This window comes from Arachis ipaensis, chromosome B3 (assembly GCF_059453495.1).
Source record: "Arachis ipaensis isolate K30076 ecotype BB chromosome B3, ASM5945349v1, whole genome shotgun sequence".
NCBI lineage: Eukaryota > Viridiplantae > Streptophyta > Magnoliopsida > Fabales > Fabaceae > Arachis > Arachis ipaensis.
Window position 1 is genome coordinate 71,530,816 of NC_142438.1, and position 72,089 is coordinate 71,602,904.

Consider the following 72,089-nt stretch of genomic DNA (forward strand, 5'->3'; position numbering starts at 1 on the left):
TGCCTTGCACAAAAGCACTCTGAGTCTCGCCTACTAAGCCTGGCATCACATTCCGCATTCTCCGAACTAACACCTTAGAGATAACCTTATACACACATCCCACCATACTAATTGGCCGGAGATCTTTGATTTCTGTAGCTCCAACAAACTTTGGTGCCAAAGCCACCCAAGTGACATTCGAATCCCTAGGCAGCCTAGCCGACCGAAAGAACCCCAAGACTGCTTCAATGAATTCCTTCCCAATTTCATCCCAGCATTTCTTAATAAAATTCATGTTATACCCGTCACACCCTGGTGCCTTTGTTGACTCACAATCCCACACAGCATTCTTTATTTCTTCAGCAGTTGGCATCAACTCCAACCCTGCTGCTTCTTCCTCAGATATCTGCCTTACCAGCCCATCCCGAAATCCTATATTAGGTGAGGTCTCCTGATGGTACAAATTCTTATAGAAATCTCTTATAGCAACTTTAATTCGGGGTTGATTCCTAACTAATCTTCCATGAATTCTCAAGGCATCAATCCGATTGTTCCTCCTCCTTGTCGAGGCTATATTGTGGAAGTACCTAGTATTTCTGTCCATCTCCTCAGCATATCTGGATCGAGACATCTGCTTCCAATGGATCTCCTTCCTGATATACCATTTCTTACATGAGCTCACAAGCGCCTTCCTCCTTGCTTTCTCTGTTCCATCATGCACTCCATTGCTCACCATTTCATCGACTTTTCTAATCTCCTCTTCAAACCTATCAATCCTTGTATCCATATTTCCAAAATTTTTTCTATGCCATCTGCGCAGTGGAACCGTTATAGCCTTCAGCTTGTCTAAGAATTGGCTCTCCCCTATGCTCCTCTACTCCTCCTTCACCATCCTCAAGAACCCATCATGAGTAAACCAAGAATCCAAACTCTGAAAAGGCTTCCCCCCCCCCCCATCCTTGTGACATCCATAACCAAAGGACAATGGTCTGACAACCCTCGTGGTCCTCCTCGTAATCTTGTTTCAGGAAACTCTTCCAGCCACTCCAAACTAACCAGTACTCTATCAATACGGCTACATGACTGACCCCTGAACCATGTGAACCTACGATCAGATAAAGCAAGATCCACGAGCTCCATATCTTGAATCCAAGATTTAAACTCAACTGCAGATACCGGCATAGAAGTAGCCCCTTCCTCTCCTCTACTTGAACAATCTCATTGAAATCCCCCATAAAGCAAAAAGGTACTTGACATAATCCTGACATGAAGCTCAGCTCCTCCCACACAATAAGCTTTTCGTCCCTAATACGCTCACCATACACTAAACAGAAAGCACACCGAAAATTATTTTTAACCAGCACTCCATCCATACATAACCATCTAGCTCTTTTATGATAATTGCTCATGTTAAATATCGTTTCGTCCTACATCAACAGCAGACCACCAGAAGCACCATCCGATCCCATAAACTCCCACCCTACTACATCATTACCCCACAGTTGCACTACGTCAAATTTAGTCAGAACCTCTTTTTTTGTCTCTATCAAGCCTAACATATGCACATTAAATCTCCTCCTAAAGTTCTTCACCATACTCAATTTACCAATTTCCACCAACCCCCTAACATTCCAGGATGAAAAAATTATTTTAAAATAGTTGTACACACCTTATTCCGATTTTTCGGACGACTTCTTCTAGATTTTTCTTTCTATTTGGCCTGCTTTTTCTTCAGTGCCAGTGCCTCATTCTGCTCTTAGAGGATCATCATAATATCGTCTTCCTCATTATATTGCACAGCTCCACACTCCATAGCTAGGTCCCACGTCTTCCGGTTTTCTTTCATATCTTCTGCCCGTGTAGTTTCAGACGTCTCAGACTCAGCACCATTCGTAGCAACAACCCCTACTTCATCACCCAAATCATCCATTGCTTCACCAGCCCTCGTATCTTCCACCACCAGTGGCTTCCACAGTCCCAGACCACCTCCATCGGGATGCAAAACCACAACCCCCAAGTCGCCAGTCACTTCATACCCCACCTTCCCCCCATCTCGGTCCGTTCCAGCAAGAACCGGTTCTCGGTCCCCACCGCTCCTTCTGTTCGTCCCTATCCACGAATCCGGTCGCCCCTCAAGGAGCATCACATCCATCGCCAGTGATCTCGGCTCCCCATCCACGTCATGGTTAACGCTCAGTCTTCCCGGTTCGGCAGAAGCTCCCCGACGTCCCAGCCCCCGGCGTACTACCTCGCCATCTGGAGCAGCCCTTCTTCCGACCAATAAGCGGCATAGCTTGACTGGGTTCATCCCCCGCCGAATAAATCCGCGCCGCCCTCGCGTGCTCCATCGAAGACGTGCCCCGAATCCCCTCCCGCTGATGCTGTTGGATTCTGACCTCCCTGCACTCAAAGTGGATTTTCTGGAGCTACAGAACTCAAAATGGCGCGTTTCCAATTGCTTTAAAAAGTAGACATCCAGGGCTTTCCAGCAATGTATAATAGTCCATACTTTGGCCGAGTTTAGATGATGTAAAAGGGCGTTGAACGCCAATTCTATGCTGCTATCTGGAGTTAAACGCCAGAAACACATCACAAACCAGAGTTGAACGCCAGAAATACGTTACAACCTGGCGTTCAACTCCAGAAAGAGCCTCTGCACGTGTAACATTCAAGTTCAGCCCAAGCACACACCAAGTAGGCCCCGGAAGTGGATTTATGCATCAATTACTTACTTCTGTAAACCCTAGTAACTAGTTTAGTATAAATAGGACTGTTTACTATTGTATTAGACATCCTGGGACGTTTTGTTCTTAGATCATGGGGGCTGGCCATTTGGCCATGCCTGAACCTTTCACTTATGTATTTTCAACAGTAGAGTTTCTACACTCTATAGATTAAGGTGTGGAGCTCTGCTGTTCCTCAAAGATTAATGCAAAGTACTACTGTTTATCTATTCAATTCAACTTGTTCCGCTTCTAAGATGTTCATTCGCACTTCAACCTGAATGTGATGAACGTGACAATCATCATCATTCCCTATGAACGCATGCCTGACAACCACTTCCGTTCTACTTTAGATTGAAAGAGTATCTCTTGGATCTCTTAATCAGAATCTTCGTGGTATAAGCTAGATTGATGGTGGCATTCATGAGAGTCCGGAAAGTCTAAACCTTGTCTGTGGTATTCCGAGTAGGACTCTGGGATTGAATGACTGTGACGAACTTCAAACTCACGAGTGCTGGGCGTAGTGACAGACGCAAAAGGAGGGTGAATCCTATTCCAGTATGATCGAGAACCTCAGATGATTAGCCGTGCTATGACAGAGCATTTGGACCATTTTCACAAGAGGATAGGATGCAGCCATTGACAAGGGTGATGCCTCCAGACGATTAGCCATGCAGTGACAGCGCATCGGACCATTTTCCAAAGAGGATAAAAAGTAGCCATTGACAACAGTGATGTCCTTACATAAAGCCAGCCATGGAAAGGAGTAAGATTGATTGGATGAAGACAGCAGAAAAGCAGAGGTTCAGAGGAACGAATGCATCTCTATACGCTTATCTGAAATTCTCACCAATGATATACATAAGTGTTTCTATCCTTATTTTCTATCTATTTATTATTTATGTTCGAAAACTCCATAACCTTTTGATATCCGCCTGACTGAGATCTACAAGGTGACCATAGCTTGCTTCATACCAACAATCTCCATGGGATCGACCCTTACTCAAGTAAGGTTTATTACTTGGACGACCCAGTGCACTTGCTGGTTAGTTGTATCGAAGTTGTGAATGAAAAATAATTTATTAAGACGTGCGTACAGAGTTTTTGATGCCGTTTCCTGAGATCACAATTTCGTGCACCAAGTTTTTGGCGTCGTTACCGGGGATTGTTCGAGTTTGAACAACTGACGGTTCAACTTGTTGCTTAGATTAGGTAATTTTCTTTTTGTTTTATTTTTAAAAATTTTTCAAAAACCTAGCGCCGTTGCCTGAGATCACAATTTCGTGCACCAAGTTTTTGGCGCCATTGCCGGGGATCACAATTTTTCTGAATGAATGCTTGAACAGTGCATATGTCTTTTGAAGTTGCTGTTTATGAATGTTAAATATGTTGGCTCTTGAAAGAATGATGACAAGGAGACATGTTATTTGATAATCTGAAAAATCATAAAAATGATTCTTGAAGCAAGAAAAAGCAACAAAGAACAAAGCTTGCAGAAAAAAAAATAGAAAAAAAAAGAGCAAAAAAAAATTAGAAAGAAAAAGAAAAAGCATGCAGAAAAAAGCCAGTAACCCTTAAAACCAAAAGGCAAGGGTAATAAAAAGGATCCCAAGGCTTTGAGCATCAGTGGATAGGAGGGCCTAAAGGAATAAAATCCTGGCCTAAGCGGCTAAACCAAGCTGTCCCTAACCATGTGCTTGTGGCGTGAAGGTGTCAAGCGAAAACTTGAGACTGAGCGGTTAAAGTCAAGGTACAAAGCAAAAAAAGAGTGTGCTTAAGAACCCTGGACACCTCTAATTGGGGACTTTAGTAAAGCTGAGTCACAATCTGAAAAGGTTCACCCAGTTATGTGTCTGTGGCATTTATGTATCCGGTGGTAATACTAGAAAACAAAGTGCTTAGGGCCACGGCCAAGACTCATAAAATAGCTGTGTTCAAGAATCAACATACTGAACTAGGAGAATCAAGAACACTATCTAAACTCTGAGTTCCTATAGATGCCAATCATTCTGGACCTCAATGGATAAAGTGAGATGCCAAAACTATTCAAGAGGCAAAAAGCTACAAGTCTCGCTCATTTAATTGGAGCTATGTTTCATTGATAGTTTGGAATTTATAGTATATTCTCTTCTTTTTATCCTATTTGATTTTCAGTTGCTTGGGGACAAGCAACAATTTAAGTTTGGTGTTGTGATGAGCGGATAATTTATACGCTTTTTGGCACTGTTTTTAGTATGTTTTTAGTAGAATCTGGTTAATTTTAGGGATGTTTTCATTAGTTTTTATGTTAAATTTACATTTCTGGACTTTACTATGAGTTTGTGTATTTTTCTGTGATTTCAGGTATTTTCTGGCTGAAATTGAGGGACTTGAGCAAAAATCAGATTCAGAGGTAGAAGAAGGACTGCTGATGCTGTTGGATTCTGACCTCCCTGCACTCAAAGTAGATTTTCTGGAGCTACAAAACTCAAAATGGCGCGCTTCCAATTGCTTTGGAAATTAGACATTCAGGGCTTTCCAACAATGTGTAATAATAGTCCATACTTTGGCTGAGTTTAGACAACGTAAAAGGGCGTTGAACGCCAGTTCTATGCTGCTGTCTGGAGTTAAACGCCAGAAACACGTCACAAACCAGAGTTGAACGCCAGAAATACGTTATAACCTGGCGTTCAACTCCAGAAAGAGCCTCTGCATGTGTAACATTCAAGTTCAGCCCAAGCACACACCAAGTGGGCTCCGGAAGTGGATTTATGCATCAATTACTTACTTCTATAAACCCTAGTAACTAGTTTAGTATAAATAGGACTGTTTACTATTGTATTAGACATCCTGGGACATTTTGTTCTTAGATCATGGGGGCTGACCATTCGGCCATGCCTGAACCTTTCACTTATGTATTTTCAATGGTAGAGTTTCTACACTCCATAGATTAAGGTGTGGAGCTCTGCTGTTCCTCAAAGATTAATGCAAAGTACTACTGTTTTTCTATTCAATTCAACTTGTTCCGCTTCTAAGATGTTCATTCGCACTTCAACCTGAATGTGATGAACGTGACAATCATCATCATTCCCTATGAATGCATGCCTGACAACCACTTCCGTTCTACTTTAGATTGAATGAGTATCTCTTGGATCTCTTAATCAGAATCTTCGTGGTATAAGCTAGATTGATGGCGGCATTCATGAGAGTCCGGAAAGTCTAAACCTTGTCTGTGGTATTCCGAGTAGGACTCTGGGATTGAATGACTGTGAGAAGTTCAAACTCGCGAGTGTTGGGCGTAGTGACAGATGCAAAAGAATGGTGAATCCTATTCCAGTATGATCGAGAACCTCAGATGATTAGCCGTGCTGTGACGGAGCATTTGGACCATTTTCACAAGAGGATAGGATGCAGCCATTGACAAGGGTGATGCCTCCAGACGATTAGCCATTCAGTGACAGCGCATCGGACCATTTTCCAAAGAGGATAAAAAGTAGCCATTGACAACGGTGATGTCCTTACATAAAGCCAGCCATGGAAAGGAGTAAGATTGATTGGATGAAGACAGCAGAAAAGCAGAGGTTCAGAGGAACGAATGCATCTCTATACGCTTATCTGAAATTCTCACCAATGATATACATAAGTGTTTCTATCCTTATTTTCTATTTATTTATTAGTTATGTTCGAAAACTCCATAACCTTTTGATATCCGCCTGACTGAGATCTACAAGGTGACCATAGCTTGCTTCATACCAACAATCTCCGTGGGATCGACCCTTACTCACGTAAGGTTTATTACTTGGACGACTCAGTGCACTTGCTGGTTAGTTGTATTGAAGTTGTGAATGAAAAACAATTTATTAAGACGTGCGTACAGAGTTTTTGACGCCGTTGCCTGAGATCACAATTTCGTGCACCAAGTTTTTGGCGCCGTTACCGGGGATTGTTCGAGTTTGAACAACTGACGGTTCAACTTGTTGCTCAGATTAGGTAATTTTCTTTTTGTTTTATTTTTAAAAATTTTTCAAAAACCTGGCACCGTTGCCTGAGATCACAATTTCGTGCACCAAGTTTTTGGCGCCGTTGCCGGGGATCACAATTTTTCTGAATGAATGCTTGAACAGTGCATATGTCTTTTGAAGTTGCTGTTTATGAATGTTAAATATGTTGGCTCTTGAAAGAATGATGACAAGGAAACATGTTATTTGATAATCTGAAAAATCATAAAAATGATTCTTGAAGCAAGAAAAAGAAGCAAAGAACAAAGCTTGCAGAAAAAAAATAGAAAAAAAAAAGAGCGAAAAAAAAATTAGAAAGAAAAAGAAAAAGCAAGCAGAAAAAAGCCAGTAACCCTTAAAACCAAAAGGCAAGGGTAATAAAAAGGATCCCAAGGCTTTGAGCATCAGTGGATAAGAGGGCCTAAAGGAATAAAATCCTGGCCTAAGCGGCTAAACCAAGCTGTCCCTAACCATGTGCTTGTGGCGTGAAGGTGTCAAGTGAAAACTTGAGACTGAGCAGTTAAAGTCAAGGTCCAAAGCAAAAAAAGAGTGTGCTTAAGAACCCTGGACACCTCTAATTATGAACTTTAGCAAACCTGAGTCACAATCTGAAAAAGGTTCACCCAGTTATGTGTCTGTGGCATTTATGTATCCGGTGGTAATACTAGAAAACAAAGTGCTTAGGGCCACGGCCAAGACTCATAAAATAGCTGTGTTCAAGAATCAACATACTAAACTAGGAGAATCAAGAACACTATCTGAACTCTGAGTTCCTATAGATGCCAATCATTCTGAACCTCAATGGATAAAGTGAGATGCCAAAACTATTCAAGAGGCAAAAAGCTACAAGTCCCGCTCATTTAATTGGAGCTATGTTTCATTGATAGTTTGGAATTTATAGTATATTCTCTTCTTTTTATCCTATTTGATTTTCAGTTGCTTGGGGACAAGCAACAATTTAAGTTTGGTGTTGTGATGAGCGGATAATTTATACGCTTTTTGGCACTGTTTTTAGTATGTTTTTAGTAGAATCTGGTTACTTTTAGGGATGTTTTCATTAGTTTTTATGTTAAATTCACATTTCTGGACTTTACTATGAGTTTGTGTGTTTTTCTGTGATTTCAGGTATTTTCTGGCTGAAATTGAGGGACTTGAGCAAAAATCAGATTCAGAGGTAGAAGAAGGACTGCTGATGCTGTTGGATTCTGACCTCCCTGCACTCAAAGTGGATTTTCTGGAGCTATAGAACTCAAAATGGCGCGTTTTCACGTGCGTTGGAAAGTAGACATCCAGGGCTTTCCGGAAATGTATAATAGTTCATACTTTGGCCGAGTTTAGATGATGTAAAAGGGCGTTGAACACCAGTTCTACGCTGTTGTCTGGAGTTAAACGCCAGAAATACGTCACAAACCAGAGTTGAACGCTAGAAATACGTTACAACCTGGCGTTCAACTCCAGAAAGAGCCTCTGCACGTGTAACATTCAAGCTCAGCCCAAGCACACACCAAGTGGGCCCCGGAAGTTGATTTATGCATCAATTACTTACTTCTGTAAACCCTAGTAACTAGTTTAGTATAAATAGGACTGTTTACTATTGTATTAGACATCCTAGGACGTTTTGTTCTTAGGTCATGGGGGCTTGCCATTCGGCCATGCCTGAACCTTTCACTTATGTATTTTCAACGGTAGAGTGTCTACACTCCATAGATTAAGGTGTGGAGCTCTGCTGTTCCTCAAAGATTAATACAAAGTACTACTGTTTTTCTATTCAATTCAACTTGTTCCGCTTCTAAGATGTTCATTCGCACTTCAACCTGAATGTGATGAACGTGACAATCATCATCATTCCCTATGAACGCGTGCCTGACAACCACTTCCGTTCTACTTTAGATTGAATGAGTATCTCTTGGACTATTAATCAGAATCTTCATGGTATAAGCTAGATTGATGGCGGCATTCATGAGAGTCCGGAAAGTCTAAACCTTGTCTATGGTATTTCGAGTAGGACTCTAGGATTGAATGACTGTGACGAACTTCAAACTCGCAAGTGCTGGGCATAGTGACAGACGCAAAAGCAGGGTGAATCCTATTCCAGTATGATCGAGAACCTCAGATGATTAGCCGTGCTGTGACAGAGCATTTGGACCATTTTCACAAGAGGATGGGATGCAGCCATTGACAAGGGTGATGCCTCCAAACGATTAGCCATGCAGTGACAGCGCATCGGACCATTTTTCAGAGAGGATTAAAAGTAGCCATTGACAACGGTGATGTCCTTACATAAAGCCAGCCATGGAAAGGAGTAAGATTGATTGGATGAAGATAGCAAGAAAGGAGAGGTTCAGAGGAACGAATGCATCTCTATGTGCTTATCTGAAATTCTCACCAATGATTTACATAAGTATTTCTATCCTTATTTTATTATATAATTTCAAAAACTCCATAACTATTTTATATCCGCCTGACTGAGATCTACAAGGTGACCATAGCTTGCTTCATACCAACAATCTCCGTGGGATCGACCCTTACTCACGTAAGGTTTATTACTTGGATGACCCAGTGCACTTGCTGGTTAGTTGTATCGAAGTTGTGAATGAAAAATGATTTATTAAGACGTGCATACAGAGTTTCTGGCGCCGTTGCCTGAGATCACAATTTTGTGCACCAAGTTTTTTGTGATGAGCGGATAATTTATACGCTTTTTGGCATTGTTTTTAGTATGTTTTTAGTAAGATCTAGTTACTTTTAGGGATGTTTTCATTAGTTTTTATGTTAAATTCACATTTCTGGGCTTTACTATGAGTTTGTGTGTTTTTCTGTGATTTCAGGTATTTTCTGGCTAAAATTGAGGGACTTGAGCAAAAATCAGATTTAGAGGTTGAAGAAAGACTGCTGATGATGTTGAATTCTGACCTCCCTGCACTCAAAGTGGATTTTCTGGAGCTACAGAACTCAAAATGGCACGCTTCCAATTGCGTTGGAAATTAGACATTCAGGGCTTTCCAGCAATGTATAATAGTCCATACTTTCAAGAGCCAACATATTTAACATTCTTAAACAACAACTTCAAAAGACATATGCACTGTTCAAGCATTCATTCAGAAAACAAGAAGCATTGTCACCATATCAACATAATTAAACTAAGTTCAAGGATAAATTCGAAACTCATGTACTTCTTGTTCTTTTAAATTAAAACATTTTTCATTTAAGAGAGGTGATGGATTCATAGGACATTCATAACTTTAAGACAAAGTTACTAACTACTAATGATCATGTAATAAGTCACAAACATGCATAATCACTTAACATAAAGAAAACAAAAAACAGAGAATGTAAGAACAAGGAATGAGTCTACCTTAGTGATGGTGGCGTTTCCTGATGCCAAGGCATCTTAGGCTAGTTTCACTAGCATTTTTCTGTTAGTTTTAGTTGTTTTATGCATTTTCTTGAGCTTAAAGTAACCAAGAATGGTTAAATGAATAACAAAGCAATGAACCATCCAAACAGTATGATTTTGATGCAAATTCCATGAGTTTTTAGTTATATTACTTGAACGCTATGAATGGAAGATTTCTCATGAAATTTTGCAAGACTTTGATGCAGTTGTTTGGATGATTTCAGGGAAGAAGAGGCTAGGCAAGGAAGCAACAAAATCAATAAAGGAAGCTTGAATATCACATGTGGAGTTTAAGTTCCAGTTTAAGCTTAAACTGGAACTCAAACTACCAAGCCATATAATGCTGGGAACTATCAGTGGCGTTTAAGCTCCAGTTTAAGCTTAAACTAGAGCTTAAACGCCAAAATCATGAAAGCTGAGGAAAAGCTGAAAGTGGCGTTTAACCTCCAGTTTAACCTTAAACTGGAAGTTAAACGCCAGAAATGAGAAATGCACCAAGGAGCCATTTCCACGTTTAAGCTCCAATTTAAGCTTAAACTGGAGCTTAAACGTGTTCGACCATTCTCCTCCAGGGTTGCTTTCTTCATTTCCACGTTTAAGCTTCAGTTTAACGTTAAACTGAAGCTTAAACGTGTTCGACAACTCCACACTCCAGACTTGCCTTCTTCCATTTCCACGTTTAAGCTTCAGTTTAACCTTAAACTGAAGCTTAAACGTGCTTGAATTATACCACCTCCAGGAGTGTCCAACGTTTAAGTTGCAGTTTAAGCTTAAACTGCAACTTAAACGCCACCAATTGAAAAGGTTTCTGGGCCAAAGATATTGCAGTTTAAGTTAGCATTTGAGCACAAACATTAACTTAAACGTACTCTGGTATGAAACCCAATTGAATATCATGGTTTATGGGATTGGGCCTGAAGAATTGATGAGTCTGGAATTTCAATTTGTTGAGTCATGTGTCATTACTTGATTATCACTAAGTTGGCTCAATGAATGTTACAGAATTGGATCAGCAGCCTCATCAGGATTATGGATCATAAATCCAAAGCAAAAGGAAATCAGGGAAAGGCCTCAAAGCCCAAGAAACACAACAGAAGCTCAATTTAGAAAGTGTATAAATAGGATAGAATTTAAGTTGGTTGACACTCGGGGAATTTAGGGGATCACTTTTTCTAGTTTTCATACTTTTTGTAATTGAATTCAGAGCTATGACTCACTAAACCCCCTTTCATTGGGTTAGGGAGCTCTATTGTAATTCAATGAATCAATAATAGTTTTTATCTTATTCTTCAATCTTTTCTCTTGAATTTTGTTAGAAAGCTTCTCGATCTAATTCCATTGGTTAGTTGTCTTGGGAAAGAAACTAACCATAATTGGAATCCTTCGGAACCTTGGGAAAGGAATGGAGGATTCATGCTAGAGAAGCTTTCTCACAGTGAATTGGATTGGGGTTTGGATGGATATTGTGACATGTAATCCTACCAAATTGTGGTTCATGAAACTGTGTGGTATAATCACTGATCGAGCATCATCTCTTCTTATGAACATTTAAACCAAGGGATTGGGAATTTGTTTGTTTTTAGAGAGAATTGGTGAGCCAAGGGATTAGGATCCAATCATATAAGATTGCCAAGCAAAATTCAATGAATGCATTGGTTGAGGAAGGGATAAAAAAAATGTTTGATTCGGAGATCTCAATATCTCCTGAAACCCAATGAATTCCCCATTTCTGATCTATCACTTCTCTTTACATTCTACAATTAAATTCATGCAATCACCCCGATCCCTTTTTAATTTCAGCAATTTAGCTTCTCGCTCTTTAATTCATGCAATTTTACATTCCGCAATTCTCATCTAAATCTTGATTCCGCTCAACTAGAACACACTTCTAATCCGAATTGCTCACTCAACCAATCCTTGTGGGATTCGACCTCACTCTATTGTGAGTTTTTACTTGACGATAACCGGTGCACTTGCCGGAAGGAATTTTTGCCGATCGTGCAATTTCTTAAAATCGTAGCATCAAGTTTATGGCGCCGTTGCTGGGGATTGGTTTTCGATTGACAATTCTCAAACTGGAAGTTAACTAGATTGAGCATTTTTCTTGCTTTGTTAATTCAGTTCAAGTTACTTGTTGAATTTTAATTTCTGCACTCTGTTACATGCTTTCTTTCTTTATGCCTTTAAATTCAAGCAACTAACTCACTGACTCACTAACTATTTGAATTAATTCCTCAACTGCTCTAACCATACTCTTCCATTAACCAAGAGTATTTCACTTGTTTGTTGCCTGTGCTGTGTTCTTGTATGACAGGTAGGAGAGGAGAGACATCAACTCCTCGTTATACCGAACCAGAGCGGACCCTTCATAAACTTAGAAGGGAAGCAAGAGGGAAGAGAGTACTGGGAGAAGAAGAATCTGAAGGAGAATCTGAGGACAATTTTGAGGAAGCTCTAGATCTCAACATGGATAGAGAAGTTCACAACCATGAGAGAGCTGATGGAAACAATGCCATTCCCGAGAGGAGGGTTCTTGGTTCATACATAAACCCAACCTCTGGGAATTGTGGTAGCAGCATTCAGAAACCACCCATTCAGGCCAACAATTTTGAACTCAAACCACAGCTAATATCACTTGTGGAGGATCATTGTTCATTTGGTGGGAATGCTAATGAAGATCCAAACCAACATCTCACAAAATTCCTGAGAATTTGCGACACGGTGAAGTCCAATGGAGTCCTGGAAGATACCTATAAACTGCTCTTGTTCCCATTTTCACTTAGGGACAAGGCAGCTAAGTGGCTGGAATCATTCCCAAGGGGGAGCCTAACAACCTGGGATGAGGTGGAAAGCAAGTTTCTGGCACGTTTCTACCCCCCACAAAAGGTCAATAGGCTTCGATCTGAGGTTCAGACTTTTAGACAACAAGATGGTGAAACTCTCTACGAGGCATGGGAGAGGTTCAAGGATTTGACAAGGAAATGCCCACCAGACATGTTCCATGACTGGGTGCAATTGCATATTTTCTATGATGGACTTTCTTATGAATCAAGGAAGGCTGTAGACCATTCATCAGGAGGTTCATTGAACAGGAAAAAGACTGTGGAAGAAGCCATTGAAGTGATTGAGACAGTGGCTGAGAATGAGTACTACTATGCTTCAGAGAGACACAACACTAAGGGAGTTATGGAGCTGAACCATGTTGATACAATCTTAGCCCAAAACAAGGTGTTTGCCAAGCAACTAGCAGAGCTCACCAGGAAATTAGAAACAAAGCAAGTGGCTGCAATACACACACAAGATCAAGAGGAAGTAAGCACTGAAGGAGGTGATTGGGAAGAGGCCAATTATGTAGGAAATCAACAAAGGCAACCATATGATCCACATTCCAACACTTACAACCCAGGCTGGAAAAACCACCCAAACTTTGTGTGGGGAAACCAGCAAAACCAACATAACAAGTCCACATACCAAAACTCCAACCAAAGATCATACCAAGCCACACAAAACACTTACTCCCAACCATCATATCATGGCCAAAATAATCAACCTACCCAACCTAATCCGAACCAACAATTTCAAGATCAATTAAACAGGATAGAAGGAATGCTGGCAAACATGGGTCAGGACATAAGTGAGTTGAAAAGCTTTAGGGATGATGTGAGATCTACCTTAAGAAACCATGGTGAAAAACTCAAGAGGATGGAGTCTCAAGTAGGAGAGCTATCTCAACAGGCCCCCAAGTCAACTGCAGTGTTCCCTAGTGACACAGAAAAGAATCCTAAAGGGGAACAAAAGGGAGTGAGATGGGAAGAATGCAAGGCCATCACCATATTGAAGGAAGTCTCAGAAGAAGAAGGAATCAGACCCTCAGAACAGGAGCCAGAAATCTTGAAGGAAGGTGTGGAAGAAGCTAAGCAGGAAAGTAAAACTGAGCAAGCCAAGGAACTGCAAAAAGGCATGCTGGAAACATACCAACCAAAAGCACCATTTCCTCAGAGGTTAGGAGGAGGTGAAAAAGGGAAAACCTATTCAAGGTTTTTAGAGACATTTAAGTCTCTCCATATCAATATTCCCTTTCTTGAGATTCTCCAGCAGATGCCTACACATATCAAGTATTTAAAGGAATTGCTAAGCAAGAAAAGAGTTTTGAAGGGAGGACAAACTGTAATAATGAACAAAGAATGCAGTGCCCTCATCAAGAAGGACATAGTCTCTAAGAAAACAGACCCAGGAAGTTTTCATATCCCCTGCATCATAGGGGAAACAAAAATTGACAGAGGATTCTGTGATCTAGGAGCTAGCATAAATGTGATGCCTCTGACTCTAATGAAGAGGCTACAACTGAATGAGGTGAGATCCACTGATGTAATCATACAACTGGCTGACAAAACTCAGAAGCAAGCTGAAGGGGTAGTTGAAAATGTGCTGGTGAAAGTGGGAAATTATTTCTTCCCCACAGACTTTGTCATTTTGGACATGGAGGAAAGCTACCTACACCCTATCATTCTGGGAAGGCCATTTCTAGCCACTGTTAGAGCGCTCATAGATGTAGAACAAGGAGAGCTAATCTTGAGAATACATGATGAACAGCTCATTTTCAATGTTTTCAAACCTGCATCTGAGCCTGAACCAGAACCTGAAAAGCCTAAGGATGATAGTAGCCATCTGTGTTTGGAGGAAAGCAATCCAGCAGCTGAAACTCTGAAACAGTCCTTGGAAGGCAAACAAGAATTGCAAGAGTTAAAGCCACAAGAATCAATAGAAACAGATCAGAAGGATCCTCCTGGCATAAGGGTCAATGAAGAAATCCTCAAGAGAAAGGGAAGAATTGTAAAGAAATTGCCAAGAGGGTGGAGAAACAAGAAAATTCCCACTGAAGGTTTCTCTCCGGGAGATAAAGTGATATCAAGTCATTATCTGCCAATCCCACCTGGCCTCAAAACCATTCCTTCCCAGCTCCCTCAAGTGTTCACAATCAGGAAAGTTCTTTCTATGGAACATTTGGAAATCATGAAGGAATCAAATGGGGACGTTTTCATAGTGAGAGGAGAGGACATCAAGCACTACAATCCACCCTAACAAGGGGCAACCGTCAAGCTAATGACGTTAAAGAAGCGCTTGTTGGGAGGCAACCCAACCTGAGGTAATACTCCCTTGCTGTTTCTTTTATTTGTTTCAATAAAAAGGTGAAGTAGTTTCTGTGCATTGCAAAGAATTAAGTTTGGTGTTTCACACCAAACAATGAATTCGTAGATCAATAATTCAAAGGGGAATGTGTGACTCTAAGTTTGGTGTTCCACCACACAGATCAACTGAACACAACAACCTTTGAATTATATGAAAGGAACAACCATTCTAAGCAATCACAGGAATGCTTAAAATCCTTAGCAGCAACTTCATTCCAAGGAGAATTCAAGGACTCAAAGAGCAGAGGAGTAAGTAGGAGACTAAGTTTGGTGTTCACACACCAACTTAAGACTCAGACACTTGCCCATACATAGTTGAGCTAACCACTCAAGTGCTTGAGAAGCAAGCAACTTCATCACTCTTTGCAGGAAAGGAAACAAGGATCTGAGAAAGAACATGAAGCAACAACTAGGAGAAGAAGGAGAAATCAAATTGTTTCCTGGCAACAAAGAGAAAACAAGAAATTTTACAAGGTGGTGGTGTTCCTTGACCATTCTTTAAAAGGCAAACAAAAGCATGCTTGTTCTGGTTTAAACTGTAATTGTTGAATCTTTCTGGAATGTGAAGTTTTTAGTATGAGTGTCTGTTTACTGCTTTGAATAAAGTGAATGCCTAGATGTTTGGATATAACTTCACCTTCTTAAACAAATGCTTGCCATGCTTGTTCTGTTTCCAAAAATAAAATAAAAGTTTGAACAAAAGTAGCTTGGCTCAATTAGTGACAATTCAAGTAGAATTAAGTGGTGGTATGCATGCTTGATTGTTTAGTCAGATCACTGGAAATTGAGTGTATAATTATCATTTTTGTGTAGAAGTTTGAATACTGTCTATGGATCTTGATGAATAAATGTCTTTGGCCATGAAAAAGAAAGAAAAAGAAGAAGAAAAAGCCACTGAAAAAGGGCAACCAAAAAGCAAAAAAAAAATATATATATATATATATTTTGAGAAAATAAGCTAGGCACCAATGGTTTGAACTTCTGAGACAAATGCCTGTGGTGTTTATGTATTAAGGATATGCTTGGATGAATAGGTTCTGAGGAGTATTTCAACACTTGGTAACTTGGGTTAACTAACCCGGGATTATCAACCAAAAGTCCATTATCAAGAGCAACCTAAATACAAAACATTTAGTCACACAAAGAGGTGCTGGGCACCAATGTCTCAAGAAGAAATGTGAACTAAAATGCCTGTAGTGGATATGTGTAGTGCACTGATAAGAAAAAGAAAATGCCAAAGGCTTGTGCAACACATGACACTAAGCAAACAAGGAGCAAAGGAGCTCTAAGAAAAAGAAAGGAAAAACAAAGAAGAGAAAAGTGCCAAGGACATAAGAATAACAAGAGGCCATAGCAGTGTTTGATGGATGCAATGAAAAAGTGATAATCTTACCTGATAAGAATGAAGAAGTGATGCTGCAACTTTCTGCATAAAACCCTTTTGATGAACTTCAAATGCTTGCTAATATAGCCAATGTAATTGCTTTCTGTTTCATACTTTCCTCTCAAATAACTCAGGACTTGCTTAGGGACAAGCAAGCATTAAGTTTGGTGTTGTGATGCCAAGGCATCTTAGGCTAGTTTCACTAGCATTTTTCTGTTAGTTTTAGTTGTTTTATGCATTTTCTTGAGCTTAAAGTAACCAAGAATGGTTAAATGAATAACAAAGCAATGAACCATCCAAACAGTATGATTTTGATGCAAATTCCATGAGTTTTTAGTTATATTACTTGAACGCTATGAATGGAAGATTTCTCATGAAATTTTGCAAGACTTTGATGCAGTTGTTTGGATGATTTCAGGGAAGAAGAGGCTAGGCAAGGAAGCAACAAAATCAATAAAGGAAGCTTGAATATCACATGTGGAGTTTAAGTTCCAGTTTAAGCTTAAACTGGAACTCAAACTACCAAGCCATATAATGCTGGGAACTATCAGTGGCGTTTAAGCTCCAGTTTAAGCTTAAACTAGAGCTTAAACGCCAAAATCATGAAAGCTGAGGAAAAGCTGAAAGTGGCGTTTAACCTCCAGTTTAACCGTAAACTGGAAGTTAAACGCCAGAAATGAGAAATGCACCAGGGAGCCATTTCCACGTTTAAGCTCCAGTTTAAGCTTAAACTGGAGCTTAAACGTGTTCGACCATTCTCCTCCAGGGTTGCTTTCTTCATTTCCACGTTTAAGCTTCAGTTTAACCTTAAACTAAAGCTTAAACGTGTTCGACAACTCCACACTCCAGACTTGCCTTCTTCCATTTCCACGTTTAAGCTTCAGTTTAACCTTAAATTGAAGCTTAAACGTGCTTGAATTATACCACCTCCAGGAGTGTCCAACGTTTAAGTTGCAGTTTAAGCTTAAACTGCAACTTAAACGCCACCAATTGAAAAGGTTTCTGGGCCAAAGATATTGCAGTTTAAGTTAGCATTTGAGCACAAACATTAACTTAAACGTACTCTGGTATGAAACCCAATTGAATATCATGGTTTATGGGATTGGGCCTGAAGAATTGATGAGTCTGGAATTTCAATTTGTTGAGTCATGTGTCATTACTTGATTATCACTAAGTTGGCTCAATGAATGTTACAGAATTGGATCAGCAGCCTCATCAGGATTATGGATCATAAACCCAAAGCAAAAGGAAATCAGGGAAAGGCCTCAAAGCCCAAGAAACACAACAGAAGCTCAATTTAGAAAGTGTATAAATAGGATAGAATTTAAGTTGGTTGACACTCGGGGAATTTGGGGGATCACTTTTTCTAGTTTTCATACTTTTTGTAATTGAATTCAGAGCTATGACTCACTAAACCCCCTTTCATTGGGTTAGGGAGCTCTATTGTAATTCAATGAATCAATAATAGTTTTTATCTTATTCTTCAATCTTTTCTCTTGAATTTTGTTAGAAAGCTTCTCGATCTAATTCCATTGGTTAGTTGTCTTGGGAAAGAAACTATCCATAATTGGAATCCTTCGGAACCTTGGGAAAGGAATGGAGGATTCATGCTAGAGAAGCTTTCTCACAGTGAATTGGATTGGGGTTTGGATGGATATTGTGACATGTAATCCTACCAAATTGTGGTTCATGAAACTGTGTGGTATAATCAGTGATCGAGCATTATCTCTTCTTATGAACATTTAAACCAAGGGATTGGGAATTTGTTTGTTTTTAGAGAGAATTAGTGAGCCAAGGGATTGGGATCCAATCATATAAGATTGCCAAGCAAAATTCAATGAATGCATTGGTTGAGGAAGGGATAAAAAAAATGTTTCATTCGGAGATCTCAATATCTCCTGAAACCCAATGAATTCCCCATTTCTGATCTATCACTTCTCTTTACATTCTGCAATTAAATTCATGCAATCACCCCGATCCCTTTTTAATTTCAGCAATTTAGCTTCTCGCTCTTTAATTCATGCAATTTTACATTCCGCAATTCTCATCTAAATCTTGATTCCGCTCAACTAGAACACACTTCTAATCCGAATTGCTCACTCAACCAATCCTTGTGGGATTCGACCTCACTCTATTGTGAGTTTTTACTTGACGATAACCGGTGCACTTGCCGGAAGGAATTTTTGCCGATCGTGCAATTTCTTAAAATCGTAGCATCAAGTTTATGGCGCCATTGCTGGGGATTGGTTTTCGATTGACAATTCTCAAATTGGAAGTTAACTAGATTGAGCATTTTTCTTGCTTTGTTAATTCAGTTCAAGTTACTTGTTGAATTTTAATTTCTGCACTCTGTTACATGCTTTCTTTCTTTATGCCTTTAAATTCAAGCAACTAACTCACTGACTCACTAACTATTTGAATTAATTCCTCAACTGCTCTAACCATACTCTTCCATTAACCAAGAGTATTTCACTTGTTTGTTGTCTGTGCTGTGTTCTTGTATGACAGGTAGGAGAGGAGAGACATCAACTCCTCATTATACCGAACCAGAGCGGACCCTTCATAAACTTAGAAGGGAAGCAAGAGGGAAGAGAGTACTGGGAGAAGAAGAATCTGAAGGAGAATCTGAGGACAATTTTGAGGAAGCTCTAGATCTCAACATGGATAGAGAAGTTCACAACCATGAGAGAGCTGATGGAAACAATGCCATTCCCGAGAGGAAGGTTCTTGGTTCATACATAAACCCAACCTCTGGGAATTGTGGTAGCAGCATTCAGAAACCACCCATTCAGGCCAACAATTTTGAACTCAAACCACAGCTAATATCACTTGTGGAGGATCATTGTTCATTTGGTGGGAATGCTAATGAAGATCCAAACCAACATCTCACAAAATTCCTGAGAATTTGCGACACGGTGAAGTCCAATGGAGTCCTGGAAGATACCTATAAACTGCTCTTGTTCCCATTTTCACTTAGGGACAAGGCAGCTAAGTGGCTGGAATCATTCCCAAGGGGGAGCCTAACAACCTGGGATGAGGTGGAAAGCAAGTTTCTGGCACGTTTCTACCCCCCACAAAAGGTCAATAGGCTTCGATCTGAGGTTCAGACTTTTAGACAACAAGATGGTGAAACTCTCTACGAGGCATGGGAGAGGTTCAAGGATTTGACAAGGAAATGCCCACCAGACATGTTCCATGACTGGGTGCAATTGCATATTTTCTATGATGGACTTTCTTATGAATCAAGGAAGGCTGTAGACCATTCATCAGGAGGTTCATTGAACAGGAAAAAGACTGTGGAAGAAGCCATTGAAGTGATTGAGACAGTGGCTGAGAATGAGTACTACTATGCTTCAGAGAGACACAACACTAAGGGAGTTATGGAGCTGAACCATGTTGATACAATCTTAGCCCAAAAAAGGGTGTTTGCCAAGCAACTAGCAGAGCTCACCAGGAAATTAGAAACAAAGCAAGTGGCTGCAATACACACACAAGATCAAGAGGAAGTAAGCACTGAAGGAGGTGATTGGGAAGAGGCCAATTATGTAGGAAATCAACAAAGGCAACCATATGATCCACATTCCAACACTTACAACCCAGGCTGGAAAAACCACCCAAACTTTGGGTGGGGAAACCAGCAAAACCAACATAACAAGTCCACATACCAAAACTCCAACCAAAGATCATACCAAGCCACACAAAACACTTACTCCCAACCATCATATCATGGCCAAAATAATCAACCTACCCAACCTAATCCGAACCAACAATTTCAAGATCAATTAAACAGGATAGAAGGAATGCTGGCAAACATGGGTCAGGACATAAGTGAGTTGAAAAGCTTTAGGGATGATGTGAGATCTACCTTAAGGAACCATGGTGAAAAACTCAAGAGGATGGAGTCTCAAGTAGGAGAGCTATCTCAACAGGCCCCCAAGTCAACTGCAGTGTTCCCTAGTGACACAGAAAAGAATCCTAAAGGGGAACAAAAGGGAGTGAGATGGGAAGAATGCAAGGCCATCACCATATTGAAGGAAGTCTCAGAAGAAGAAGGAATCAGACCCTCAGAACAGGAGCCAGAAATCTTGAAGGAAGGTGTGGAAGAAGCTAAGCAGGAAAGTAAAACTGAGCAAGCCAAGGAACTGCAAAAAGGCATGCTGGAAACATACCAACCAAAAGCACCATTTCCTCAGAGGTTAGGAGGAGGTGAAAAAGGGAAAACCTATTCAAGGTTTTTAGAGACATTTAAGTCTCTCCATATCAATATTCCCTTTCTTGAGATTCTCCAGCAGATGCCTACACATATCAAGTATTTAAAGGAATTGCTGAGCAAGAAAAGAGTTTTGAAGGGAGGACAAACTGTAATAATGAACAAAGAATGCAGTGCCCTCATCAAGAAGGACATAGTCTCTAAGAAAATAGACCCAGGAAGTTTTCATATCCCCTGCATCATAGGAGAAACAAAAATTGACAGAGGATTCTGTGATCTAGGAGCTAGCATAAATGTGATGCCTCTGACTCTTATGAAGAGGCTACAACTGAATGAGGTGAGATCCACTGATGTAATCATACAATTGGCTGACAAAACTCAGAAGCAAGCTGAAGGGGTAGTTGAAAATGTGCTGGTGAAAGTGGGAAATTATTTCTTCCCCCACAGACTTTGTCATTTGGACATAGAGGAAAGCTACCTACGCCCTATCATTCTGGGAAGGCCATTTCTAGCCACTGCTAGAGCGCTCATAGATGTAGAACAAGGAGAGCTAATCTTGAGAATACATGATGAACAGCTCATTTTCAATGTTTTCAAACCTGCATCTGAGCCTGAACCAGAACCTGAAAAGCTTAAGGATGATAGTAGCCATCTGTGTTTGGAGGAAAGCAATCCAGCAGCTGAAACTCTGAAACAGTCCTTGGAAGGCAAACAAGAATTGCAAGAGTTAAAGCCACAAGAATCAATAGAAACAGATCAGAAGGATCCTCCTGGCATAAGGGTCAATGAAGAAATCCTCAAGAGAAAGGGAAGAATTGTAAAGAAATTGCCAAGAGGGTGGAGAAACAAGAAAATTCCCACTGAAGGTTTCTCTCCGGGAGATAAAGTGATATCAAGTCATTATCTGCCAATCCCACCTGGCCTCAAAACCATTCCTTCCCAGCTCCCTCAAGTGTTCACAATCAGGAAAGTTCTTTCTATGGAACATTTGGAAATCATGAAGGAATCAAATGGGGACGTTTTCATAGTGAGAGGAGAGGACATCAAGCACTACAATCCACCCTAACAAGGGGCAACCGTCAAGCTAATGACGTTAAAGAAGCGCTTGTTGGGAGGCAACCCAACCTGAGGTAATACTCCCTTGTTGCTTCTTTTATTTGTTTCAATAAAAAGGTGAAGTAGTTTCTGTGCATTGCAAAGAATTAAGTTTGGTGTTTCACACCAAACAATGAATTCGTGGATCAATAATTCAAAGGGGAATGTGTGACTCTAAGTTTGGTGTTCCACCACACAGATCAACTGAACACAACAACCTTTGAATTATATGAAAGGAACAACCATTCTAAGCAATCACAGGAATGCTTAAAATCCTTAGCAGCAACTTCATTCCAAGGAGAATTCAAGGACTCAAAGAGCAGAGGAGTAAGTAGGAGACTAAGTTTGGTGTTCACACACCAACTTAAGACTCAGACACTTGCCCATACATAGTTGAGCTAACCACTCAAGTGCTTGAGAAGCAAGCAACTTCATCACTCTTTGCAGGAAAGGAAACAAGGATCTGAGAAAGAACATGAAGCAACAACTAGGAGAAGAAGGAGAAATCAAATTGTTTCCTGGCAACAAAGAGAAAACAAGAAATTTCACAAGGTGGTGGTGTTCCTTGACCATTCTTTAAAAGGCAAACAAAAGCATGCTTGTTCTGGTTTAAACTGTAATTGTTGAATCTTTCTGGAATGTGAAGTTTTTAGTATGAGTGTCTGTTTACTGCTTTGAATAAAGTGAATGCCTAGATGTTTGGATATAACTTCACCTTCTTAAACAAATGCTTGCCATGCTTGTTCTGTTTCCAAAAATAAAAGAAAAGTTTGAACAAAAGTAGCTTGGCTCAATTAGTGACAATTCAAGTAGAATTAAGTGGTGGTATGCATGCTTGATTGTTTAGTCAGATCACTGGAAATTGAGTGTATAATTATCATTTTTGTGTAGAAGTTTGAATACTGTCTATGGATCTTGATGAATAAATGTCTTTGGCCATGAAAAAGAAAGAAAAAGAAGAAGAAAAAGCCACTGAAAAAGGGCAACCAAAAAGCAAAAAAAAAATATATATATATATTTTGAGAAAATAAGCTAGGCACCAATGGTTTGAACTTCTGAGACAAATGCCTGTGGTGTTTATGTATTAAGGATATGCTTGGATGAATAGGTTCTGAGGAGTGTTTCAACACTTGGTAACTTGGGTTAACTAACCCGGGATTATCAACCAAAAGTCCATTATCAAGAGCAACCTAAATACAAAACATTTAGTCACACAAAGAGGTGCTGGGCACCAATGTCTCAAGAAGAAATGTGAACTAAAATGCCTGTAGTGGATATGTGTAGTGCACTGATAAGAAAAAGAAAATGCCAAAGGCTTGTGCAACACATGACACTAAGCAAACAAGGAGCAAAGGAGCTCTAAGAAAAAGAAAGGAAAAACAAAGAAGAGAAAAGTGCCAAGGACATAAGAATAACAAGAGGCCATAGCAGTGTTTGATGGATGCAATGAAAAAGTGATAATCTTACCTGATAAGAATGAAAAAGTGATGCTGCAACTTTCTGCATAAAACCCTTTTGATGAACTTCAAATGCTTGCTAATATAGCCAATGTAATTGCTTTCTGTTTCATACTTTCCTCTCAAATAACTCAGGACTTGCTTAGGGACAAGCAAGCATTAAGTTTGGTGTTGTGATGCCAAGGCATCTTAGGCTAGTTTCACTAGCATTTTTCTGTTAGTTTTAGTTGTTTTATGCATTTTCTTGAGCTTAAAGTAACCAAGAATGGTTAAATGAATAACAAAGCAATGAACCATCCAAACAGTATGATTTTGATGCAAATTCCATGAGTTTTTAGTTATATTACTTGAACGCTATGAATGGAAGATTTCTCATGAAATTTTGCAAGACTTTGATGCAGTTGTTTGGATGATTTCAGGGAAGAAGAGGCTAGGCAAGGAAGCAACAAAATCAATAAAGGAAGCTTGAATATCACATGTGGAGTTTAAGTTCCAGTTTAAGCTTAAACTGGAACTCAAACTACCAAGCCATATAATGCTGGGAACTATCAGTGGCGTTTAAGCTCCAGTTTAAGCTTAAACTAGAGCTTAAACGCCAAAATCATGAAAGCTGAGGAAAAGCTGAAAGTGGCGTTTAACCTCCAGTTTAACCTTAAACTGGAAGTTAAACGCCAGAAATGAGAAATGCACCAGGGAGCCATTTCCACGTTTAAGCTCCAGTTTAAGCTTAAACTGGAGCTTAAACGTGTTCGACCATTCTCCTCCAGGGTTGCTTTCTTCATTTCCACGTTTAAGCTTCAGTTTAACCTTAAACTGAAGCTTAAACGTGTTCGACAACTCCACACTCCAGACTTGCCTTCTTCCATTTCCACGTTTAAGCTTCAGTTTAACCTTAAACTGAAGCTTAAACGTGCTTGAATTATACCACCTCCAGGAGTGTCCAACGTTTAAGTTGCAGTTTAAGCTTAAACTGCAACTTAAACGCCACCAATTGAAAAGGTTTCTGGGCCAAAGATATTGCAGTTTAAGTTAGCATTTAAGCACAAACATTAACTTAAACGTACTCTGGTATGAAACCCAATTGAATATCATGGTTTATGGGATTGGGCCTGAAGAATTGATGAGTCTGGAATTTCAATTTGTTGAGTCATGTGTCATTACTTGATTATCACTAAGTTGGCTCAATGAATGTTACAGAATTAGATCAGCAGCCTCATCAGGATTATGGATCATAAACCCAAAGCAAAAGGAAATCAGGGAAAGGCCTCAAAGCCCAAGAAACACAACAGAAGCTCAATTTAGAAAGTGTATAAATAGGATAGAATTTAAGTTGGTTGACACTCGGGGAATTTGGGGGATCACTTTTTCTAGTTTTCATACTTTTTGTAATTGAATTCAGAGCTATGACTCACTAAACCCCCTTTCATTGGGTTAGGGAGCTCTATTGTAATTCAATGAATCAATAATAGTTTTTATCTTATTCTTCAATCTTTTCTCTTGAATTTTGTTAGAAAGCTTCTCGATCTAATTCCATTGGTTAGTTGTCTTGGGAAAGAAACTATCCATAATTGGAATCCTTCGGAACCTTGGGAAAGGAATGGAGGATTCATGCTAGAGAAGCTTTCTCACAGTGAATTGGATTGGGGTTTGGATGGATATTGTGACATGTAATCCTACCAAATTGTGGTTCATGAAACTGTGTGGTATAATCAGTGATCGAGCATCATCTCTTCTTATGAACATTTAAACCAAGGGATTGGGAATTTGTTTGTTTTTAGAGAGAATTGGTGAGCCAAGGGATTGGGATCCAATCATATAAGATTGCCAAGCAAAATTCAATGAATGCATTGGTTGAGGAAGGGATAAAAAAAATGTTTCATTCGGAGATCTCAATATCTCCTGAAACCCAATGAATTCCCCATTTCTGATCTATCACTTCTCTTTACATTCTGCAATTAAATTCATGCAATCACCCCGATCCCTTTTTAATTTCAGCAATTTAGCTTCTCGCTCTTTAATTCATGCAATTTTACATTCCGCAATTCTCATCTAAATCTTGATTCCGCTCAACTAGAACACACTTCTAATCCGAATTGCTCACTCAACCAATCCTTGTGGGATTCGACCTCACTCTATTGTGAGTTTTTACTTGACGATAACCGGTGCACTTGCCGGAAGGAATTTTTGCCGATCATGCAATTTCTTAAAATCGTAGCATCATTTCCTTCTTGAGGAACCAATGATGTCCTTGAGCTCTTCTATGTCTCTTCCTTGTCTTTGTTGCTCCTCCCTCATTGCTTTTTTATCTTCTCTAATTTCATGAAGGATGATGGAGTGCTCTTGATGTTCCACCCTTAATTGTCCCATGTTGGAACTTAATTCTCCTAGGGAGGTGTTAATTTTCTCCCAATAGTTTTGTGGAGGAAGATGCATTTGAGGCATCTCCGGGATCTCATGGTGATGAGCTTCATGCGTCTCTTGAGATCCATGAATGGGCTCTCTTGCTTGCTCCATCCTTTTCTTAGTGATGGGCTTGTGAGATGAATCTTTCCATCTCCCATGGCTCAGAGGTGGAAGCAATTATCTTCCCTTTCCTCTTTCTTGAGGTTTCTCTGGCCTTAGGTGCCATTAATGGTTATGGAAAAATAAAAAGCTTATGCTTTTACCACACCAAACTTAGAATGTTGCTCGTCCTCGAGTAAAAGAAGAAAGAATAGAAGAAGAAGAGGAAGATATGGAGGAGATGGAGAGATGTGTGTATGGATGTGAGTGGTGAATGGAAAACAGAAGGGATGACCATGAATGGAGAGAGAGAGGGTGAGGTGGGTGGGGATCCTGTGAGATTCACAGATCCTGAAATGATCCTGTGGTGTCCACAGATCCTGAGGTGTCAAGGATTTACATCCCTGCACCCATTAGGCATGCAAACTGCCCTTGCACACAACTCTGGGCGTTCAACGCCCAGATTTGTTTTCGAAAAAAAAAATATATATATATATATATATATAAATCTTTTCAAAAATATATTTTTCTTCAGAATTTTTAAGAATGAATTCTAGTGTTTCATGATGATTTGTTGAATCCTGGCTGGCTGTAAGACATGTCTAATCTTTTGGACTGGGGTTTCAACTTATCATCACAAGAGCTTGTTGATTCTCACACACTTAGTTGCTCTATACATGGAAAGTATAAATATCTTCTAAAGCTTGACTGGCTATTAAGCCATGTCTAACCCTCTTGAGCTTTAGACTAAGATTGCAAGATTCCTGGAATTCATATTAAAAATTTTGGAATCCTTATTTTTCTTTTTTTTCAAATAATTTTTGAAAAATCCAAAAAAAAATAAAAATAAAAATAAAAATAAAAAAATCATAAAAATAAAAAATATTTCATGTTTCTTGTTTGAGTCTTGAGTCAAGTTGAAAGTTTGGTGTCAATTGCATATTCATCTTGCATTTTTCGAAAAATTCATGCATTCATAGTGTTCTTCATGATCTTCAAGTTGTTCTTGGTAAGTCTTCGTGTTTGATCTTGATGTTTTCATGTTTTGTGTCTTTTCTTGTTTTTCATATGCATTCTTGCATTCATAGTGTCTATACATGAAAAATTTTTAAGTTTGGTGTCTTGCATGTTTTCTTTGCATTAAAAATTTTTCAAAAATAAGTTCTTGATGTTCATCTTGACATTCAAAGTGTTCTTGGTGTTCATCTTGACATTCATAGCATTCTTGCATGCATTCATTGTTTTGATCCAAAATTTTCATGCATTGAGTCTTTTTCATGTTTTTCCCTCTCATCATTAAAAAAATTCAAAAATAAAAAAATATATCTTTCCCTTTTTCACTCATAAATTTTGAAAATTTGAGTTGACTTTTTTCAAAACTTTTTAAAATCTAGTTGTTTTTATGAGTCAAATCAAATTTTCAATTTAAAAATCTTATCTTTTTTTAAAATCTTTTTCAAAAATCAAATCTTTTTCATTTTTCTTAGTTATTTTCGAAAATTCCAAAAATATTTTTTAAAAATCTTTTTCTTATCTTTGTCACATAATTTTCGAAAATAACATCATCAATTAATGTTTTGATTCAAAAATTTCAAGTTTGTTACTTACTTGTTAAGAAAGATTCAAACTTTAAGTTCTAGAATCATATTTTGTGATTTCTTGTGAATCAAGTCATTAATTGTGATTTTAAAAATTAAATCTTTTTCAAAACTAGTTTCAATCATATCTTTTCAAAAATATCTTCTTATCTTATCTTTTTCAAAAATTTGATTTTAAAATATCCTTTCTAACTTCTTATCTTCTTATCTTTTCAAAATTGATTTTCAAAATTTGTTGCAACTAACTAACTAACTTTTTGTTTGTTTCTTATCTTTTTCAAAACTACCTAACTAACTCTCTCTCTAATTTTCGAAAATATCTTCCGTCTTTTTCAAAATTTCTTTTTAATTAACTAATTATTTTAATTTTTTATTTTAATTTTCAAAAATTACTAACCTTTTTCAAAAACTATTTTCGAAAATCACTAACTCTTTTTCAAAAATAATTTTCGAAAATTCTCTTTCTCTCTCATCTCCTTCTATTTTATTATTTATCTACTAACACTTCTCTTCATCTCATATCTCTGCTCTCCTCACACTTGTGTTTCTTTCTTGACATTACTCTTCTTTTCTTCTACTCACACAGGGACCTCTATACTTAGGTAAAAAGGATCCCTATTATTATTATTTTTCTGTTCCCTCTTTTTCATATGAGCAGGAGCAAGGACAAGAACATTCTTGTTGAAGCAGATCCAGAACCTGAAAGGACTCTGAAGAGGAAACTAAGAAAAGCTAAATTACAACAATCCAGTAAGCACCTTTCAGAAATTTTCGAATAAGAAGAAGAAATGGCAGCCGAAAATAATAATAATGCAAGGAGGATGCTCGGTGACTTTACTGCACCTAATTCCAATTTACATGGAAGAAGCATCTCCATTCTTGCCATTGGAGCAAACAATTTTGAGCTGAAACCTCAATTAGTTTCTCTGATGCAGCAGAACTGTAAGTTTCATGGACTTCCATCTGAAGATCCTTTTCAGTTCTTAACTGAATTCTTGCAGATCTGTGATACTGTTAAGACTAATGGAGTAGATCCTGAAGTCTACAGGCTCATACTTTTCCCTTGTGCTGTAAGAGACAGAGCTAGAGTGTGGTTGGACTCTCAGCCCAAAGATAGCCTGAACTCTTGGGATAAGCTGGTCAAGGCTTTCTTAGCCAAGTTCTTTCCTCCTCAAAAGCTGAGTAAGCTTAGAGTGGATGTTCAGACCTTCAGACAAAAAGAAGGTGAATCTCTCTATGAAGCTTGAGAGAGATACAAAGGACTGACCAAAAAGTGTCCTTCTGACATGCTTTCAGAATGGACCATACTGGATATATTCTATGATGGTCTATCTGAATTGGATAAAATGTCATTAGATACTTCTGTAGGTGGATCCATACACCTAAAGAAAATGCCTGTAGAAGCTCAAGAACTCATTGACATGGTTGCTAATAACCAGTTCATGTACACTTCTGAGAGGAATCCTGTGAGTAATGGGACGCCTCAGAAGAAGGAAGTTCTTGAAATTGATACTCTGAATGCCATATTGGCTCAGAATAAAATATTGACTCAGCAAGTCAATATGATTTCTCAGAGTCTGAATGGAATGCAAGCTGCATCCAACAGTACTCAAGAGGCAACTTCTGAAGAAGAAGCTTATGATCCTGAAAACCCTGCAATAGCAGAGGTGAATTACATGGGTGAACCTTATGGAAACACCTATAACCCCTCATGGAGAAATCACCCAAATCTCTCATGGAAGGATCAACAAAGGCCTCAACAAGGCTTTAATAATGGTGGAAGAAATAGGTTTAACAATAGTAAACCTTTTCCATCATCCACTCAGCAATAGACAGAGAACTCTGAACAAAATACATCTAATTTAGCAAACTTAGTCTCTGATCTATCTAAGGCCACTGTAAGTTTCATGAATGAAACAAGATCCTCCATTAGAAATTTGGAGGCACAAGTGGGCCAACTGAGTAAAAGGATCACTGAAATCCCTCCTAGTACTCTCCCAAGCAATACAGAAGAAAATCCAAAAGGAGAGTGCAAGGCCATTGACATAACCATCATGGCCGAACCCAAAGAGGAAAGGGAGGACGTGAATCCCAGTGAGGAAGACCTCCTGGGACGTCCAGTGATCAATAAGGAGTTTCCCTTTGAGGAACCAAAGGAGTCTGAGGCTCATCTAGAGACCATAGAGATTCCATTGAACCTCCTTATGCCCTTCATGAGCTCTGATGAGTATTCCTCTTCTGAAGAAAATAAGGATGTTACTGAAGAGCAAGTTGCCAAGTACCTTGGTGTAATCATGAAGCTGAATGCCAAATTATTTGGTATTGAGACTTGGGAAGATGAACCTCCCTTGTTCACCAATGAACTAAGTGATCTGGATCAACTGACATTGCCTCAGAAGAAACAGGATCCTGGAAAGTTCTTAATACCTTGTACCATAGGCACCATGACCTTTGAGAAGGCTCTATGTGACCTTGGGTCAGGGATAAACCTCATGCCCCTCTCTGTAATAGAGAAACTGGGAATCTATGGGGTGCAAGCTGCTAAAATCTCATTAGAGATGGCAGACAATTCAAGAAAACAGGCTTATGGACAAGTAGAGGACGTATTAGTAAAGGTCGAAGGCCTTTACATCCCTGCTGATTTCATAGTCCTAGATACTGGGAAGGATGAGGATGAATTCATCATCCTTGGAAGACCCTTCCTAGCCACAGCAAGAGCTGTGATTGATGTTGACAGAGGTGAATTAGTCCTTCAATTGAATGGGGACTCCCTTGTGTTTACAACTCAAGGTTATCCTTCTGTAAACATGGAAAAGAGGCACAGTAACCTTCTTCCTCTGCAGAGTCAACCAGAGCCCCCACAGTCAAACTCTAAGTTTGGTGTTGGGAGGCCACAACCAAACTCTAAGTTTGGTGTTGGGAAGTCTCAACAATGCTCTGAACATCTGTGAGGCTCCATGAGAGCCCACTGTCAAGCTATTGACATTAAAGAAGCGCTTGTTGGGAGGCAACCCAATTTTTATTTATCTAATTTTATTTTTCTTATTCTTTCATGTTTTATTAGGTTCATGATCATGTGAAGTCACAAAATAAATATAAAAATTGAAAACGGAATCAAAAACAGCAGAAGAAAAATCACACCCTGGAGGAAGACCTTACTGGCGTTTAAACGCCAGTAAGAAGCATCTGGCTGGCGTTCAACGCCAGAACAGAGCATGGTTCTGGCGCTGAACGCCTAAAATGGGCAGCATCTGGGCGTTTGAACGCCAGAATTGCACCCTGGAGAAGAGCTGGCGCTGAACGCCCAGAACAAGCACCAATCTGGTGCTGAACGCCCAGAGTTGTGTGCAAGGGCATTTTGCATGCCTAATTTGGTGCAAGGTTGTAAATTCTTGAACACCTCAGGATCTGTGGACCCCACAGGATCCCTACCTACCTCCACTCACTTCTTCTCACCCCTCTTTCACACAATCCCATAAACATTCTTCCCCAAAACTCTTCACCAATCACCTTAATCTCTCTTCCCCATCACCACTTCACCACTCACATCCATCCACTCTTCCCCATAAACCTAACTCATAAACTCCACCTACCTTCAAAATTCAAAATCAATTTCCCACCCAAACCCACCCTATATGGCCGAAATTAACCCCCCTCCTTTCCCTATATATAGCCCTCCATTCTTCTTCATTTTCACACAACACAACCCTCTCTTCTCTTCTTAGCCGAATACACCCCTCCCCCCTCTCCTCCATATTTTCTTCTTCTTCTTCATCTATTCTTTCTTCTCTTGCTCGAGGGTGAGCAATATTCTAAGTTTGGTGTGGTAAAAGCATAAGCTTTTTGTTTTTCCATTACCATTGATGGCACCCAAGACCGGAGAATCCTCTAGAAAAGGGAAAGGGAAGACAAAAGCTTCCACCTCCGAGTCATGGGAGATGGAAAGATTCATCTCCAAAGCTCATCAAGGCCAGTTCTATGATGTTGTGGCCAAGAAGAAGGTGATCCCCGAGGTCCCTTTCAAGCTTAAGAAGAATGAGTATCCGGAGATCCGACATGAAATCCAAAGAAGAGGTTGGGAAGTTCTAACAAACCCCATCCAACAAGTTGGCATCCTAATGGTTTAAGAGTTCTATGCCAATGCATGGATCACTAGGAACCATGATCAAAGTAAGAACCCAAACCCAAAGAATTATATTACAATGGTTCGGGGGAAGTACTTAGATTTTAGTCCGGAAAATGTGAGGTTGGCGTTTAACTTGCCTATGATGCAAGGAGATGCACGCCCCTACACTAGAAGGGTCAACTTTAATCAAAGGTTGGACCAAGTCCTCATGGACATATGTGTGGAAGGAGCTCAATGGAAGATTGACTCCAAAGGCAAGCCGGTTCAATTAAGAAGACTGGACCTCAAGCCTGTGGCTAGAGGATGGTTGGAGTTCATCCAACGCTCCATCATCCCCACTAGCAACCGATCTGAAGTTACTGTGGATCGGGCCATGATGATTCATAGCATCATGATTGGAGAAGAAGTAGAAGTTCATGAAGTTATCTCCCTTGAACTCTACAAAATAGCCGAAAAGCCCTCTCCTGGGGCAAGGCTAGCTTTTCCTCATCTTATTTGCCATCTATGTTACTCGGCTGGAGCTTTCAGAGAAGGAGACATTCCCATTGAGAAAGAGAAGCCCATCACTAAGAAAAGGATGGAGCAAGCAAGAGAGCTCATTCATGAATCTCAAGAGACGCATGAAGCTCATCACCATGAGATCCCGGAGATGCCTCAAATGCATTTTCCTCCACAAAACTATTGGGAGCAAATCAACACCTCCCTAGGAGAATTAAGTTCCAACATGGGACAATTGAGGGTGGAACATCAAGAGCACTCCATCATCCTTCATGAAATAAGAGAAGATCAAAAAGCAATGAGGGAGGAGCAACAAAGACAAGGAACAGACATAGAAGAGCTTAAGGACATCATTGGTTCCTCAAGAAGGAAACGCCACCATCACTAAGGTGGACTCATTCCTTGTTCTTACATTCTCTGTTTTTCGTTTTTTCTATCTTAAGTGCTTATCCATCTTTGTGTCTTCATTACATGGTCATTAGTATTTAGTAACTTTGTCTTAAAGTTATGAATGTCCTATGAATCCATCACCTCTCTTAAATGAAAAATGTTTTAATTCAAAAGAACAAGAAGTACATGAGTTTCGAATTTATCCTTGAACTTAGTTTAATTATGTTGATGTGGTGACAATGCTTCTTGTTTTCTGAATGAATGCTTGAACAGTGCATATGTCTTTTGAAGTTGTTGTTTAAGAATGTTAAATATGTTGGCTCTTGAAAGAATGATGACAAGGAGACATGTTATTTGATAATCTGAAAAATCATAAAAATGATTCTTGAAGCAAGAAAAAGCAGCAATGAACAAAGCTTGCAGAAAAAAAAATAAAAAAAAAAGAGCAAAAAAAAATTAGAAAGAAAAAGAAAAAGCAAGCAAAAAAAGCCAAAAGCTCTTAAAACCAAGAGGCAAGAGCAAAAAGCCAGCAGCCCTTAAAAACCAAAAGGCAAGGGTAATAAAAAGGATCCCAAGGCTTTGAGCATCAGTGGATAGGAGGGCCTAAAGGAATAAAATCCTGGCCTAAGCGGCTAAACCAAGCTGTCCCTAACCATGTGCTTGTGGCGTGAAGGTGTCAAGTGAAAACTTGAGACTGAGCGGTTAAAGTCAAGGTCCAAAGCAAAAAACGAGTGTGCTTAAGAACCCTGGACACCTCTAATTGGGGACTTTAGCAAAGCTGAGTCACAATCTGAAAAGGTTCACCCAGTTATGTGTCTGTGGCATTTATGTATCCGGTGGTAATACTGGAAAACAAAGTGCTTAGGGCCACGGCCAAGACTCATAAAATAGCTGTGTTCAAGAATCATCATACTGAACTAGGAGAATCAATAACACTATCTGAACTCTGAGTTCCTATAGATGCCAATCATTCTGAACTTCAATGGATAAAGTGAGATGCCAAAACTATTCAAGAGGCAAAAAGCTACAAGTCCCGCTCATTTAATTGGAGCTATGTTTCATTGATAGTTTGGAATTTATAGTATATTCTCTTCTTTTTATCCTATTTGATTTTCAGTTGCTTGGGGACAAGCAACAATTTAAGTTTGGTGTTGTGATGAGCGGATAATTTATACGCTTTTTGGCACTGTTTTTAGTATGTTTTTAGTAGAATCTGGTTACTTTTAGGGATGTTTTCATTAGTTTTTATGTTAAATTCACATTTCTGGACTTTACTATGAGCTTGTGTGTTTTTCTGTGATTTCAGGTATTTTCTGGCTGAAATTGAGGGACTTGACCAAAAATCAAATTCAGAAGTTGAAGAAGGACTGCTGATGCTGTTGGATTCTGACCTCCCTGCACTCAAAGTATATTTTCTGGAGCTACAGAACTCAAAATGGCGAGATTCCAATTGCGTTGGAAAGTAGACATCCCGGGCTTTCCAGAAATATATAATAGTACATACTTTGGCCGAGTTTAGATGATGTAAAAGGGCGTTGAACGCCAGTTCTACGCTGCTGTCTGGAGTTAAACGCCAAAAACACGTCACAAACCAGAGTTGAACGCCAGAAATACGTTACAACCTGGCGTTCAACTCCAGAAAGAGCCTCTGCACGTGTAACATTCAAGCTCAGCCCAAGCACACACCAAGTGGGCCTCGGAAGTGGATTTATGCATCAATTACTTACTTCTGTAAACCCTAGTAACTAGTTTAGTATAAATAGGACTGTTTACTATTGTATTAGACATCCTGGGACGTTTTGTTCTTAGATCATGGGGGCTGGCCATTCGGCCATGCCTGAACCTTTCACTTATGTATTTTCAACGGTAGAGTTTCTACACTCCATAGATTAAGGTGTGGAGCTCTGCTGTTCCTCAAAGATTAATGCAAAGTACTACTGTTTTTTTATTCAATTCAACTTGTTCCACTTCTAAGATGTTCATTCGCACTTCAACCTGAATGTGATGAACGTGACAATCATCATCATTCCCTATGAACGCGTGCCTGACAACCACTTCCGTTCTACTTTAGATTGAATGAGTATCTCTTGGATCTCTTAATCAGAATCTTCGTGGTATAAGCTAGATTGATGGCGGCATTCATGAGAGTCCGGAAAGTCTAAACCTTGTCTGTGGTATTCCGAGTAAGACTCTGGGATTGAATGACTATGACGAACTTCAAACTCGCAAGTGCTGGGCGTAGTGACAGACGCAAAAGGAGGGTGAATCCTATTCCAGTATGATTGAGAACCTCAGATGATTAGCCGTGCTGTGACAGAGCATTTGGACCATTTTCACAAGAGGATAGGATGCAGCCATTGACAAGGGTGATGCCTCCAGACGATTAGCCATGCAGTGACAGCGCATCGGACCATTTTCCAGAGAGGATAAAAAGTAGCCATTGACAACGGTGATGTCCTTACATAAAGCCAGCCATGGAAAGGAGTAAGATTGATTGGATGAAGACAGCAGGAAAGAAGAGATTCAGAGGAACGAATGCATCTCTATACGCTTATCTGAAATTCTCACCAATGATATACATAAGTGTTTCTATCCTTATTTTCTATCTATTTATTATTTATGTTCGAAAACTCCATAACCTTTTGATATCCGCCTGACTAAGATCTACAAGGTGACCATAGCTTGCTTCATACCAATAATCTCCGTGGGATCGACCCTTACTCACGTAAGGTTTATTACTTGGACGACCCAGTGCACTTGCTGGTTAGTTGTATCGAAGTTGTGAATGAAAAACAATTTATTAAGACGTGCGTACAGAATTTTTGACGCCGTTGCCTAAGATCACAATTTCTTGCACCAGCCTACGTACATGCATATCTTCTCATGAATAATATCAAACCTTGGCGTATCAATCAACACACGACCGGCGCCAAACGACAAGCAAGACATTGTTGCGCGCTCGCACATCACTACCTCTCCCCATTGTTCACCAATCTCACGAAACGTAGCTTCAGACCACGTATGTAATGGAACTCCGATACACTCAATCCATACTCGTCTCTTGTCACAATGATCATGCTCACTCCAGCGTCCTACTCGATTAAAAAACTTCAAGAGATTAGTCATGTGGATAGTGAGCGCCTCGTCCACACTGTGTGTACTATCAAAAACTAACAAGGCTTTGTATGCTCCCAATGCACAAACCTTTACGACTTTAGGCCATTCCGTTCGAGCTACGGCACTTAATAACTGGAAATCAATGGCCTGCATAGTACTTCCAACAATGCTCCGCTTCAACCAAGCCCAGTTATTCTCTACCATCGAAGCCTGGATTATCCTTACCCCCGAGCCCTTTCCGTCCTTCAGCAGACTACTTGCGTGCGGATCACTTACATTTTCCAAAGCTTTGCTTCCACCCGGTTGGCTCTCAGTCGGAACCATTCTTAACCCTCTAGCAACCACTCTATCTCCCAAAGAACAACCATGTTCGATCTGAGATTTCCCCCCTTCGATCTTCTTTTTGTCTGGTTCTCTCCTGGTATCTGCATTTTCCAGTGTCCTCTTTCCTTTAGACATGTCCCTCCTGTACTTAGCCTCCCCTACGAAGATCTCCTTCCCCCGTAAGCACAAGCGATTCATTTCTGAAATTGCTTTCAAAGCACCACCTTTTGTGGTATATCGGATGAAAGCAAAGAGGTACACCACTCCACTTCTGGAGAGGTAAATGTCATTAATCCTTCCTGTCCATGAAAACAAACCAAATAATTCTTGTTTCGATATGTCTACCGGTAGCCTGTCTACAAAAACGGTGAAAGAATCCTGTTCCAGTCGAAGATACTCATCTCGGTTCCAAACCCTCGGATCTTTATCTAGAAGTTGTTATCGCAACCCACCCCGTCCGATGGTTTCCCACCTCCCTCTCTCTCACCCTCTCTCGCCCTCTCTCATAACCCTATTCCCTAATTTCTTAAAGTAAGTGCCCTCTCTCATTCTTGCATCATTGTTTCATCAATGACATACCTCTTATCGACTTTCATGATATATTGAAAATATTTCTTGTATCGTTGCGTTATCAGTGACATATTTTATCTCGAAATGTATGAACTTACTAAACACTGGTACAGGATACCTATACAAAATATTAGTCACTCTTTTCAATATTTAAGGATCAATTCTTTCACAAATTATACCTTTTAGTTCCTCAAATAATATTATAAAAGGAACAACAATATCACATAGATTTTCACAAATAAATCTTATACCTTCAAGTGTCTGAAAAAATAATTGACCATTATAATATACTTTTAAACTAACTCTATTATTCATTATTTTTTCAGTAACTTTTTTTTTTAATAAAATAGAACAAAAAGAACACTAAAAAAATGAGAATGAAAAATATAGTAAAAAAAAAGAACCACAGAATGAACGCGAATTCACATTCCCTAACTCATTATTTTTCCTCACAAATTACCCCGACCGTATATCAAATCGCTCCTACTAGACATAAAATCACAAGGATTGCTAGAGGGCCAGCAGAATTTGTGATGTTTAGCCATCAATTAGTCATCATCAATATTTTCAATGATGTGAGATGAGATCTAATAATATAAGATTAATCATTTTTCCTTTAATAGTTAAGTGCTGGCCAACTTTTTCAGATCGAAGGTTAGTGCTTTGAAGATATTGTTATTGAATGTGTTTCGTGTTTTGAAGATATTGTTCTCGTCATACTCTGCAGGTGATTATGATTGTGTTTTTTTATGCTCTGTTCAGTATTCTACTGTTTTGTGGGTTGTGATTATTTTGTATAGTGATGTGCTGCTTTGTGTTTTGTGATTAATTGTGCTTGGATTGTGAGTTTGTGACTGCATTTCTGGAGGTATGTGTAGTTAGAGAATTAGCGCCAATTACTTGGAAGGTGAGTTTGCATGATAATCCAATCCAATAGAAACAGATATATAGATAATGTTTCCAAAGAGTGAATGAATGAATGATTGTCCTTTAATCTGTAGGAATTTGACTTCATGGCTCATGATTCTGCATTCAAAGATAGATACCTAAAGTTGCAAAATGTGAGGGTGAGGTTCATACCAACTGAGAAGAAAGACATCCGAGATATATGGGTCCCATTGGAAGAGGTGATGTTGCTGCATATTGTTGTCTACAAATCTTTATACACACTATTTTTATTTTGATATTCAAAAAAATAATTTGTACATTTAAGCAGGTTGTATCGTTTTTGGTCAAACATAGATAGATATGCAGCACCAAATCAAAGACTAACAATATATGACATGCCGGAGGTTTGCTTTCACTGATTTTTATTTCTAATCTGAAAGAACTAAATATATGATCATGATGAATTAAAGATAATTTGAGTTCTGAATGGCAGAAAACGGTAAATGAAAAATATTACTATTCATTTGAATATGTGCTTACTTCTCCAAATTACTCAAGTGCCTCATTTGCAACAATTGCTATAGGAAATGGTAACTAACCTGCCATACAAGCAAAATCTCAGTGTTCCATAAAGTAACAATAGACTCAATCAATCATGTCTAATGCTAATGCTAACTAATAAGGTGCATTGATATGTGCAGGAAGGTACTACACGTTAATTGTGGGAGCCGATGAGAGGCGATGGAGAAGATATCGAGATCAGCTCAAAGTGGTGGCGGACTCCTTTCGGCTTCTTGGCATCTGAAATTGAACTGCACAATTCACCACCTGTTCTAATTTTTCTACAGATCAAGTTTATATCAAATTTTTCTTCTCATCTCATTCATGCGTTACATGTGTATATAAACTACATTGTTGTGCTTTTTGTGCTCATTTTTTTAATTCAATGAAGGAATAGATGAATTGAATTAACTCAATAAACTAGATGAATAAATAATCGAATATTTGTTATTAGTTTGGTTAATTCAATGAATTTTTTTTATTGTGACTATTTTAATGAATTCAATGGTAATATAATGATTAGTAAATGATAAATTGTTAATAATTGATAAGGTCAAAGATTGTGTTAGATTTTAATTGATATAATATTTTAAATTTAAAAGATTTTAAAATTTATGTTAAATTATAATTATATTTTAAGTATTTATTTATAATTTATTAGACTACAGTTAAATCGATTAAACAGTTAAATCGTACTTACGCGCTTCGAATTGTACTGTACGTTTTTACTGCACCTTCTTCTTCTTGCTGCACGTTTCTATTCCTCTTTCTCTTCTTCTTCTTTTCTTTCGTTTTTTTTCTCTATTTTCTTTCTTCGATTTCCATTGTTTTCTTCACTGCACCTTCTTCTTCTTGGTACACGTTCTTTTTCATCTTCCTCTTCTTCTTTTCTTTCGTTTCTTGCTTTTTTTTTTCTCCTTCTTCATTTACGTGCTTTTCTCTTTGTTTTCTTTCTTCGTTATTCTCGATTTTCATTATTTTTTGACATCAAGCTCTGAAATCGTTTTTGAAGAAGAAGAAGCAGTAGTAGAAGATGAGGAGGAGAAAGAAAGAGTTCTGAATTATGCATAAGGTGTACTTCAACGAATTTTGGGTGTATTTTTTAAATCCTTTGGATGTAGTTTTGTAATTCTTTTGGTGTATTTCTATAATCTTTTGGGTGAATTCTGGTGTATTTCTGTAATCCTTTAGGTATATTTTTGAAGTTCCATTATCTTCAAATTTGGTAAGAAACTCGTTTTCATGGAAGAAGAGTCGTTCATAATGCATGATGAGTAGTGCGCTTTAGAAACAGGAAGTGGTTGAATAACATGCATTTATTTACTCTTGAATGTGGAAGTATAATGCATATATTTTGTTGGACTTGTACCAACTTATAAGACTTATAAGCCAAAAAAACTTGTATGTGTAAATCCTCAATTGATTAAACCAGTAAATAAGTAACTAACTATTCGAAAACTGATCTGGTTTCAAAACCTTGCGATTTACTCCACTCTGGAACCGTTTGTGCATGAACACGTCATTAAGTTGGCGGAGTTGAGTCGAGTTATAATTTAGAATGAAGAAATTTTTTCCGGGACCATTTAGAATGAAGGAAAAATAGAAAGAGTTAACTGAAATAAATGTTAAAATAAAATTTAATTAATTAATTAAACCAAGATATTCCAGAGGTTTTCGCATAAAAGCGCACTTTTATACACGTCGTTTTCAACAGTAGCGGTACATTATAGGCATTTAGAAACAAGTGGTCTTATTTCTCCCTATACAATTTCGTTGTGTACCCCATGCTAATAATTTACCAACCGACTCTCACTCTCAGACCTAAATAAGCTCTAACCATATTGACATTTTTTCAAAAATAAAAACAAAATCCCTAAAAAAACAAACCCCGAAATGGCCCCCCGCCCCCCAAAAAATAAAAGAAAAAAGAAAGCACATGATGAGCAAAACAAGTGAGACACCTTCCCTAGAATGAAAACCAGATTTGCTCAAATCTTCAGCCCTTGGTCTCCACCATCAACATAAGTTACCTGTGAAGCAAACCAGTCAAAATGGTCCAAGCTTCTTATAGCTTGGTCGCAAAATACTCCTTAAAATGACTATGATACAGAATCTACACCCTTTAGTTATATTTCCTAAATATATGCAGAACCAGTGACGCGCCTGCAGAAGTTTACATTAACAGCAAAAGGTTTCGTTTTATGCAATTCTGCAGATATGATGTTAACTTGTCTCAGCTTACGGGATATCCGACCAATTCTGCAGATATGATGTTAACTTGTCTCAGCTTACGGGATATCCGTCCTTCGTCGGACTCCCAGCAAAATCACTTGACGGCTCAATCGGCTTAAGTGCCTGAACATTCCAAAATGTTGGAGGGAAGATGCTCTTGTATGATCTACAGTACATATGCACCCACAGCAGTTAGATATCCATAACTCCATTTCAGGAGAAAATATATCCAAACGATAAAATTATGACGACGATGCAAAGCAACTAGTTCCAAATATCAACCTCATGAAGAGCATCGCATCGAAGATTAAACAAACCAGGTATTTATTTGTTTACTGGGTACATAGTAGTCGATAACACTACCTGATCACTCGTCTCGGGACCCTCTGAGTGGAAGAGAATTGGGCGGCAGCGCTTGTCTTCATTCATCAAACTTGAATTTTGGAAATGGCTCACAAGTGCAGTCTTCCCTTGTATTCGAGCATATGCCAAAGATGCAACCTTTTCACTATTAAACTTCTCCCATTTCTTCCCATTGAATGTCTGAAAAATCAAACAAGTTAGTGAATCTACCATTTGAGGGGGATTCTTTAATAGATTCTACGATATTATCATTAAATGCCAAGTAATTTTATTGAAGATGGATATGAGAATCAGTAGAGTTGATGAAACCTACCTCATAGAATGGAATAATAAGAGCGGGTGACAACATGTTGATAAATGCATATCCCACATTGCATTTATTCTGCAATTACAAACAACAATAGAAAATCAGCTTCTAGATTTCGAAGAAAGCTGTACATAATTTAAAACTTGTTCAAGCAAAAAATGTACCTTAAAGTCAATTGGGAGATAGAGAAAATCATATGTACCCCTGTGATTTTCATCAATGGCAGCTAATAACATTTTTGAAGTGTACCTGCAAGTTATCAGCAACTAATGAATCATCAAAGCATCCAATGTCACAATAGAGGTCAATAAACAGCCACCAAAGTCAATCATACTTATTTGGAATATTCTTTATCATTAATGTAGTCCTTGTATCTTCACCACATTTAATCTTATCCAAATCAAGCTGGAATTGCTTCTTGCTATCAACTTGGCTTTCATTGTTCTCAATCCATCTGCTCTGAGAACGGTCGGTCAAACTATCCATGATAGTAGGTGGTAGTCCTGCATATGGACCACTGCCCAAAAACACGGGGCTAAGCCTAGGAGAAGATCTCATTCTAAGGTTTGATGAACCGTTCTCAGAAATATTTCTCGGAATAGTAATGCCAGCATTAACAGACCCACTTGTTTTAACCATGTAATTTCCATCAGTGTGCCCCAGACCCATGCCTCCATAACCAACATTATTCATGATCGAAGTTTCAGGTGACTCAGGAAAACCAAAGTGCCTCTCTAGTGGCAAACCTGATGGAGCAGAACCAACATGATGATCGTTATGATGATGGGATGCCCCAACGTAGGAAGTACTTTGACTTGAGTATGGGAAGCCATGCCCCTTGCCATTTGATGTAAATGGATGCACCGCAGCTGGTCTTGGCCAAGCTAAAGGCTTATTACGCTCTGAGTAAAGGGTTGGACTTCCCCATAAAAACTGTGCCCCAGACAAGGTTTCCATCGAAGATTCATTTGATTTTGATGTTGATGGACCAAACAAGGACAAAGATCCACGATATTGGCTGAATTTTGGCTCTGGAAGTGAATGTGACTGAAAAGTAGTTCCTTGCGTTGAATTCATACTGGTAAAAATGTGCTCTCCGTGATTGCTCCTTCCAAAGTCCTTGCCGATAGTTGCACCCTTCACAGTATTCGATACCTGAGGTTGCAAAATTGAAGCCAGCCCTGGCAAGTGGCTACCAGTTGTTGGGCTCATGATCCTAGAGCCAGGAGAATGACTGATCGTTTGCATAGAATTCTGCTCGACAGGACTAGTGAACTGCATCCAGTTACCTGTAATAAAAGCTTTATCAGCTTAATTCAACAACAGACAACAGATGGAAGAACATCATAATTAAGACTTAGTTCGGTAAAACTTTTACTTTTTAAAAAATGTAGCATTTATGTTTGGTAAATCAAATTAAAAATGACTTTTAATAAACACAAGCAACCACAATTACATTTAATAAAACAGCTTTTTAAATTTAAAAATACTATAAAAGACATAAATTTAAGTGTTAAATTTGAAAATTAGTTAATATATGAGGTTATATTAGACTTTTAAATTTTGAAAAACACAAGCCAACTTTGAAAAGCTCCACCTTAATTGCTTTCAAAAGTATCCCCATCTTTTAAAAGCTACAAGCACAAGCACATGGTCTTTTTTATTTACCAAACACAAAATGAGGAGCTTGTGCTTTTAAAAAGCACAAGCACCTCTTCAAAAAGCTTTACCAAATCAAGCCTAAGTCTGCAAAGAAGATCACAAGAACCTACCTGGTGGAGAGTTGGCCACAGGTGAACCCACTTGATACCGAAAGTTCCGAGCTTCATCTTGATCAAGCTCTTGATTTAGTTGGAGCAATAAACTAAGAGGCGCAAATGTTATCAATACTAGATTGATATATAAACATAAATGCTAGAAAAGAAGGCAGCAAAAGTTTTGAAGTTCAAGAAGCAACCGTTAGTGGTAAATTTTCTATCCACAATATAAATTTACAAAGCTAATTTTACAATAATTCAATGGCTAAAAATATTAATTGGGCACTTTATGCTATTATCCAAGCACCATGCTAAGCCAAACAGACAAACACTTATTAGCAAAATCATAACATTTGAGCCACTCTGAGAACATTAAACTATATCCAAGTACCAACAAAGATAAGCTAACAGAAAACACATTCGCCAAACCATAACTCTGTTCAACAATGATATGTTAATACATTGCATGAAATTCAACCAAAAGTAAACAATGAATATCACAAAATAAAAATAAAAATCAACCAAAAGCATCTCAAATAATTGGTGTACGCACTTTCGACGAGCTCCTCCAGGCCGACTAGGCTCCAGCTTTATCCGTTTACCAGCTATGTCACTTCTATTTAATGATTTTAGTGCTGCTTCTGCAGCTCTGACATCATAATATTCAATGAACTTATGATGCCTCTTGTGAGGAGTTTCCCTTATCTGCAAAGATATTGATCATTAAAAATAAGGTTATTTTTAGTTAGAGAACTAAAAAGGACACAGAAACAGAGGCACATCTACCCACATCTCAATAGATCTGACAATAGCAGTTCAGAAAAATAAAAGAATCACCTCTTTGACTTCTCCATAAGCCCCAAATATTTGACGGAGGTCTTCATTTGAAACAGATGGATCCAAATTGAAAACCACCAAGGTTCCTTGGTTGATATCCTTGTCTGATGGGTTATCCTGGGATGTGCAAGAAAAGAAAGCAAGTACAAGAATGTCAAGGCATTCAATTACTAAGAAAAACTTAGGACGACTGTGAAGTAGGTTAAGGAGAATATAATACCTTTGGTATTGAGAAATGTATGTCAAGTTTCCTGCGACGCAGAGGTTTGTTTTGTAATGCACGCATAGCTGTTCGAGCAGCACGGATGTCATAATAGGATATCATTACAAAACCCCGATGTTTACATGCAGTATAGAGGGTTCTAATATCACCATATTGCTGGAAAATAATATAAAATCACAATTAACAATTCTTACAGCAAAAATTTTGAATGATATATCAGTTAATTAATTAACCCTTGATCAGGGATAATGAAGCACATTTAATGTGTTCCAGAAACAAATTGCAGCCACTTGTTTCTATTTACAATGTTTAAAATGTATACAGAAAAATAATGAGAAAAGGCCCTTCCTACCTTCCACAAATATGCACACATTTGGAACTAAGGATTCACATCTGAAATTAAAACTATTTTAAGGCTCACATTAGAACTTTCTAAGGAGTCATGTCAATATAGATTTAAGTTCATGATTAACTCTATTCGTAGAAACATATCAAGTATTCAAAAAGTAAAATTAATTTACAGTTATAAATACATAGATACAAAATTCACAGTAGTTGTGCTGTCATATATAGGGTTCAGCACAATCTTGAGACATGAAAGTCTATAACAACAAAATCCTCCCCCCAACATGATTTATTTTATATAGCACTTGCTTTCTTTGAGACAAAGAAGCAACTGTGTTACAGTTCAGAATTTTGAGCAATATATATTTGACTGAAGAAAGAAAAAGGTATGGCAAAAGCTTTTAATTTTCATCTTCACAGGTAAACTACTTTCCTTCTTAGTCCCACAATGTTGATTTAACTTTTGGGAGACTTGCACTTCATTGAAAGGGGAAAATGCAAGCAAAATTCACATTACAATTACGCAATTTGTCAATTAATCATCTCCATGCCTTCCTCCTTAATCTCCCGTCAGTAGAGAGTTTCTAACTTGTAGCCACAAACACCAAAACAACCAATTTATTTTTAACTTAGCATATGCCCGCCAAAAGCTATTCATTAAGCTTAAATACTATACTTTATGATAATTTAGTTTAATTTAGTTCTAGATCTTTACTTTAGATGCTATTCTCTCTCAACTTTGATTTTGAAAGAAGCACTGTCGTAGCATCTTTTGATTTAATTATTTTTCCTGACGAAAGCATCTAATTATCTTGCACTCTTTTTGTGCATATTCTTTAAAAATGTTCATTTTTTTCTTTTCCTTGAAAAGGTTTCAAACAAATAGGAACTTAGACTATACAAATAGAATATACTATTTTTCATTACTTGGAACCTCATCATTTCAGAAGTCCGAACAACTCCAGAAATAATATCTACAGTAAATAGTTTTAAATTCTAAACAATTTTGTCTTGTTTACATAATTTTGTTGTTAACAAAGATATCCAAATGTCAAGACCAACAAAGTTGGCATACTATTGAACTCAACAAGCAAATAAACGTACATACAAAATTGTCTATTTAAATCAGACTACCTTATACTAACCTCAAAAAGAGCTCTCAGCTCTGAATCCTCCACGTTGCTGTTAATATTTCGGACAAATAGCGTTCGAGAAGGATGCTCTCCATATGGATGTTCTCCAGCAACAGTTCCAACACCATTAGGAAAAGAATAATGAGGCAAACCATTGCTAACAACACTATCGGAGAAGTTCAATTTGGACATGCCCGCACTGAAACCATCCTGATCAGGATCTAGATCCATATCTCCAAAAAGATCATACTCTTCCAAGTCCTCAAGAGAACCAGGTAAACCACTTAGATCAAAATCATCCATTATGCCGGCCAAAAGCTCCTCTTCATCATCAGGAAGCGTGGTTCCCACTGCATGAGCACCGACACCTTCTAATGAACCCTTGTCTTGAAGCTTTTCAAAGCCAGATGAGATGTCATCAACAGATTGATAACCATTTTCAGTATCATTTATGTTCACTGCAAGTTGGCAAAAAATGGGTCAAAAGGTTTTTCTATAATATGGAGTACAAGACTAAAGGTGCTGTAAAAAAATATGGCATACACTTTTCGTGTGGAAGAACAGGTAATGAACTGGAAAAGAGACTAGCATCAGATGACGCATGGTATGAATCAGATCCAGATGAAACCCCCCGTGCACTGCACCCCACTCCTCTAGGTATATTTATGGATGCAATCTTTGAAGGACCTATTTGTAATAATAAAATAAACAATACAATTAGTTCAACGTAGAACTCATTATGGTAACCAAAACAGAAATGAATTTAGATAATTACCCAAAGATGAAGGATCAAAAGACTGCTTCATTGCATCACCCTTCTGCTTCAGTCACAGACTAGTAAGATATTACATCAATTAGTGTTTGTCTTGATCAGGAAAATTAAGATCCCTTGCAATAGATATGGCAACCACCACAAAACTTGTAAAAAGCTAATCACACCAAGATTGGGAATATTCTATTTTCTACTAAATAGAGTTTGGAAGTTTCATTGTTTTATTCTTTCCCTACCAATGCAGACATTTTAGGAGGGGCAGAGGAAAAGCGGTATGTTTCCATTACCCGAAAATCACAATAGGTACATATGTATGAATTTCCCTCTAGTACAATAAAAAAGTGCAAGCTATATCCAATTACACAAACCCAAGCTCCCCTCAAGAATCAGCAGCAGCTGAAGCTGCATACCATGATTAAAGATCAATCCCCATATAGATAGCACAAAAAAATAAATAAATAAATAAATAAATAAAGAACAAAAACTTTTTGAACAGTTTTCAGCACAAACACAAGATTCTGCTTCAATATAAAAAAAGTGAGTGAGGGGAAAATAATATATTAAAACTAGAAAGGCCCCTTGTAGTTAAACTCGAGCTGCCAATTCTTCTCTCTCTCTCCTTTTTCCCCCCATTCGGAAAGAAAATAGCATATCAAGGGATGCTCGAAAATAAAGTATTAGCGGTTACCAACACCATTTAATAAAGCAGGTGATCGCAACAATAAAACCAACCCAAATTAGTGCTAAATAAACAATAAATAAACAAAATATTTTTGTCTTGACCAAAGGGTAAAACAACCCTTCAAACCAAAACCCAAAACCAAAAATTAAAAGTACTTTCAGAAACCTTAGAGTTCAGAATAACCATGAAAGAAATCCCTTCAATCATTATGAAAATAACCGCTGCACTCAAAGAGCAAATTCAACTTAAAAGCGGGCTATAATCGAGCGGTTAATTTCAAACAACAAAAACAATTAGGACTCAGAATTTGGAATTGGAAAATCAGAGAAAGAGTGAATCAAAACGGAAACACGCGAATTTACCTGAAATTCGAAGGGTGCAACAGTCAGAAAACCCTAAAGCTTACGAATTTTAAAAACCAGAATTGGTATTTGAGGGTCTAGGTACCTAGAAACTTGTCTCTTTAGCCCCTAAAAAACCAGAATTGGTATTTGATATATTTCAAGAAATTTGAGAGGAGAGAGGTCGGAAAGAGTGAAGAAGAGAAGCTGAGTTTGAGTTTGAGTTTGAGAGTGTGTCTGCGTGCGTGTGCGTGTTTCATGCAGAGTATGGTTTGTGATGTGAATTGGTTGGGGGAATCTTTTGGGAGAGGGAGAGAAAGGTGAGGAGCAAGAGCATAGCGATGATTGGCGCCTGACCCTGACCCGAGAGAGAGAGTGTGTGTGAAAAAGGAGTGGAAAATGGAAAATGATTGATTTGAGAGACGAGAAAAGTGTGGTTCGGTCGAATGCGGAGCATTTAAATGTATTTAAGCATAATTTGAAGTCCGGAACCCCGATTTCGGCATTTTATTACACCACTGCCAGAAATCTATTATGATAGATCATTTTCTTTCGTAACTTTTTAAAATATAAACTTACTTAGGATAGTGTTCCGGGGCTTATCTAGAACTGGATGGTTGGACTTGAATGAGAGATTCAAACGCTAAAAGAAGGTGGTCTCCAATTTGTTTTACGTCGAGAAGCCGCCGTTCGAGTTGTGTGTTCTAAGAGATGGAGGGTGATACCTGCAAAGACACTCCGATGCCTAAGTCAGCATGTGGTTAAACAGGTTTAGAATGTATTGAAACTTAGTGATACTTGAGGAGTGTCAGTGTATTTATAGTGGTGAACCAATAACCACCGTTGGAGTAGTGCCACCTTTTTAGGTGGATAACTGTCCCTTTTATCTAGAAATTGTTGGGATATAGCTTCTAGAAGTGGGTTGAGAGATTTTAGGGGCAGTTACTTATTTTAATAAGTGTTATCTGCCAGCTATCTCTTGAACCCGACTTCTTTGAAAAGAAGTATGTGTTGAGTCTGACCTCTTCTGAAGAGGTCAGTGAATAACGAAGGCCAATCTTTGGATTGAGCCTTTTGGTGTATTTGAACCTGGGCCATAGCGTTGGGTCAGGGTAGGAACAGGCCCCTACTCGAGTCCAATCTCTTTTACTTATGAGTTGGATTCGAGTATTGAACTCGGGTCTGTAGCTGATGTGATTTTTAAAACCGACGTGATTTTAAATTTCTTAACCGCCAAAGTCTAATCAAACGTCGCGTCTGTTAGGGTTTTCGCATTTACACGTGGAAGCAGTTACATTGGTAACAGTGCGTTTCTTTAATGATCGCGTCAACTTACCCTTATGCCCATGCCGTGTTATAAATACTTTTCCCTCTTTAAACGACTTGTTTTTGGCCAAGTCCTTTTTCTAGAACTGATTTGTATAACTCGTTCTTTCCGAGTTTTTTAAGGCTTGTAGGCTCTGTATGAGTTTTAGCACATCTTGCTTAACCAAAGAATATTTCTTGTCCTAGTTTCGTATAACTCGTTCAGTTCGAGTTGTTTTGAGGATACATGACTTGTTTTAATACAAATCACCTTTCTAAAACTTATTCTGATTTCTTACGACTTGTTTTGATACAAATCGTTTACTTCAAAAATCTTGTCCTTAGGTTGTTGTGAATGCTAGAACAAATTTTCTTTGAACAACTTGTTTTTGTGAAATTGTTCCATTTTATACGACTAGGTCATTTATTCGTAGAGATAAGATCGTGGGCTTGAGATTTTGTACGATTCATTCGTGAGGGTCGAGTTGTTAAATCGTATTTATGCCTCGAGGGGCATATTTGGTTAAGTTACTTTTGTGACTTATTCTAAACACAACTTTTTCAACCCGTTTGGCCCGAGCTGTTTCGAGGTGTTTTCTTTCCAATTCGCATATGTAACTTCTTTCCACCAATTGATTCCTCGTCGCTTCATCCAAGCGATTTCTATATGATCGGCCTGTGATTTTCGCGGTTTATCGAGCTTCAATTGGTGTGTGTTAATTGTAGAAAATCATTTTTCATAAGAAATTATGGGATCTCCTTATATTGGAGGTGTGTCGCGACCTTGACAGTTTTTCACCCTTGAAGTTAGACACTTTGTAGTAGCCCTTTTCTAAGATTTCAGCAATCTTGTAGGGTCCTATCCAGTTTGTTGCCAGTTTTTCTTCGCCCGACCTCTGTAACCTGATATTATGTCTTATCGGGATGAGGTCATTTGTGGCGAACCTCGTAGCCATCCTTTGTCTCAAAATCTCTTTTTCTTATTCGAGTTTTCTCTCGAATTTCTGAAAGGAGATCGAGCTTTTCTTTTGAACTTGAAAGTTACCAACTTCCTTGTAGAATTTCTCAAAGCCTCTTTTCTTATCTGAGTTTGCTTTGGAAGGAGATCGAGTTCTTCTTTTGTGCTCTGATATCATTGTAGAATGTTGTCTTTGGTTTTTAATAATTTTGGACTTGGCTCTCGTAATAAGCCAGTGCCCCTACTCGAGGTCGAGCTTCATAAAGTCGGACTTGAGTATTCAGTCATGCCATTCTTGAATCTTACTATTTGTTGCTGTTTCGGGGGTTACCTGAAATTGGAGGTCGATCTCGGATGAGATCTTCTGTACTGGTCGGAGATGGCGTGTCCGGCTGGCTGGTGGCGGCTGGAGCTGTTGTGTCTGACTTGTTGGACTTGCTGCACTGCTGATCCTTGGTCACCCGAGGGTGGGGGGTACCTGCAAGAGACTCCGATGCTTAAGTTAGCACGGGTATTAAGCAGGTTTTTTGTAGAATCAGAGTATGAGTTATACCTGGGTGCTCCAGTGTATTTATAGTAGTTGTAGAGTGACCTTTTTAGATAAGATAACTTAGTTATCTTATCTTATCTTATCTTTTGGTGAGGTCAGCTTATCTTCAATGGAACCGACCTTATCTCTATAGGCTTGGACTGCCTTTGGATATGGGTCATATTCCTTGAGTTGGGCCCATTTTTTGGGCTTTCCTGTCGATTTGGCCGAGCTCTTTTGGGAAGAGATCGGATAGTCTGACCTGAAGAGGTCAGTCGCTTTGTCGCCGATCATCCCGGGTCGGATAACTCGACTCAGGGTATGAACAGTGCCCCTGCTCGAGCTCGGTCTTTCTTTTGGAGGTCGAGTCTTGGTTTTAGGACTTCGATCCTTCTCGGGTGAAGCCGAACTCGAGCATTTTGTCGACTTCCTCTTTTGTAGAACCTTTTTGAATGTAGAACGTTTTCCTCTAAAAGCGCGCGCTTTTGTATTAGCGCCTTGTTATGGGGAACGTGCGAGGGTTTAATGCCCCAATTAATTTGGCATTAATTGCCCCGTTTAACTTCTTTATTTTTGAACTTTACACTCAGGAAACAGTTTCTCTTCTTCACTCTTTCTTTGTAACTTCTCCCTTTACTCTCTCGCTTTCTGTTTCTGGCTTTGAGTCCATAGCTCCTTCCTACGACGCTTGCTTTGTTGCTGTTTTCGTGGAAGAGGGGTGATTCTGGATTTTGCCTTCCGTTTTTCTGCTTTCTTTTGCAGCTTTTCTCCCATTTTCCAGGTTTGGTTCTTCTTCCTTCCTTCCTTTACGCCATTTATTTTGAGAAAGTTTTTATTTTGGCTAGAGAAAGTTTGGATCTTTCTGCCTTTACTTATGCCTGATCGTGGTGTGTTCTGTAGTTTTTTTGCCTCTTTGCATGATTTTTCGCTTTTCCTGTTGCTTGCTGTTTTTATGGCTTCTGCCTGTTGTTAGTGCTTTTGGTTTCGAAACTTTGAGTGATAATTTTGTTTGATCCTAAAAAAGGAAGTATCTTTGACGCTTTCTACTTGTCGTGCTTTGATGTTTGGGGATGCATGCTTGTTCTTTACTGATAAACTGTAGGAAGATAGTGGTTTTGATGACTTTCTGTGCTTTTTGCGTTTTGTCTTTTTCCTATGAAAATGCTCGCTATTTAAGGTCTTATATTCTTGTTTGAGAGATGCTAGAATGTAAGCGTTAGTTTTTTCTAGATGAAAATGATGAGCCCGCCTTTCCCTTGGAATGCAAAAAGATGTGAGAGTGTCCAGATACACGTAGGAGATGTTGGATGAAACTGAGCGAGCTTTTGTGACCGTCTTGGAAGAACACTGGGGTCAACCTCCCATCTTGATACAAAGAAATTTTTAACCAATTCTTCTCTTCTTCAAACCGAGCTGGGTATTTTGCGTTCCTGATTTTCCTTTTATTATTTGTTTATATTGCTTGTAAATGCCTTTCCGACTTGCAGCTTAATTTCTTACTGTTGTGTTTTATTTGCAGAGGCAATGAAGAATAATGAATCCATGAAGGCTTTTAAAAGAGCACAGAAGGCGACTGCTGCTAAAAACATCTCGGTCAAGGCGGCCAGGGAGGGATCTTCCCAAGTGCGTGTGAAGCCGTCCATGCCAGAGTTCTCCTGGGGCGAGGAAGGTGATCCCCACTCCTCGAGTTCGTCTGGCTGACCCTCCACCAACTTCTGCCGCTCCTTCTGGCACTCCTCCCAATAAGAAACAAAAAACGGCTGAGCCTTTCAACTTTGATGCTCCCAACTTCAATGAGATCGAATTTGTGGATCAGCAAATCGGTCCCTACGGTGCTCTTCCTATGGACGATGTGTCTATCCTTCGCCATCTGGAATTTATGGCTCGAAACAGTGTAAAAATGGCGTATATGGGGGTTGCTTTGTACCGAACTGCTCAGAATATTCCTCTCCATGCCACCAAAGAGTTTATGGAGGAGACGAAGCAGGAGTTCGATCGGATGAAGGGCCTTAAAGAGGAGCTTGAGGTAAAGGTTGCCAAGTTGGAGAAGGATTTGGAGAACGAGAAGGCAAATTCTCTTGCTTTGGCAGCTTCTGTGCGGCTGGCCGAGAACATGGCACTGATGCATAAGGATAGCTACGTTACGTCTTATCGGGAGGTGATGCGTCTGAGGGGGGAGCTGGAGAGTGCCCGAGAAGATTACTCTGAGCTTCAGGGTCATCTCGTTGGCAGTGTAACTGCTGCTTACGAGAACCTGAAGGAACAAGTTCGGGTTATTGCTCCCGAGGCCGACCTTAACCTCTTCAGCCTGGATAACATTGTCAGGGATGGCAAGATTGTCCCTGATGACGAGGATGATGATGTTGAACCTCCCCCTGTGTCCTCTGCCAAAGTGTCGACTTCTTCAGCTCCTCCGGTTGTAGCCGATCCGGATTGCCAGATTCTGAACCAGGAGGATGGAACTGTGGATGCTGTGCCTATTCAGACTCGCCCTCCTTCTCCCCCTAATAATGCTGCCAAGAAGGCTCCCGATGTTTGCTGATTTCTCTCTGAACATTTGTGTAGCTAGCCCGGCTTGTGGGCTTTTAAACTCTTTATTGTTTTGTTAACTGCTGACACTTTCTAGTCGCTTGCCTAGCAACTTTTATTTTGGAAAACAAAGGTAGCTTTCTAGCTTTTTGAGGTAGATTTTGCTGGCCTCTGAAGCTTTCTAACTTTTGTAGATTATATCACGTTTTTTTGCATTTATCTTGGTATCTCTTCTGGTTTTTGAGAGTGTTGGAATCTTGCGGCTCAGCCTCTTTGAATTGCTTTGTACTTATTGTTTGTAGCTTGGATCCTTTGAGGTTGTGGCTGTGTGGGCCCAACTTGTTTTTCGGTTTTCTCGCTTTTGCTTGTATGTTTAGCACTTTCATAACCGATTTCTTTACGTTAGTCCTCTTTGCAGTTATTTTTGTAGTCCTCTCTTTTGAATCTTTGCCAGATCTCTTTTTAAGGACTACTTTTATAACTTGGTTTTTGTAGGAGGCCGACTTCTTTACGTCGTCCTCTTCTAAGTTATTTTTGTAGTCCTCTTTCTTGGACCTTTGTCATGTCTCTTTCAAGGATTACTTTTATAACTTGTTTTGTAGGAGGTCGACTTCTTTACGTCGTCCTCTTCTAAGTTATTTTTGTAATCCTCTTTCTTGGACCTTTGTCAGGTCTCTTTCAGGGATCACTTTTATAACTTGTTCATTGTAGGAAACCGACTTCGTTATGTCGGTCTCTTCCAAGTTATTTTTGTAATCCTCTTTCTTGGACCTTTGTCAGGTCTCTTTCAGGGATTACTTTTATAACTTGTTCATTTTGGGCTGACTTTGTTATGTCGGGCCCTTATAAGTTAAAGTAATCCTCTTTAATAGGGTTGGCCATACCGCTTTCCAGGGTTTACTTGTAACTTGGGTTGACTTGGTCCGACTTCTTTACGTCGGCCAGTCTTTAAGTTATTATTTAGCAATCCATAAGACCTCGTCAGGTTCTTTTTCGGATCACTTTCGATAACTTCTTACATTATTCTGTGTTCATCTTTGCCGATGTGTAGAAGGTGGTTGCTATCTTTAGATTGTCTTTTAGGTGAATCGCGTTTTCAGCTTTATCGGACGATTGTCTTTATTGTGATCGTGCAGTGAAGTTGCTTTTCACTTTATGCCGATCTGTTGCTTTATAATCGGACGATGAATGCTTCAGATTAATGCATCTTGAAAACTTGTACAACATCTAAAATATATTTTATTAAAGGAAAGTGCAAATATATCCATGTGGGAATTTTTCATCCCTTTAAGTCGGATAGTGTCTGAGTCTCAACTTGGTGCCTCATTAAAAAAACTTTTCAGGAAAAAGAGTGCATCCAGTAGTGAGATCTTTACTTTTTTTAGCTGTAGTACCTTCTTAGGTTGCAGGCGTGCCATGATCTGGGAAGCTCTCGTCCATCGAGTTCGGACAGTCTGTAGTAGCCCTTCCCAAGTACTTCCACGACTCGGTAGGGTCCTTTCCAGTTTGCTGCCAACTTTCCTTCTCCTGGGCGAGTTGTTCCAATATCATTTCGGATTAGGATGAGATCATTTTCTGCGAAACTTCTCGGCACTACCCTTTGATTATATCTGGAAGCCGTTCGACGCTTTAGTGCTTCTTCCCTGATCTGAGCTCTTTCTTGGATTTCAGGTAGTAGGTCGAGCTCTTCCCTTTGAAGTTGGAAATTTGCTCCCTCATTGTAATGAACCACTCTAGGCGATCCTTCCTCAATCTCTACTGGAATCATTGCCTCTATTCCGTATGCTAACCGGAAGGGGGATTCCTTTGTGGTGGAGTGTGGCGTCGTTCGATACGCCCATAGAACTTGTGGAAGCTCTTCTGCCCAAGCTCCCTTTGCGTCTTGTAATCTCCGTTTTAACCCGGCCAATATGACTTTGTTGGCAGCTTCAGCCTGTCCATTGGCTTGCGGATGTTCCACGGAGGTGTACTGGTGTTTTATGTTTAAGTCGGCTACTAACTTTCTGAAGCCTGCATTTGTGAATTGAGTGCCATTGTCTGTGGTGATAGAGTGTGGAACCCCGAACCTTGTGACAATGTTTCTATATAGGAATTTCCGGCTTCTTTGAGCAGTGGTGTTGGCTAGGGGCTCTACCTCGATCCACTTTGTGAAATAGTCTACCCCTACTATGAGGAATTTAACTTGTCCTGATCCCTGGAGGAAGGGTCCGAGAAGATCAAGTCCCCATTTTGTAAACGGCCAAGGCGAAGTTACACTGATGAGCTCTTCTAGCGGGGTGATGTGAAAGTTGGCATGTTTCTGACATGGTGGGCATGTCTTTACAAATTCTGTAGCTTCTTTCTGTAGAGTTGGCCAATAAAATCCCGCCCGGAGTACTTTTTTGGCGAGAGCTCGTGCTCCGAGATGATTGCCGCAAATGCCGCCGTGTACTTCTTCTAGCACTTCCTTTGTGTTGTTGGTCGGTACACATTTTAGTAATGGTATTGAGATCCCTCTTTTGTACAGGATGTTGTTTATGATAGTGTAGTACTGTGCCTCCCTTTTTAACCTCTTTGCCTCCTTTTCTTCTGTGGGGAGTGTTTCTGTTTTGAGGTAGTTAATTATGGGGGTCATCCATCCTTGGTCCTGACTTGTTACGGCTAGGACTTTTTCCTCTTCCAAGATTGACGGGTTCTGTAGCATTTTCTGAATGAGGCTTCTATTGTTGCCTCCTGGTTTGGTGCTGGCTAGTTTCGAGAGTGCGTCAGCTCGGCTATTTTGTTCGCGGGGTATGTGGCGGATCTTATATTCCCTAAGTTGTCTGAGCTGTCCTTTGGTTTTATCCAAATACTTTTTCATGGTGGGATCTTTGGCTTGGTAGCTCCCTGTTATCTGTGAGGTGACTACTTGTGAATCGCTGTAAATGTTGAGTTTTTGAGCTCCAACCTCTTTAGCCAGCTTCAAACCAGCTAATAATACTTCATATTCCGCCTGATTGTTTGAGGTCGGGAACCCGAATTTAAGAGAGAGAGATCAACTTGGGCTCCTTGGTTGCTTTCTATTATCACACCTGTGCCGCTTCCAGTCTTATTTGAAGAACCGTCCACATAGAGATTCCATTCTGTGGGGATTTCCAGGGCATCTGTTAATTCTGCGATGAAGTCGGCCAGATACTGTGATTTGATGGCCGTCCGAGCTTCATATTGGAGGTCGAACTCGGATAACTCGATTGCCCATTGTAAAATTCTGCCTGCTAAATCTGTTTTCTGCAATATTCCTTTTATGGGCTGGTTAGTTCGAACCTTAATTGTGTGAGCCTGGAAGTACAGGCAAAGTCGTCGAGATGTTAGAACGAGAGTATAGGCAAACTTTTCTATTTTCTGGTAGTTCAACTCGGATCCCTGTAGCGCTTTACTAATGAAGTAGACAGGTTGTTGCCCACTTTTGTCTTCTCTGACTAGTGCTGAGGCTATTGCCCGGCTTTCTACCGCGAGATATAATATGAGCGGTTCTCCTTTTCGTGGCCGAGATAGGATAGGTGGCTGGTATGCGAAATTGTTACGCTGAGGTTGTAAAATTTGTTGTTCGTTCTCTCCCTGGCAATTGCGCCAAAAACTGGTGCACAATACCATGATCCAAACATAACTTCACAACTTCGCACAACTAACCAGCAAGTGCACTGGGTCGTCCAAGTAATAAAACCTTACGTGAGTAAGGGTCAATCCCACGGAGATTGTTGGTATGAAGCAAGCTATGGTCACCTTGTAAATCTCAGTCAGGCGGATATCAATTGGTTATGGAGTTTTCGAATTATAATAAATAAATAGAAAATAAAGATAGAAATACTTATGTAATTCATTGGTGAGAATTTCAGATAAGCGTATAGAGATGCCTTCATTTTTCTGAACTACTGCTTTCCTGCTGTCTTCATCCAATCAGTCCTACTCCTTTCCATGGCAAGCTTTCTGTAAGGGCATCACCGTTGTCAATGGCTACATCCCATCCTCTCTGTAAAAATGGTCCAAATGCTCTGTCACGGCATGGGTAATCATCTGGAGGTTCTCGATCATACTGAAATAGGATTTACTATCCTTTTGCGTCTGTCACTACGTCCAGCACTCGCGAGTTTGAAGTTCGTCACAGCCATCCCTTCCCAGATCCTACTCGGAATACCACAAACAAGGTTTAGACTTTCCGGATCTTAGGAATGGCCATCCATGGGTTCTAACTTATACCACGAAGATACTAATAACTCGGACTCGGTCCCCTGTATTAGATATCTAAGAGATACTCATTCTAGCTTGGTGGCATGTAGAACGGAAGTGTTTGTCAGGCTCGCGTTCATAAGTGAGAATGATGATGAGCGTCACATAATCATCACATTCATCATGTTCTTGGGTGCGAATGGATATCTTAAAAGCAGAATAAGTTGAATTGAATAGAAAATAGTAGTACTTTGTATTAAATCATGAGGAACAGCAGAGCTCCACACCTTAATCTATGGAGTGTAGAAACTCTACCGTTGAAAAATACATAAGTAAAAGGTTCAGGCATGGCCGAGAGGCCAGTCCCCAAAACGTGATCAATATGATCTTAAGATGACTAAAAATCATATGATGATCCGAAGATGTCTAATACAATAGTAAAAAGTCCTATTTATACTAAACTAGCTACTAGGGTTTACAGAAGTAAGTAATTGATGCATAAATCCACTTCCGGGGCCCACTTGGTGTGTGCTTGGGCTGAGCTTGAAGTTTACACGTGGAGAGGTCATTCTTGGAGTTGAACGCCAGTTTGTAACGTGTTTCTGGCGTTCAACTCTGGCTTGTGACGTGTTTCTGGCGTTTAACTCCAGACTGCAGCGTAGAACTGGCGTTCAATGCCCTTTTGTGTCGTCTAAACTCGGCCAAAGTATGGACTATTATATATTTCTGGAAAGCCCTAGATGTCTACTTTCTAACGCAATTGGAAGCACGCCATTTTGAGTTCTGTAACTCCAGAAAATTCACTTTGAGTGTAGGGAGGTCAGAATCCAACAGCATCAGCAGTCCTTCTTCTACCTCTGAATCTGATTTTTTTTGCTCAAGTCCCTTAATTTCAGCCAGAAAATACCTGAAATCACAGAAAAATACACAAACTCATAGTAAAGTCCAGAAATGTGAATTTAACATAAAAACTAATGAAAACATCCCTAAAAGTAACTAGATCCTACTAAAAATATACTAAAAACAATGCCAAAAAGCGTATAAATTATCCGCTCATCACAACACCAAACTTAAATTGTTGCTTGTCCCCAAGCAACTGAAAATCAAATAGGATAAAAAGAAGAGAATATACTATAAATTCCAAACTATCAATGAAACATAGCTCCAATCAGATGAGCGGGACTTGTAGCTTTTTGCCTCTTGAATAGTTTTGGCATCTCACTTTATCCATTGAAGTCCAGAATGATTGGCATCTATAGGAACTCAGAGTTCAGATAGTGTTATTGATTCTCCTAGTTCAGTATGTTGATTCTTAAACACAGCTACTTTATGAGTCTTGGTCGTGGCCCTAAGCACTTTGTTTTTCCAGTATTACCCCCAGATACATAAATGCCACAGACACATAACTGGGTGAACCTTTTCAGATTGTGACTCAGCTTTGCTAAAGTCCCCAATTAGAGGTGCCCAGGGTTCTTAAGCACACTCTTTTTTTGCTTTGGACCTTGACTTTAACCGCTCAGTCTCAAGTTTTCACTTGACACCTTCACGCCACAAGCACATGGTTAGGGACAACTTGTTTTAGCCGCTTAGGCTAGGATTTTATTCCTTTAGGCCCTCCTATCCACTGATGCTCAAAGCCTTGGGATCCTTTTTATTACCCTTGCCTTTTGGTTTTAAGGGCTATTGGCTTTTTGCTCTTGCCTTTTGGTTTTAAGAGCTTTTGGCTTTTTCTGCTTGCTTTTTCTCTTTTTTTTTTTCTATTTTTTTCGCCATTTTTTTTTCTGCAAGCTTTGTATTCACTGCTTTTTCTAGCTTCAAGAATCATTTTTATGATTTTTCAGATTATCAAATAACATGTCTCCTTGTCATCATTCTTTCAAGAGCCAACATATTTAACATTCATAAACAACAACTTCAAAAGACATATGCACTGTTCAGGCATTCATTCAGAAAATAAGAAGCATTGTCACCACATCAATATAATTAAACTAAGTTCAAGGATAAATTCGAAACTCATGTACTTCTTGTTCTTTTGAATTAAAACAGTTTTCATTTAAGAGAGGTGATGGATTCATAGGACATTCATAACTTTAAGACAAAGTTACTAAATACTAATGATCATGTAATAAGACACAAACATGGATAAGCACTTAACATAAAGAGAACGAAAAACAGAGAATGTAAGAACAAGAAATGAGTCCACCTTAGTGATGGTGGCGTTTTCTCCTTGAGGAACCAATGATGTCCTTGAGCTCTTCTATGTCTCTTCCTTGTCTTTGTTGCTCCTCCCTCATTGCTCTTTGATTTTTTTTTTAATTTCATGAAGGATGATGGAGTGCTCTTGATGTTCCACCCTTAGTTGCTCCCAATAATTGTGTGGAGGAAAATGTATCCCCTGAGGTATCTCAGGGATCTCTTGATTTGCAGTCAAATGTTCTACCACTGAGCTATAGATCCTTGATGGAAGCTTTTGTTTTCCCTTTTAAAAAAAGCTATGCTTTTACCACACCAAACTTAGAATATTGTTCGTCCTCGAGCAAAAGAAGAAAGAATAGATGAAGAAGAAGATGTGGAAAAAAACTAGGATTATGAGGAGGGAAAGTAGGGATCCTGTTGGGTTCACAGATCCTGAGATGATCCTGTGAGGTCCACAGATCTTGAGGTGTCAAGGATTTACATCCCTACACCAATTGGGCATGTAAAATCCCTTTGCATGCAATTTTGGCGTTTAAACGCCGAACTGATGCTTGTTCTGGGCGTTCAGCGCCCATCTGCAGCATGTTTCTGGCGTTGAACGCCAGCTTCATGCTTGTTTCTGGCGTTCAGCGCCAGCTTTCCTCAGTGTGCATTCTTGGCATCTGAACGCCAGGATGCTGCTTGTTTTGGGCGTTCAACGCCAGATTCATGCTCTGTTCTGGCGTTGAACGCCTGCCAAATACTCCTTACTGGCATTTAAACGCCAGTAAGTCCTTCCTCCAGGGTGTGATTTTTCTTCTACTGTTTTTTATTCTGTTTTTGATTTTTCTATTTATTTTGTGACTCCACATGATCATGAACTTAATAAAATATGAAATAATAACAAATTAAAATTAGATAAATAAAAATTGGGTTGCCTTCCAACAAGCGTTTCTTTAATGTCAATAGCTTGACAGTGGGCTCTCATAGAGCCTCACAGATGTTCAGAGCATTGTTGAGACTTCCCAACACCAAACTTAGAGTTTGGATATGGGAGTTCAACACCAAACTTAGAGTTTGACTGTAGGGGCTCTGGTTGACTCTGCAGTGTGAGAAGCTTACTGTGCCTCTTTTTCATGTTTACAGAAGGATGTCCTTGAGTTTTAAACTCAAGGGAGTCCTCATTCAATTGAAGGACTAGTTTACCTCTGTTAACATCAATCACAGCTCTTGCTGTGGCTAGGAAGGGTCTTCCAAGGATGATGGATTCATCCTCATCCTTCCCAGTTTCTAGGATTATGAAATCAGCAGGGATGTAAAGGCCTTCAACCTTTACTAATATGTCCTCTACTTGTCCATAAGCCTATTTTCTGGAATTGTCTGCCATCTCTAATGAGATTTTAGCAGCTTGTACCTCAAAGATTCCCAGTTTATCCATTACGGAGAGTGGCATGAGGTTTATTCCTGACCCAGGGTCACATAGAGCCTTCTCAAAGGTCATGGTACCTATGGTACAAGGTATTAGAAACTTTCCAGGATCTTGTTTCTTCTGAGGCAATCTCAGTTGATCCAATGCATTTAGTTCATTGGTGAACAGGGGAGGTTCATCTCCCCAAGTCTCATTACCAAATAAATTGGCATTCAGCTTCATGATTGCACCAAGGAACTTGGCAACTTGCTCTTCAGTAACATCTTCATTCTCTTCAGAAGAGGTGTACTCTTCAGAGCTCATGAATGGCATAAGGAGGTTCAATGGAATCTCTATGGTCTCTAGATGAGCCTCAGATTCCTTTGGTTCCTCAAAGGGGAACTCCTTATTGATCACTGGATGTCTCAGGAGGTCTTCCTCACTGGGGTTCACGTCCTCAACCTCCCTTATAGGTTCGGCCATGGTAATTAATTCAATGGCCTTGCACTCTCCTTTTGGATTCTCTTCTGTATTGCTTGGGAGAGCACTAGGAGGGGTTTCAGTGATTCTTTTACTCAGCTGGCCCACTTGTGCCTCCAAATTTCTAATGGAGGACCTTGTTTCATTCATGAAACTTACAGTGGCCTTAGATAGATTAGAGACTAAGTTTGCTAAATTAGAGGTATTTTGTTCAGAGTTCTCTGTCTGTTGCTGAGTGGATGATGGAAAAGGTTTACTATTGTTAAACCTATTTCTTCCACCATTATTAAAGCCTTGTTGAGGCTTTTGTTGATCCTTCCATGAGAAATTTGGATGATTCCTCCATGAGGGATTATAGGTGTTTCCATATGGTTCACCCATGTAATTCACCTCTGCTATTGCAGGGTTCTCAGGATCATAAGCTTCTTCCTCAAAAGATGCCTCTTGAGTACTGTTGGATGCAGCTTGCATTCCATTCAGACTCTGAGAAATCATATTGACTTGCTGAGTCAATATTTTATTCTGAGCCAATATGGCGTTCAGAGTATCAATTTCAAGAACTCCCTTCTTCTGAGGCGTCCCATTACCCACAGGATTCCTCTCAGAAGTGTACATGAACTGGTTATTAGCAACTATGTCGATGAGTTCTTGAGCTTCTGCAGGCGTTTTCTTTAGGTGAATGGATCCACCTGTAGAAGTATCCAATGACATCTTAGCTAATTCAGACAGACCATCATAGAATATATCCAGGATGGTCCATTCTGAAAGCATGTCAGAAGGACACTTTTTGGTCAGTTGCTTGTATCTCTCCCAAGCTTCATAGAGGGATTCACCTTCTTTCTGTCTGAAGGTTTGAACATCCACTCTAAGCTTGCTCAGCTTTTGAGGAGGAAAGAACTTGGCTAAGAAAGCCGTGACCAGCTTATCCCAAGAGTTCAGGCTATCTTTGGGTTGAGAGTCCAACCATACTCTAGCTCTGTCTCTTACAGCAAAAGGGAAAAGCATGAGCCTGTAGACTTCAGGATCTACTCCATTAGTCTTAACAATATCACAGATCTGCAAGAATTCAGTTAAGAACTGAAAAGGATCTTCAGATGGAAGTCCATGAAACTTGCAGTTTTGTTGCATCAGAGAAACTAATTGAGGTTTAAGCTCAAAATTGTTTTCTCCAATGGTAGGGATGAAGATGCTTCTTCCATGTAAATTGGAATTAGGTGCAGTAAAGTCACCAAGCATCCTCCTTGCATTATTATTATTTTCGGCTGCCATATCCTCTTCTTGTTCGAAAATTTCTATAAGGTTATCTCTGGATTGTTGTATTTTAGCTTCTCTTAGTTTCCTCTTCAGAGTCCTTTCAGGTTCAGAGTCTGCTTCAACAAGAATGTTCTTGTCCTTGCTCCTGCTCATATGAAAAAGAGGAAACAGAAAAATAATAATAATAGGGATCCTTTTTGCCCAGGTATAGATGTTCCCCTGTGTGAGTAGAAGAAGAAAAGAATGTAATGTAAAGAAGGGAAGAAGAGAAAATTCGAACACAGATGGAAGAGGGGGTTCGAATTTGTGTAAGATGAAGTGTTAGTAGATGAATAAATAAATAGAAGGAGATGAGAGAGAAAGAAGATTTTCCAAAATAAAATTTTGAAAAGGGGTTAGTGATTTTCGAAAATTAGGAATGAAATCAAGTTTAAAATTAAAAATTGAAACAATTAGTTAATTAAAAAGAATTTTTGAAAAAGAGGGAAGAAATTTTCGAAAATTAGAGGGAGAGAGTTAGTTAAGTAGTTTTGAAAAAGATAAGAAGCAAAACAAAAAGTTAATTAGTTAGTTGAAAAAGATTTGAAAATCAATTTTGAAAAGATAAGAAGATAAGAAGTTAGAAAAGATATTTGAAAGTCAAATTTTTAAAAAAAGATAAGATTTAAAAAAAAGATATGATAGGAAGATATGATTAGAGTTAGTTTTGAAAAAGATTTGATTTTTTTAAAAAATCATAATTAATGACTTGACTCACAAGAAATCACAAGATATGATTCTAGAATTTAAAGTTTGAATCTTTCTTAACAAGCAAGTAACAAACTTGAAATTTTTGAATCAAAACATTAATTGTTGATAATATTTTCGAAAATTTGATATAAAATTAAGAAAAAGATTTTTGAAAAATATTTTTAAAATTTTCGAAAATAAATAAGAAAAATAAAAAATATTTTATTTTTTGAAAAAGATTTGGAAAAGATAAGATTTTTAAATTAAAAATTTGATTTGACTCATAAGAAACAACTAAGTTTTAAAAAGTTTTGAAAAAGTCAATTCAAATTTTCGAAATTTATGAGAGAAAAAAGGAAAGATATTTTTTTTTATTTTTTTTTTGAATTTTTATGATGAGAGAGAAAAACACTAAAAATGCTCAACATGGAAATTATGGATCAAAACAATGAATGCATGCAAGAATGCTATGAATGTCAAGATGAACACCAAGAACACTTTGAAGATCATGATGAACATCAAGACCATGTTTTTGAAAAATTTTCAATGCAAAGAAAACATGCAAGACACCAAACTTAGAAATCTTTCATGTTCAGACACTATGAATGCAAAAATGCACATGAAAAACAAGAAAATGCACAAAACAAGAAAACATCAAGATCAAACAAGAAGATTTACCAAGAACAACTTGAAGATCATGAAGAACACTATGAATGCATGAATTTTTCGAAAATTTTATGCAAACTTTAAAACATGCAATTGACACCAAACTTAATATTAACTCAAGACTCAAACAAGAAACATGAAATATTTTTATTTTTATGATTTTCTAATTTTTTTGGATTTTTTCAAAAATTATTTTGAAAAAGGAAAATAAGGATTCCAAAATTTTTAATATGAATTCCAGGAATCTTGCATTGTTAGTCTAAAGCTTCAGTCCAGGAATTAGACATGGCTCACTAGCCAGCCAAGCTTTTGTGAAAGCTCCGGTCCAAAACACTAGACATGGCCAATGGCCAGCCAAGCTTCAGCATGTAGATCAGGTAGATCAGGAACAGCAGCAGGTGGATTAGCAACAACTAGCTTGCTCTTGATAATGTTGGGTTGGAGGCCCCAGTCCAAATAAATTTAGACATGGCTTTATAGCCAGTTAGGCTTCAACATGCTTCATGAAACACTAGAATTCATTCTTAAAAATTCTGAAGAACATAAATAAATTTTTTTTTAAAAATAAATTTTTTTGTTTTTTCGAAAATTAATTGGGAAAAACGAAAAAGAAGGAATTATTTTTGAAAAATTTTTGAAAACTTTTTGAAAACAAAATAAGAAGAAATTTACCCAATCTGAGCAACAGGATGAACCGTCAGTTGTTCAAACTCAAACAATCCCCGGCAACGACGCCAAAAACTTGGTATGCGAAATTGTTACTCTGAGGTTGTAAAATTTGTTGTTCATTCTCTCCCTGGCAATGGCGCCAAAAACTGGTGCACAGTACCATGATCCAAACATAACTTCACAACTTCGCACAACTAACCAGCAAGTGCACTGGGTCGTCCAAGTAATAAAACCTTACGTGAGTAAGGGTCGATCCCACGGAGATTGTTGGTATGAAGCAAGCTATGGTCACCTTGTAAATCTCAGTCAGGCGGATATCAATTGGTTATGGAGTTTTCGAATTATAATAAATAAATAGAAAATAAAGATAGAAATACTTATGTAATTCATTGGTGAGAATTTCAGATAAGCGTATAGAGATGCCTTCGTTCTTCTGAACTTCTGCTTTCCTGCTGTCTTCATCCAATCAGTCCTACTCCTTTCCATAGCAAGCTTTCTGTAAGGGCATCACCGTTGTCAATGGCTACATCCCATCCTCTCTGTGAAAATGGTCCAAATGCTCTGTCACGGCATAGCTAATCATCTGGAGGTTCTCGATCATACTGGAATAGGATTTACTATCCTTTTGCGTCTGTCACTACGCCAGCACTCGCGAGTTTGAAGTTCGTCACAGCCATCCCTTCCCAGATCCTACTCGGAATACCACAGACAAGGTTTAGACTTTCCGGATCTCAGGAATGGCCATCCATGGGTTCTAACTTATACCACGAAGATACTAATAACTCAGACTCGGTCCCGTGTATTAGATATCTAAGAGATACTCATTCTAGCTTGGTTGCATGTAGAACGGAAGTGTTTGTCAGGCACGCGTTCATAAGTGAGAATGATGATGAGCGTCACATAATCATCACATTCATCATGTTCTTGGATGCGAATGGATATCTTAGAAGCAGAATAAGTTGAATTGAATAGAAAATAGTAGTACTTTGCATTAAATCATGAGGAACAGCAGAGCTCCACACCTTAATCTATGGAGTGTAGAAACTCTACCGTTGAAAAATACATAAGTGAAAGGTTTAGGCATGGCCGAGAAGCCAGCCCCCAAAACGTGATCAATATGATCTAAAGATGACTAAAAATCATATGATGATCCGAAGATGTCTAATACAATAGTAAAAAGTCATATTTATACTAAACTAGCTACTAGGGTTTACAGAAGTAAGTAATTGATGCATAAATTCATTTCCAGGGCCCACTTGGTGTGTGCTTGGGCTGAGCTTGAAGTTTACACGTGGAGAAGTCATTCTTGGAGTTGAACACCAGTTTGTAACGTGTTTCTGGCGTTCAACTCTGTCTTGTGACGTGTTTCTGGCGTTTAACTCCAGACTACAGCGTAGAACTGGCGTTCAACGCCCTTTTGCATCGTCTAAACTCGGCCAAAGTATGGACTATTATATATTGCTAGAAAGCCCTGGATGTCTACTTTCCAACACAGTTGGAAGCGCACCATTTTGAGTTCTGTAGCTCCAGAAAATTCACTTTGAGTGCAGGGAGGTCAGAATCCAACAGCATCAGCAGTCCTTCTTCTACCTCTGAATTTGATTTTTTTTGCTCAATTCCCTTAATTTCAGCCAGAAAATATCTGAAATCATAGAAAAACACACAAACTCATAGTAAAGTCCAGAAATGTGAATTTAACATAAAAACTAATGAAAACATCCCTAAAAGTAACTAGATCCTACTAAAAACATACTAAAAACAATGCCAAAAAGCGTATAAATTATCCGCTCATCAGTGGCCGTCCTAAGAAATCCTTGAAGTCTTGGAAGGCTTGTTCACATTCTGTTGTCCATTCGAACTACTTTCCCTTTCTTAAAGTAGCATAGAAGGGGAGAGATCTTATCGCTGATCCTGCTAAGAACCTGGATAGGGCGGCCAATCTCCCGTTGAGTTGCTGTACTTCTTTGACACAGGTTGGGCTTTTCATCTTGAGTATGGCTTGACATTTATCCGGATTTGCTTCAATTCCTCTTTGTGTGAGCATGAAACCTAAAAATTTGCCCGATTCTACTGCAAAGGTGCATTTTGCGGGATTGAGTCGCATGTCATGCTTCCTTATAGTGTCAAACACTTGAGTCAGGTCGGATAACAATGTCTCTTCACTTTGTGTCTTTATCAACATGTCATCCACATAGACTTCCATGATTTTTCCGATGTGATCTGAGAAGACTTTATTCATTAGCCATTGATAAGTAGCTCCCGCATTCTTGAGACCGAAAGGCATCACAATGTAGCAGTAGTTTGCTTTCGGCATTAAAAATGAGGTCTTTTCTTGATCTGGTGGATACATGGAGATTTGGTTGTATCCCGAATATGCCTCCATAAACGAGAGGTATCTATATCCAGAGGAAGCATCGACCAGAGCGTCGATGCTTGGGAGTGGGTAAGGATCTTTTGGGCAGGCTTTGTTGAGATCGGTGTAATCGGTGCACATTCGCCACTTCCCATTTGATTTTCTCACCAAGACGACGTTGGCTAGCCATAGTGGGTACTTGACCTCTCTTATGAATCCTGCCTCCAGTAATGCTTGTACCTGTTCTTCCACAGCTTGGGATCGCTCTGGCCCAAGTTTTTTTCGTCTTTGCTGTACCGGCCGAGATCCTGGATAGACAGCCAACTTGTGGCACATTAGCTTGGGCTCTATGCCTGGCATGTCTGCAACTTTCCATGTGAAGAGATCGACATTATCTCGTAAGAATTGTACCAGTAATTCTTTTGAGTCTCCTCTCAGGATTGTGCCGATATTATTTGTTTTGTCCGAGGTGTCTCCGATCTGAACCTTCTCTATCTCACCTTCTGGCTGCGGACGGAGCTCTTTTCGTCTCTGAACTCCGCCAAGCTCAATTGTGTGGAATTCTTCTCCTCTGCCTCTGAGGTTTAGACTTTCGTTATAACAGCGGCGTTCCATCTTTTGATCTGCTTTTATTGTGGCTATCCCCTCTGTAGTTGGGAATTTCATACATAGATATGGAGTCGAGACTATTGCCCCGAGTTGATTTAGTGTGGTCCGACCTATTAGAGCATTGTAGGCTGAACTCATGTCGACCACAATGTAGTCTATTTTGAGTGTTCTGGATTGGTTCCCTTTTCCGAAGGTTGTATGTAGTGATACGTATCCTAATGGTTGTACCGGGGTATCTCCCAGTCCGAACAGACTGTTCGGGTATCCCTTAAGCTCCTTGTCTTCTAGGCCAAGCTTATCGAAGGCAGTTTTGAATAAGATGTCGGCAGAGCTCCCTTGGTCTATTAATGTGCGGTGCAGATTGGCGTTTGCCAGTATGATGGTGATGACCATGGGGTCGTCATGTCCCGAGATGATACCGGATGCGTCCTCTTTAGTGAATGTGATTGCAGGGATGTCGGGTGTTTCTTCCTTTCCCTCGACATGATATACTTCTTTGAGATATCTTTTGCGGGATGACTTGGAGATTCCTTCCCCTGCGAATCCGCCGTGTATCATGTGGACGTGTCTTTTCGGTGTACGAGGTGATCGCGCGGTTCGTCTGATATCTTTGTCCCTTCGTCTCTTTCTTTGGTCGTCATCTCGGATGGCTAGAAACCGATCTAGTTTTCCTTCCCTCACCAATTTTTCTATGATGTTTTTTAGATCGAAGCACTCGTTGGTGGAGTGCCCTCGCACTCGATGATATTCGCAATATTCATTTCGGTTTCCTCCTCCTCTTTTGCCTTTGAGTGGTCAAGATGGGGGTATTTTCTCCGTATGGCAGACTTCTTTATATACGTCGACTAGGGATGCCCTGAGAGGGGTGTAATTATGGTATTTTTTGATTTTCTCTCCTTGTCGATCTTCTTTCCTTTTGGATTCCTTGTCTTTATCTCGGTAGGGGACCCCGGATTTTGAGGTTTCTCCTAACCGAGCGTTTTCTTCCATGTTGATGTATTTTTCTGCTCGCTCCTGTACTTTGTCTAAGGAGGTAAGGTACTTCTTTGATATGGATTGGCTAAAAGGTCCTTCTCGTAGGCCATTGATGAGTCCCATGATGGCGGCCTCTGTTGGCAAGCTTTGTATGTCCATGCATGTTTTGTTGAATCTTTCCATGTAGTTGCGGAGGCTCTCCCGATCTCCTTGCTTGATCCCTAGTAAACTGGGGGCGTGTTTGGTCTAATCTTTTTGGATGGAGAATCTGGCTAGGAATTTTTTGGCCAGGTCGTCAAAGTTTGAGATGGACTTTGGAGGTAGGTTGTCGAACCATCTAATTGCTGTCTTCGTGAGAGTTGTTGGAAAAGCTTTGCAACGAACAGCGTTTGAGGCGTCGGTAAGGTACATTCTGCTTCTGAAATTGCTGAGATGATGGTTGGGATCTGTGGTACCATCATACAAAATCATATCCGGGAGTTTGAAGTCTTTGGGGATTTTGGTTTTCATGATTTTCCTAGTGAATGGATCTTGCTCTTTGTGTGAACTTTCCTCGGGAGTGGTCCGAGGGATTTTTGATTTGAGATCGGCTTCTAATTATAGGAGTTTATCTTCCAATTCTCGTCGCCACCGTACCTCTCTTTGTAGATCCTTTCCGACCTCTCGTTGTTGTTGGGTTTATTTTTCAAGTTGCTTTAAGCGGTCTTGAAGTGCTTCTATTACCCCCCGGATTTGATGAGTTTTTGTCCCCGTTGGATTCCGGAGTATCCTTTAGCGTAGTGTCCACGTTCTTGTGCGGTGTTCTGTTTTCCAGATCTGAATCGTGGTCATTGTTATGGCCGTCCGCCATGGTGTTGGGATGACTTTCAGGTTCTCCGGCAACGGCGCCAATGTCCCGGGGGTTACCTGAAATTGGAGGTCGATCTCGGATGAGATCTTCTGTACTGGTCGGAGATGGCGTGTCCGGCTGGCTGGTGGCTGCCGGAGCTGTTGTGTCCGACTTGTTGGACTTACTGCACTGCTGATCCTTGGTCACCGGAGGGTGGGGGGTACCTGCAAGAGACTCCGATGCTTAAGTTAGCACGGGTATTAAGTAGGTTTTTTGTAGAATCAGAGTATGAGTTATACCTGGGTGCTCCATTGTATTTATAGTAGTTGTAGAGTGACCTTTTTAGATAAGATAAGTTATCTTATCTTATCTTATCTTTTAGCGAGGTCAGCTTATCTTCAATGGAACCGCCCTTATCTTTATAGGCTTGGACTGCCTTTGGATCTGGGTCGTATTCCTTGAGTGGGCCCATTTTTCGGGCTTTTCTGTCGATTTGGCCGAGCTCTTTTGGGAAGAGGTCGGATAGTCTGACCTGAAGAGGTCGGTCGCTTTGTCGTCGATCATCCCGGGTCGGATAACTCGACCCAAGGTATGAACAGTTGCTATGTGACTTTTACAAGTTATTTTGGACTCTCTTTTTGGGAGGTCGGATACTTATCTCTTGGCTTGAGGAGGCATTCTTATAAATCGCCATCCTTTTTCAATTTGTTTTAAACAAATTGTTGTGAGGTCAGGTTTACATCCTCTTCATGTTGATGTTTGATTATGATCATGCTGTCCTTAAGTTATTTGTGCAATTCGTTTTAGGTTTGCCCCCTTGCCAGCTTAGTTTAGTATAAGTGGCTTAATGAGGTCGGACCACGATTTGCATATGTAACTTCTTACACCGCTTTGGATTTCGTCACTTCAAGTTAGAAAAAGTGTGCATTAGGGAGTAAGGTGCGCTTTCTAGCTAGAGTATCCCTTTTGTTGTAGACATGGCATAATCTAGGTAGATTGTTTTCGAGTAAGTCGAGTATGTTGTAGTAGTTCTTTTTCGAGTCTTAAGTGACTTTGTTGGGATCTTTTCATTTTGGTGTTGGATTTTCTTCGTCCGATTTTGGCCCGATGTCATTTTGGATCAAGACGAGGTTGTCAGTTGAGAAATTTCTTCGTATGACCTTCTCATGGCCATTTATGCTTGGGATCTGGTTCTCGAAATCGTACCTCAAGAAAGAGGTCGGACTTTTCTTTGTAAGCTCTAAGCCTATCTGACCTTGTTGTAAAGTCAGACCTTTAAAAGAGGTCGGACTTTTCTTTGTGAGCTCTAAAAGGGGTCGGATTTTCCTTTATAAATTCTGAGATTTCGACCTCATTGTAGTCTGACCTCTAAAAGAGGTCGAATTTTCTTCATAAGCTCTTAAAGGAAGTCGGATTTTTATTTGTAGACTTGAATCCCCAGAAGAGGTCAGATTTTCTTTATAAGCTTGGATCCTTAGAAGAGGTCGGATTTTTCTTTTTAAGCTTGGAAAGAGGTCGGACTTTCTTTCTAAGCTTGGAGGTTTTCGACCTCATTATAGACTCTGATCTTTAAAATAAGTCAGAATTTCTTTCTGGTAATCTTCGAGATTTTCGACCTCATTGTAGAGTTGATCATGAAAGAGGTCGGATTTTTTCACAAACTTCGAAAACAGGTCGGATTTTTCCCTTGTCGGCTCTAAAGAGGTCGGATTCTTCTGAGCAAATGAGGTTTTAGACCTCATTTGTAGAGTCTAACCTTTAAAAGAGGTCGGACTTTCTTCATGGGATCTAAAAGAAGTCAGATTTTTCTTTATTAGTCTGGAGGTTTTTGACCTTATTGTAGAGTCTGACCTTTAAAAAAGGTCGGACTTTTCCTTCATGAACTTTGCAAGAGGTCAGATTTTCTTCGTGAGCTCCAAGCTTATCCGACCTTGTTGTAAAGTCTGACCTTTAAAAGTGGTCAGACTTTTCTTCATGAGCTCTCTAAAAGAGGTCGAATTTTGTACAGCTTTCTCCGACCTGGTGGACTTCTTTGAAGTTGCTGAGATAGTTTGTGGATCAGTAGATCCATCATAGGGATCCATGTTGGGATGTTGAAAACTTTTTGGAACCTTTGCACGCATGACCTCTTTAGAAAAAAGATCATCCCCTCCAATGAAGATTGGGCCTTTGTCACCCCGACTTTCTTTTTCGTTTGGATCGGATTCCAGTTTTCTTTCTGGAAGACATCCATCTTTATTGGTGTGCAAACAACATCAAATTCTACCACAGGAATATTTCTTTCCATATTCATTGGCAGTGATATAATTTGTGAGCAACCAACGAAAGATGTACCATGAGAATTTTTTGTGTTATTCACTGCTCTGTTGTAATTGACATGTGAATCCACCGAAGAAAAAACTGGTTTCATCACTCCATTGTCAGATTAGATTGCATTCAAATTGGCTGATGCTGCTTTTTTTTGGCATAAGTTGAAAAGAAAGGTTTCATTGTTTTTATCAACAATGTTTTCCCTTCTTTCTTCAATTACTGACAAATATGGGATATTTTATTTATTTATAAAATCTATGTATATGCAACTGCTCCATTCAATGAGTGGGTATCATGAATTTTTCCAAAATTGTAAGTCGGCACAGATGTTATTGTCCATCTTATTTCACGAAGAGGTTGGGATTAGTCACGTTCCCTTTTTCTTTTTTTTTTTCATTTTTTTACGTAACTTCTTTTGCCAATTGAATTTTTTGAATTGATGAAAATTCTTTTATTCAATTAGCTTTCGAGTTCGTTTTTTTTCACGTAACTTCTTTTGCCAATTGAATTTTCTGAATTGAAAATTCTTTTATTCAATTGGCTTTCGAGTTCGTCTTTTTTTTCCATGTAACTTCTTTTACCAATTAAATTTTCTAAATTGAAAATTCTTTTATTCAATTGGCTTTCGAGTTCGTTTTGGTTTGCTTTCTACAATGGCCTTGGGATGGTGCTTTCTTCTCTTTTGTTTGATTTAATCCAATTTAACTGTAGAAGTAGAATCATCATCCTTATTTGATATCCTCTGCCCATTGGGAAAAGTTTTTATGGATTTCTGGTATCCATAAAAACTGTATTCCAGCTTCTTTTTAACATGCTTGCATCTTATTTATGTCAAGTGGTTGTCCAACCATTTTGTTGATCATCCGCCATTATCAAGGATTGAGCTCCAGGTCCCCGGCAACGGCGCCAATGTTCCGATGCTTACCTAGAACCGGATGGTTGGACTTGAATGAGAGACCCAAACGCTAAAGGAAGGTGGTCTCCGACTTGTTCTACGTCGGGGAGCCGTCATCCGAGTTGTGTGTTCCAAGAGATGGGGGGTGGTACCTGCAAAGACACTCTGATGCCTAAGTCAGCATGGGGTTAAGCAGGTTTAGAATGTATTGGAACTTAGTGATACCTGAGGAGTGTCAGTGTATTTATAGTGGT

General features: G+C 39.3%; 1 protein-coding gene, 4 non-coding genes and 1 pseudogene across 6 annotated transcripts; 2 read left to right on the plus strand and 4 right to left on the minus strand.

The window, feature by feature from the left end:
- The first annotated feature begins 7,259 nt into the window (after window positions 1-7,259).
- LOC107633150 (photosynthetic NDH subunit of lumenal location 1, chloroplastic-like) lies at window positions 7,260-38,229 on the plus strand (annotated as a pseudogene).
- Window positions 12,969-13,072, minus strand: LOC148571081 (small nucleolar RNA R71). Its single transcript, XR_015908410.1, has one exon. It is a non-coding gene; the product is annotated as a small nucleolar RNA R71 (small nucleolar RNA).
- Window positions 19,736-19,839, minus strand: LOC148571082 (small nucleolar RNA R71). Its single transcript, XR_015908421.1, has one exon. It is a non-coding gene; the product is annotated as a small nucleolar RNA R71 (small nucleolar RNA).
- On the minus strand, window positions 28,696-28,803 carry LOC148571083 (small nucleolar RNA R71). Its single transcript, XR_015908754.1, has one exon. It is a non-coding gene; the product is annotated as a small nucleolar RNA R71 (small nucleolar RNA).
- A 1,427-nt stretch (window positions 38,230-39,656) lies between the features above and the next one.
- On the minus strand, window positions 39,657-47,455 carry LOC107630518 (protein MEI2-like 5). 2 transcript variants are annotated; one of them, XM_016333682.3, is made up of 13 exons: window positions 46,999-47,455; window positions 45,958-46,016; window positions 45,726-45,869; window positions 45,195-45,640; window positions 43,702-43,860; window positions 43,482-43,598; window positions 43,198-43,349; window positions 42,660-42,751; window positions 41,222-42,176; window positions 41,052-41,136; window positions 40,894-40,962; window positions 40,581-40,760; window positions 39,657-40,383 (listed from the first exon to the last, which is right to left on the minus strand). In XM_016333682.3, exons 2-13 carry the CDS (start codon window positions 45,986-45,988, stop codon window positions 40,333-40,335), a joined length of 2,481 nt encoding a protein of 826 aa, XP_016189168.1. In that variant the 5' UTR covers window positions 45,989-46,016; window positions 46,999-47,455; the 3' UTR covers window positions 39,657-40,332. The 2 variants fall into 2 exon arrangements, with proteins under 2 accessions (XP_016189168.1, XP_016189167.1); XM_016333681.3 differs by having other exon boundaries at window positions 45,958-46,070; window positions 46,999-47,410.
- Window positions 47,456-61,311: 13,856 nt separating this feature from the next.
- LOC148571084 (small nucleolar RNA R71) lies at window positions 61,312-61,419 on the plus strand. Its single transcript, XR_015908062.1, has one exon. It is a non-coding gene; the product is annotated as a small nucleolar RNA R71 (small nucleolar RNA).
- The last annotated feature ends 10,670 nt before the right edge of the window (window positions 61,420-72,089 follow it).

Coding starts and splice junctions, on each gene's coding strand:
- LOC107630518 (XM_016333682.3), bottom strand. CDS start 45,988: ATGAAGCAGTCTTTTGATCCTTCATCTTTGG. Junction 43,350..43,481: donor CTTATGGAGAAGTCAAAGAG/GTGATTCTTTTA, acceptor ATATCTTTGCAG/ATAAGGGAAACTCCTCACAA. Junction 42,177..42,659: donor TGTGGCCAACTCTCCACCAG/GTAGGTTCTTGT, acceptor CTTTTATTACAG/GTAACTGGATGCAGTTCACT.